Raw genomic sequence first — 72,089 nt, forward strand, 5'->3', positions numbered from 1 at the left:
TTGAACTCACTGTTAGGTGTAAGGGCCCTTTGGGACCATAATACTGTAAGCCCCTGATGCAGCCTCTAGGAAAGTGAAATGTAGCCATGCCGGGCACTTTTGATCAATAAAGTTGTTTTCTACAAGACAGCAGTCTGTCCTGTTTTGTTTGGCTTATATACATGTGTACTTGTATAAACAAATTTCACTACACAGTTTTATAAGAGTCTTTTCCAGATTTTAAAGGGATCAGATTTAAATCATGACTTATAAAACATGTTTTAAACAAAAATGTTTTATAAATTATACCCATAAGTTTCCTAATATTTGACATCATTTCACAACCCCTCACTGTTATTCTCATCTTCACTGTACATTAAACTTCTCTTCATAGAGATTTTAAAATACAGATTGTTTCCTGCAGCATTTGTATCTTACTTGATTCCATGAATCCTCAATACATATTACCAATACATATATATTATCAATTGTATTTGTACTCTGAAATGGCATATGTCATGACGGAAATTGTAAGCCACATTGAGCCTGCAAATAGGTGGGAAAACATGGGATACAAATGCAACAAATAAATAAAAAAATATTATATTTTTATGTTGAGGGTAGGGGTCTTTTAGCCATTGGACTTTTTATTTTAAGTGGGACAAAGTCAAGAATAAGATTTATCTGGTTTGGCCACTCTACGGCAAAAGGGGGCCTGCACTGGCATTGACGTGTGTTTTTCATGCATGCCGAGGCCCCCTTTTACCACAGCGGGTAAAAGGGAAGTCTCTTTTTTCCTGCAGGAAATGGCCGTGCGGCAAGTAAAGCACTTGTCGTGTGGCCATTTCAGGGGGAGCCCTTACTGTCACCCATTGAGGTGGCAGTAAGGGCTCCCGCACTAACCCAGCTGTAACCGGGAAGCGTGCAGCACTGTCCAATTACCGCAGAGTACACTCCAGTGCTACAAAAATAAATATGTTTTCTTAGTGCCGGAAATGACAGTGTGCTAGGGGTGGGAACTACCGCCGGGCTGCTGCAGTAGCCCAGCAGTACTTCCTGTTTAGCGAGCGATAAGCCCATATTAGGCTTACAGCCACTTAGTAAAAGGGGTCCCATGATCTTTCTATTTGATTGCATGGAGTAAGACAGTCATCAGATTTTTTTCTTGGGTAAGGGGAATGGGAGAGAATGCACTGCCCAGTTCCTGCCACTAACAAGTCTTTCATGGTAGGTCAATATGAAAGGGAGGGTTTTTTTTTCAGATTTTCCAGTTCAGTGAAAATCACTTGCTCCTCATAAGATTTCTTTTACTTTTCATTTAGTGAATCAACAGAAAATAGTAGTTCTGGCTTATTTTCGAAAGAGACGGACGCCCATCTTTCGACACAAATTGGAAGATGGGCGTCCTTCTCAAAGGGTCATCCAAATCGGTATAATCGAAAGCTGATTTTGGATGTCCCCAACTGCTTTCCGTCGCAGAGATGGCCAAAGTTCATGGGGGAGTGTTGGAGGCGTAGAGAAGGCGGGACTTGGGTGTGCCTAACACATGGACGTCCTCAACTCATAATGGAAAAAAAGGGCGTCCCTGGTGAGCACTTGGACGACTTTACCTGGTCCTGTTTTTCTTACGACCAAGCCTCAAAAAGGTGCCCAAACTGACCAGTTGACCACCAGAAAGAATCGGGGATCACCTCCCCTTACTTCCCTAGTGGTCACTAACCCCCACCCACCCTCAAAAAATTATTTAAAAATATTTTGTGCCAGTCTCAAATGTCATACTCAGGTCCATCACAGCAGTATGCAGGTCCCTGGAGCAGTTTTAGTAGGTGCAGTGCACTTCAGAAAAGCGGACCCAGGCCTATCCCCCCCCCTACCTGTTACACTTGTGGTGGTAAATGTGAGCTCTCCAAAACCCACCAGAAACCCTCTGTACCCACATCTAGGTGCCCCCCTTCACCTGTAAGGGTTATGGTAGTGGTGTACTGTTGTGGGTAGTGGGTTCTTTGGGGGGGGGGGGTTGGGGCTCAGTACACAAGGTAAGGGAGCTATGTACCTGGGAGCAATTTAGGAAGTCCAGTGCCCCCTAGGGAGCCCGGTTGGTGTTTTGGTATGTCAGGGGGACCAGTGAACTACGAATGCTGGCTCCTCCCACAACAAAAGGGCTTGCATTTGGTTGTTTCTGAGATGGGCATCCTTGGTTTCCATTATTGTCGAAAATCAGAAACGACCAAGTTTAGGGCCAAACTAAATTTCAAGATTTGGGCATCCCCGACTGTATTATCAAAACGAAAGATGGGCGTCCATCTTGTTTGGATAATACGGGTTTCCCCGCCCCTCCATTGGGACATTTTGCAAGGACGTCCTCAGAAAAACTTGGGTGTCCCTTTCAATTATGCCCCTCTATGGCTCTCATTTTGAAAAGAGAAAAATGACTCAAAAATGTCACAAAGCGGCAAATTAACATTTTCACGGAAAAACATCAAAGACATGATTTTCAAAACTCAAATTTGAGACAGTTTTTCTCTGCAGTTCATCTAAATCACAAGAGGGCATGTTGGGACATTTTTGGGCAGGATTTGGACATTTGTCAGGGATAATAGAACAAGAGGCATGACCCTCACTTAATCCCCCAGTAGTCACTGACACCCCTAAAGCTGTGACAATGACTGTACATACCAGGCTCTGTGACGTCTTCAGATATTATTGCCATTCCTATTAGACCAGCAAGTTGGTCCCAGGAGTAGGCTAGTGGTCAATGCAGTGAACTGTAAAGAAATGGACCCAGCTCCATATCCCACTCTAATTAGTACACTTATGGTGGGAGTTTTTAGCTTTTTTTAAAACCCACAAAATACCAACTGTACCTATACTTAGGAGACACCATTGTTTTATTAGATAAAGTTTGTCAAAGGCTATTCTTATAACTGGTGTAATCTGGACCCTCATCCTATAAAAATCAAGGGTAATCCCTAATCCGTTCCATCTAACGTCATTTCTTAAAACTAATATTTGCACTAAGGATATCCTGTATTTGCCACTCAGGTTTTCAACTTGTGTACATGCATAATCTATTTTTTGTTTTCCTAACCCATTCTGTATCCCTAACTTGTGTGTGTGTGTGTGTGTGTTTTATTTTATTTCATTTTATTAAAAAAAAAATCCAAAACGTTTAGCAGTTACTTACCAATATGGAGCATTTTTTATATTCTGAACTGTCTAAAAATTCTAGGTAAATCACAATATAAAACATATATAATATTTAAATAACATACAAATGTAAAACAAAATAATACAAAGAGGCAACAAGTTTAAGTCTAAGGATCCTGTTTACAAAGGAGCGCTAGCGTTTTTAGAGTGCACTAAAATTAGCCCACGCTAACCATGTAGATGCCCATAGGAATATTATGGGTATCTACATGGTTAGCATGCACTAAAAATTTGTGCACGCTAAAAATGTTAGCATGCCTTTGTAAACATGGCCCTAAATCTCATAAGAGTTCTTATTGTTCTTTGTGTTTAGGAGAATGCCTTTTTAAAGAGATATGTCATTTTTTCCCAAAACGATAAGGATTGTTTTACATTCCAAAATGTATGAGACAATGCACCCAGAGCTGTGGACCTGCTACTTGAAAAGTACTGCATCAGAGTAAATGTAAACTTACTGCAGGAAATGACAGCACCGCTAAGATGTTCTTTACAGCCAACTGCAATGATTGAGCAGGGTGATATATTTTCAAAGGTGATGCTATGATGGATGGAGTTTCATTATTTAAAGCCTTGTGAATCAACAAGAAAACTTTAAATTGAATTCACCAGGTCCTTGGGAGTCAGTGTAGGGCATTCAAAACAAGAGAAAATATGCTCATATTTAGGACATTTTGATATTAACCTTGCTGTAGTATTTTGCACCACCTGTAGCATATGCATCACATAAGTTGGTAAACCTAAATATAAGGCAACAGAAAAAAGCACCAAAAGAAAGAGAGGAAAGCTAAAGTACAAACCTAAATATAAGGTATGACAATAGTCAAAAAGTGGCATTATAATAGTTTGAACTAATATCCTAAATTTTTTTGGATTTAAATAATCCTGCAGTTTTCTAATTCATCCAAAAGATCTTCTTAATCACTAAGGGACCCTTTTACTAAGAAGCATAGATGCCTACGTGCATCCAATGTGAGTCAAATTGGAACTACCACCTGGCTACTGCATGCCCCGGGCAGTAATTCTATTTTTGACATGTGTCCAAAACACATGGTAGAAATCTTATACCACGTGGCGCTTACCTGGTAGTAATTGGCAGTGTACACGTGCTGGCGATTACCACTCGGTTAACGCATGAGACCTTACTGCTAAGTCAATGGGTGGCGGTAAGGTGTCAGACCAAAAATGGACACGTGCTCATTTTAATTTTGCTGCGCACCCATTTCCCCCCCCCCCCAAAGGCTTTTTTTCTAGGCGCGCTGAAAAATGGACCTGCACACGTCCAAAACACGCACCTATATCAGCACAGGCCATTTTTCGGTGCACCTTAGTTCAAGGGCCCCTAAGTTAATGCGTGTAACGATAAAAATGAATCAAGTGTTACTCCTAAATATTGCACCACCTTCGAAATTTGAATTTGACATCCATCTAAACAAATGTTCTCAGGTCAGGAGATTATCTTTGAATCAAAAATAATGTTTCTGTCTTACTAATATTCAGCTGAAAATGATTAGCTGCCATCTATTGTTTTATCAGAATAATGGAAGAAAATAAATGTTTTAATCTAATTGAATTCTCTACGAGAAAAGAAAATTGTAAATCAGACCCTCATTCACTCACCCCACTTGTCACGTGGTGCCTCCACCTAGGGAAAAAGTGTTAGTGGGTGGGACTGACTGTGGGGAGACAGCTGTATACCTTTTACTTCAAATGATCACTCTGCAGTCAGCAGCTTAAGCTGTATGAACTCTTTATTAAATAGCACAATCCTTAAGTAAATCTTCCTCTGGTATTCCCCCAGTGGAACTCTTGTATTCTCATCCTAATGGGATATATATTGCAAGGCACTTTTAAACAGAGTTATTTACAATGTATACAGCTCCAGTCCATGCCTATCATCAAAGACAGTGCTTCAAAGGCTGTGCTTCTCACTATGCTTCAGGTGCAGACCCTCCCACCCAGAACTCTCCTTCACAGTTACTGCTTCTCCTAACAGCAACTCTCCTTGTCCTTAGCCAATGGATTCACTTTTTTAAAATGGGATCTACCTTCTCCTTCTTTGGATCACTTGGTTAGGGCTTGCATGCAACTAAAGACCCACCACAACTACAAACAGAAACCCCCCCCCCCCTTACAGGGCAAACACTTTACCTCCTCCTAGTCTCCTCCTCCCCCCTTTGTTAATCTTCTTTTCAGTGCACTTTCTTACGCCTCCGACGTCCGGATTGGCTCCCGCATCCAGGTCCCTCCTCCTCTGGCCGGCTGGCCAATCGGGATCCTCTCTTGCCAGCTGAATCCTTTCTCCTTGTCTCCACCAGCTGAATCTCATTGCTCTGGAAGGTGGAGGTTATTTAAGGAGCAAGCCTTTCCCTCGAACTTTGCTTCGGCTTCTACTTTTGTAGATCTGCCTGTGCGTCTGAGTGACTTGTCTGTTACTACTTGCTGTTTGACCTGATCTGACCTTTGGCTGGACCTGACTACTGCTTTTGCTTGCCGCCTGCCTAGAGACTTTGCCTGGACCTGACTACTGCTTTTGCTTGCCGCCTGCCTAGAGACTTTGCCTGGATCTGACTACTGCTTTTTGCTTGCCGCCTGCCTAGGGACTTTGCCTGGACCTGACTGCTGCTTTTGCTTGCCACCTGCCTAGAGACTTTGCCTGGACCTGACTACTGCTTTTTGCTTGCCGCCTGCCTAGAGACTTTGCCTGGACCTGACTACTGCTTTTGCTTGCTGCCTGCCTAGGGACTTTGCCCGCAACCTCGGAGTCATCTTTGACTCCTCTCTCTTCTTCTCTGCACATATCCAGCAGATAGCCAAGACCTGTCGCTTCTTCCTCTTTAACATCAGCAAAATTCGCCCTTTCCTCTCTGAACACACCACCCGAACTCTCATCCACGCTCTCACTACCTCTCGCCTGGACTACTGCAACTTACTCCTCACCGGCCTCCCACTTAGCCATCTATCCCCCCTTCAATCTGTTCAGAACTCTGCTGCATGTCTCATATTCCGCCAGAACCGATATACTCATATCACCCCTCTCCTCAAGTCACTTCACTGGCTTCCGATCAGATACCGCATTCAATTTAAGCTTCTCCTTCTTACCTACAAATGCTCTCAGTCTGCTGCCCCTCACTATCTTTCTACCCTCATCTCCCCTTACGTTCCCGCCCGTAACCTCTGTTCACAGGATAAATCCCTCCTCTCAGTACCCTTCTCCACCACCGCCAACTCCAGGCTCTGCTCATTCTGCCTCGCCTCACCCTATGCTTGGAACAACCTTCCTGAGCCCTTACGCCAAGCCCCCTCCCTGCCCGTCTTCAAGTCTTTGCTTAAAGCCCACCTCTTCAATGCTGCGCTCGGCACCTAACCCTTACCGTTCAGTGAATCCAGACTGCCCCAATTTGACTGCCCCTATCGGACCGACCGTTCACTTGTCTATTAGATTGTAAGCTCTTTAAGCAGTGACTGCCTCTCTTTGTTAAATTGTACAGCGCTGCGTAACCCTAGTAGCACTCTAGAAATGTTAAGTAGTAGTAGTAGTACTGTTGTTTGCTGGCCGCCTACCCTGAGACATTGTTTGAACCAGACTTTCGCTTTTGCCTGCCTCTTGCCATGAGATCGCCCGGTGGTGGTTCCAGGGCCCTGCTCTTCATCTCCTACCACAGGTAAGGCACATTGTTTGGCACAAGGGACTCACTATTTTTGCAGCACACTTGACAAACCCACAGACAAATGCTGCTACCTCCACAACTCCAGCTTCCACCCTTCACATACAAAGAGATCCATTATTTACAGCCAAGCCACAAGATACCACCATATCTGCTCTGACCCAAGGGACAGAGACAGACACCTTGAAATCCTGACTGCATCCTTCGAACAGAAAGGCTACAACCCCCAAATAATCTCCAAGAATATTGCCTCCTCCCTCAAAACACCCAGGGAAAATCTGCTACAGTACAAAGAAAAAAAAGCCACAGACAGAATCCTCCTTATAGAGACATACAACCCAGAGCTGGAAAAATTAAGAAAAATCATAAAAGATCTTCAGCCTCTACTCCAGGAGGATGAATTACTGAAAGAGATATCCCCATCTCCACCAGTGCTGGCTTTCCTACAGCCACCCAACTTAAAACACAAGCTAATCAGAAGTGATTGTAAGCTCCTGGAGCAGGGACTCTGTCCTTCCATGTTAAATTGTACAGCGCTTTAGAAATGTTAAGTAGAAGTAGTAGTAGTAGCAATATATCCAGCTGCAAGCTATGCCAAAACATTTCACAGATCCCACATTCATTCACAAAGGAAAAATATTCAACATAAAGGAACCCTTTACATGCTCATCTTCCAATGTGGTATACATCATTCAGTGTAAAAAATGTGATGAAGGATGCTATATTGGAGAAACAAGCCAGATGCTAAAGACAAGATTTAATTTACATAGACATCACATGAAAAATGCCAGTGCCAGCCAGGATTCTACTCCTGTGGGGCAGCACTTTACAAAACCAGAACACTGTACCAGTGATTTCATAGTAAGAATCCTGAAAGGTAACTTTAAAAACAATGCAGGAACGTAAGACCTTTGAAGTCGGAATGATTGAATATTTTGACACCCACCGGACAGGACTTAACAAAGATCGGGGTTTTCTAGCCAATTATAAACCATGAAGTTGTATTGCTCTGTTTGTCACCCTCCTCTCACCTATCTACCCCCATCCTGTTAGACTGTCACTGAAATGCTTTGATGTTCCCATGCATATCTCCTGGTCTCTCATCTATCCACCCCCACCCTGTTAGACTGTCACTGAAATACTTTGATGATTCACTTATATACGTATACACTGTCATCTACCAACACTTGCTTATTTCCAATCTGACGAAGACGGGCAACCTTCGAAAGCTAATCAAGAAATGTATTGTTATGTCCAATAAAAAAGGTATCATCTTATTTTCTTTTCCATTTTTTATTTTGTTTTATTTCTATTGATTATATATATAAAGCCAACCCATGTGATACCCCTAACTCAAGCAAGGCCCAGGTAGAAACGTCTACTCCTTGAAAATGTTGTGTACTCAAAAAAGATTGAAACCGTGAAAGTACTCTTCCTGTTATTCCTAAATTGGCTAATTGATGTGTAAAGATGATATAATTAATGGTGTTAAAGACAGATGAGATATGCTAGCTGCCATGAGTTTTTAAGGACTGTAAGCTGGCGTCTAGTGCAGGCTCTCTGCTATCCCAGCATCTCCAGAGCAGCTATTGTATAGCTGAACTGTTTTCTACTCTACTGATGACAATAATCTCGAGCATTTGCAGGGGTGTAGCCAGACCTTGCGGTGGGAGGGGGCCAGAGTCCAAAGTGGGGGGCACATTTTAGTCTGTTGCCCCGCCGCCGCCGCCCCCCACCACCACCTCACTGCTCCCCCCGCTGCCTCTACAGCACCCCACAGCAACAAATACCTTGGCTGGCAGGGGTCCCCAACCCCTGCCAGCTGAAGCCTTGTCCAGTGCCAGTCAGGGGCGCCGCTGCGTTCCCTTCCCTGCTCTCTTCCTCCTGACATCCTGCATGCTTCTTTATGTGAAACTGAGCATGCTTAATTTCACTGAAAGGAGGTATTGGCGGTTTTTTTACTGACAGTGTTTGTTAATGACTACACAGACAATTGCCATGTTCGGGGCAATATACCCTGACTGTTTAGTTCTTTCCAACTTTCTGTGATTATATCCATAAGGATTTTTTGACCCCTGAGGCAGGCGTTTGTACGCCAAAACAATGCCCGTGTCGGGTCATTTTCCAAATAAAAAAAACTGCATTTATCTCCATCCTGAAGGCCCAGTGTTGCTTTTTTTCTGTTTATACCTGTATGCTGTTTTACCCTCTCTTTTGTTACCTTGGACATTTTTCAGCCATAATGGAACAACAGCCATAATGGAACAAAATAAAAATGCCCAAGCCTAAAACTAAGACGTTTTGAGCTAGATTGTTTTAATAAAGACTAAGCAACAAAAAAGTCCCTAAATGAACAGATAACTACTGGAGGAGTAAAGGAATGGCACACTTTACTCCCCCTGTGGTCACTGACCCCCTCCCACTCCCCAAAGATATAAAAGAAACACAAGTACATAAGTGTTGCCATACTGGGAGAAGCCCAACAACCTGTTTCCATAGTGGCCAATCCAGGTTACAAGTACATGGCAAAATCCCAAAACACTACAATACATTCTATTTTGTTTATCTCCAAGTCCATCTTATTAATAGCTTATGGACTTTTCTTTTAGAAAACTATCCAAACCTGCTACGCTAACTGGTTTCACCACATTCTCTGACAACAAATTCCACAGTTTAATTACACATTAAGTGAAGAAATATTTTCTCTGATTTATTTTCAATGTATTACTTTGTTGCTTCAATGAGTGCCCCCTATTTCATGCCATTCATTATTTTATAGACCTCTATTATATCTCCCCTCATCCGTCTTTTCTCCAAGCTGAAGAGCCCTAGCCACTTTAGCCTTTCCTCGTAGGGAAGTTGCCCCATCCATTTTATCATTTTTGTCGCCCTTCTCTGTACTTTTTCTAATTCTACTATATATTTTTTGAGATGCGATGACCATAATTACCCATAGTATTTGAGGTACAGTCACACCATAGAGCGATACAAAGGCATTGTAACATCCTCATTTTTGTTTTCCCATTCTTTTCCCAATAATACCTACATTCTATTTGATTTCTTAGCCACCGCTGCACAGTGAGCAAAAGGTTTAAAAGTATCATCATCAACGACATCTAGATCCCTTTCCTGGTCAGTGACTCCTAATGTGGCACCTTGCATCACGTAACTATAGTTCAGGTTCCTCTTTCCCACATGCATCACTTTGTACTTGCTCACATTGAACATCATCTGCCATTTGGATGCCCAGTCTTCCAATCTTGTAAGGTCCTCTTGTAATTTTTCACAATCCTCTTGTGATTTAACAACTTTGAAAAACTTTGTGTTGTCAGCAAATTTAATTACTCCCATCTCTAGATAATTTATAAAAAAGTTAAAAAGCAGCGGTCCCAGCACAGACCCCACTATCTATCCTTCTCCATTGAGAATACAGACCATTTAACCTTACTTTCTGTTTTCTAGCTTTTAACCAGTTTTTAACCCACAATAGAACATTACCTCCTATCCCTTACTTATGATCACCTATGTTTCTGATTGATAAGCACCTGCTACTAAAAAGATATTTTCCGCCTACATGCAGAAAGTTAGCCTTGCCAATATGCTTGTGTTAGCATATGCACCAGAAGAGACTGTTTGAGTTAGCAATTAATACTATAAAAATTAATTAATGGTATGAGTCATTATAAGTAATTGCTCCCTTGGATGTGAGCTGGCTTCTCTCCTTGCCTGATAAGTAACAAAATTATAGAAATTTTGAAAGACAGCAGGGAGGAAAAAAAATCAAAATTTATTATGGGGTCCTTTTACGAAGCTGTGGCAAAAGGGGTCCTGCAATGGCATTGGGGCATGTTTTTGACACATGCTGAGGCCCCCTTTTACCGCAAAGGGTAAAAGGCAGGTTTTTCTTTTTTTAAAGAAATGGTTGTGCATGCCCATTTCATGTGGAAGCCCTTACCATCACCCATTGAGGTGGCGGTAAGGGCTCCCATGCTGCCATGACAGTAACTGGGCAGTGCACAGCACTGCCAAATTACTGCCAACTACACACCGGCACTACAAAAATAAACATATTTTTGTAGCACCAGAAATGGCACACACTGGGGGTGTGAACTACTGCCTACTGCAAGGCTGCTGTGGTAGCCGAGTGGTATTTCTCTTTTAGTGAGTGGTAAGCCCACATTGGGCTTACCGCTGCTTTGTAAAAGGACCCCTAGATAAAGAAATATTTTTCTTATAATGAAGCAAATTCAAATTGTCTATCAATTCCAGTTGATTTGTGTTTCGACTTGGAAGGCAGTTTACAGATTCATTTATCCTCCAAGTACATTTAGAATTTGTCATCTGGAGAAGAGTTAATCAAAAGGACATATAATGGATGTTTATAAAATCATGTGTGGGATGGAATAAATTAGCAGGAAATAATCATTTAATCCATAGAATAATATGAGGATTAGAGAATACACTATTAACTAACTTGTACTAGATTTAAAATAAATGTAACAGGGTATTGTTATTCAGTCAAGCCACCATTAAATTATTTGCCTTGCCAGAGGATGTGTTTAATGTGAAGAATATAGATTAGTCTAAAAACACAAGGGCTGAACAAATTTCTAGAAAACAGGTCCGTTAAAAATAGTTATAGGGACTATTTTACTAAAGCGTGCCTAAAAGTGGCCTGCGCTGGGATAGGCATGTGTTTTGGATGTGTGCTGGTCCATTTCCTCAGCACGCCTAGAAAAAGGGCATCTTTTTTTGTACCAGAAAATGGAAAGGCAGAAAAATTAAAACCAAAGTGCGTTCATTTTCAGCCTGAGACCTTACCGCCACCCATTGACTTAGCAGTAAGGTCTCACGCGGCAACTGGATGGTAAGGGTTTAACACGTGTAAACTGCTGATTACTACCAGATAAGCACCACGCGATAGAAAATAGAAAATATTTTCTACTGTGTGTTTTGGGCATGTGCCAAAAATGAAATTACCACCCGGGGCACATGGTACCCAAATGGTAGTGCCAATTTGACACATGTTGGACGCGTGTAGGCACCTACAGTACGTGCTTTAGTAAAAGGGCCCCTTAGGCACTCACACCACCCCCTCATCTACTATGCACTCATAATCAATAATAAAAATAATAGGCTTATCATGAGGGTGACAAACTTCATCATGGTTTTATTAATTCAAACAACTTTTAAACATTCTAAGAATACATTTAACTCAGAAAGATTAACTACATGTGACTAGATAGTACCATCCTAGTTGCACATTTCCTCAGATCCAATAATGCATCCCACCCTCAGTCCACAGTGGTACAAGGCTGATCAACCTTCTTAGACCCAAATTCACTTCAACCAAAATTCCCATCCAAAATGACAGTCACCACTCCCCAATAACCCTTTTGCAAGTTAAAATAAAAAGGTGATTTCCATTTTCTGCCTCATATACAATTCAAAAATGAAGAGGACAATATCCCATCTTACCGGAGCTCCACTACCCAAAGCTTTGGCACTTACAACCCTAACATAAATCAACAGGGCCGCTGAGAGACTGGGCCGGGCCCGAGGCAAGGCCGCCCCCGGGGCCTCGCCGCCCCCTCCGTCCACCACCGCGCTGGGCCCCCCTGAATTAAAATCATAGCGCCTCACCTCGACCTCGCTCCATGTCAAAGAAGCACAGCAGAGGTAGTCTGCAGATCGCCTCCCTTCGGCCCTTCCCCTCAAGGGCGGGACACAGGGAGGGAAGGCCCAAAGGGAAGCGATCTGCAGACTGCCGCTGCTGCGCTTTTTTCACACAAGTCGAGGTGAGGCGCTATGATTTTAATTCAGGGGGCCTGGCCCGGTGGTAGACGGAGGAGGGCGGGTGGAGGGGACTGCGGCGCTGGGCCCTCTTTGAGACCCGGGGAATGTTGTCCCCCCCTGCCCCCCCTCTCGGCGGCCCTGTAAATCAACACCTAACCTCTAACCAATCAAATCTCTTTTTAACTGAAAGAAGGGGAATGGGTTGATGGGCAAATGTAACCTAATTTCCTCCCCACTGATTCCTGCTCTTTTGCCACTGACCATCTAGCTCTAAATGAAACCTGCCTCTTTCCACTTCCAGTGGAAATGATCTCTCTCCCTTCAACCCCTCCTTCACTGTTACCTGCCCCTGTATCAGGATTGTGGCCAAAACCATTTTGACATTTTTGCACACACCCCTGATGCACTGACAGCGAAATGAGGGGCCCTTTGGCAGATAGCCTGCAGGACTTCAAGAACTTTTGTGTATTTATGGCTGATGAATCACCCTGGGACAATAAGATATGTTTTTTTTTTTCCACTTTGGAGGATGTGTTACTGCAATATTCCTAGAATTGTTATCTATTTTGTTGTTGACCTTTTGCTTTTTTGGATTATTTACTTATTCACTTGAAACTTGGCATGAAAGCAGGAAACTAAGTTTAGAGAATTTTTTTTAAATTATTTTGTTATTCCTCGTGGCTTTTTTCTCCAAAGCAGGACTATTTAAAGGTTGCCTATGTTTATTTTGTCTTTAGCTCCTGGTTAGGAACTTTGAGTTCTTTGTGGGGATATTTAACACTGAGACACCATCATAATGATCTGTATTTCATATTTTGTAGCCATTTCTTCCTTTGGTTTTGGGTTGTTATAGGCAGGTCTTGTGTTGGTTCCATGTTATTTTATATCATTTTTAACAGGAAGCAACATAAAAAAGGTGTAACATTTAATTTTCCCAGTGCTATTAAAGGTAATGTTATGTTGCTGGCAAACCAGCCCAGCCTCCCCCCACCAATCACATCATGAACCACTTCTGGTCCTCCACAAGTGTCATCATTAACTCCTCTTCTTACCCTCAGGTATAAGAATCATCATCACCTCACCCACCCATGGAAGTGGCAGCCAAACGACACCCCCCCTCCCCAGATCCCAGCTCCAGCTTTTACAGGTTACTGGCAATGACTCCTAGTGGTAATACCATGAGATTACTTCTAGGAGTCTACAGTATTTTGAACCTAGCACAACAAAGAATGAGACTGAGGATTGCTTATGCTCCCACTAGAGCACCAGGGACCCCAGTAAGAGGAGGAGCTAGGATCGTGGATGGGGGAGGATTGCCTACCTTCTCCATTGGTTGGGGGGTGATGCTTGGAATTGGAGAGGTCATGATGGGTCATGTGATGATCAAGGGGTTCAGGTTGTGATTGTGGGTTATAGGATGTGGTACTGACACCTAGGGGTGAGTGGAGGGAGTCAGGTGATGGTTGAGTGATGAACAGGGTGTTTGGCTTTTGATTCAGGGGTTATATTAGTTTGCTATTTGCCCGGCTGGCAATTATAAAGACAATAAATCAAAAAGAAAAAATTTACAAATTACAACAAAAAAAAAAGAATGGGAAAAGCAGCAAATACAACAGAAAACTAAAGAAAACTTTTTCTTTTTTTTTTTTTTGCCTGCATGTCCTTACATCATATGGGGAAGCACAAAATCCAGGCAGTATATTAAAGAATTTAAGAGGTCATGCAACAGGCACAAAGTTCCCTATTTTCTCAATCTGGTAAAAAGAAGCTATTGGGTCCCCAAAACCATATAACTTATACATAAATGTCACTCTGTCAAATTAAGTCAGTAGAGCAGGACTAGACAGGTTGAAATCCGCTCCCCAAGAAATAAACTGCAAACCATGCCTTACACAATGGGTTTCCAAAAGCTGAATACATACAGGCCCCGGCCCACCTCATAGACTTTCCATATGTTTGCCAACAAGGAGCACTTCATTAATTTTGTAAGTGATCCAGAAACAATGTCCACAGTCTTGCTGGAAATTGTGTCAATACTTATCTACTCCAGGAGCTAGAGTATGAAATTGAGCCCACTGCAAGTGAGAAAGAGCATTTGCTATAGCCTTATCAATTCCTGGCACATGCTTTACAGACAAAGTTACTTTAAAGGTGGACAATATAGCATTAATATTCTCATAGCCTTGGGCACCAATGCCAAAGATTCCGACTGCCTGTTAATAGCCTCTTCTATAGTTATATTGTCAGAATATAAAGCTATGGCACTGATTTTCAAAACTCACGGATGCTTTAAAAAGGAAAAAAAAAGCCAATCTGCTGAAAATGTTCAAATAGTGATTTTCAAAAGTAAGAAGTAGGATGTTTTACCCTGCAGTGCATCCAGAAAGCAAAGAGGCAGGCTGAAGATGTGTTGTGGGCAGGACTAGAGCGAGACCAAAATTAGGACATCCAACAGTGATCATGGAACAGGAATAAATGCCCAAGGGGGAAAGAAGGGCATATTTCTCCAGAACTGTTTCAATCAAGTAACAAAACCAAGTAACAAAAAAGTTGCTCTGAATGACCAGCTGACCATTGGAAGGATTAAGGCTTGACTTCCCCAGTGGAAGCTGCCCCCCTCCCACCCCTATCAGAAGTGAAACTGAAAGATGATACCAGGCTAAATGACAACTTCTGATATTTTGGGCATACCCAACAAAGCAGCAAGCCAGGAGTAGCGTAGTGGTCAGTGCAATGTACTGCACACAAGAGGGACCCAGGTCAAAATCCCAGTCTAACTAGCATTGTTTTGGTAGAAATTGTGAGTCCTCTAAATACAACAAAATGCCTACTTGTACCTACATATAGGAGACACCTGCAGGCTTGAAGGCTATTGTAGTGAAGTACCTTTAGGCAAAGTAGTTTTTTATCTGTTTCTGGAGGGTTCACAATACATAATAAAGGAGTTAAGTTTGAATTTGTACCTGAATGCCTTTTTTTTTAAGACCATAGCACTTATCACTAGGCTGCATGGACATCTGTGTGGCCATTTTGGTACAAATGTGCCAGGCAGATATTCTTGTCTATCTTTTTTGGGGTTTTTTGCTGTCCATAAATTGGACATTTCATTTTGGAAAATGGCTGTTCACTTTGGAAGTTCTCAGTTCAAAAACATCATATATTTTCAAACAGGAATATTGACATCTTTCTTGTTTGAAAATGCCTTTGAGATGGACTTTTTCGGGGAGAGATGAACCAAGCTGGACTTTTAAAAAAAAATGTAATTACTTAGACGTCCTTTCGGAAATGCCCCACCATGTGTCTAATCATCAATCTACAGCCCCATAAGAATAACAGGAGACAGTTCCAAATATGCAATGTTACTGCATCAGTAATTTGCAGACCATTTTATAGGCCACCATTCAGCACAAACATTCCTTGAAAGAAAACCCAGCTCCAATATCTTCAGAAGCATTAATGAATAATTCTAATTCCATATTTGACATTACAGGTGCTTCACAAATTTGTGCTCCATTAAACTTCTGCAAGAATGCTTTCCAGATCTCCAAATCTTTCTTCACTTGCCAAGACACTCTCACACAATGATGCTTTTGTGGTAAACCTCTAGCAAGTAAAGCTAAATGCTGAGTAAACATCTCCCCTTTGGTAAGCTCAACAAGAAAAATTAAAATGGCTCAATGGACTTTGTAGATGCTTTAAGGCAATTTTCTTAACCAAACTAACCATCTCAATTAACTACAGCCATTTCTCAGTGTTATCTTGTGACAATTGAGATTCCATCTTCACAAAATCTATGTTAATGTTGTACAAGGACTCTCTGACTTTTCAATTGCCAGAGGAATCCCAAATACCTCTACCAGTTTCTGTATAATGCCAACCAAAATGCACATTCAACAGAACCAGCTGATATGCCAACAAAGCATCATTTAAATAATGAATAATAAAATCAGATCCGACAGCCTCAGTACCTAATGGAAAAAAGAAGTATAAGTCTCAAAATAAGCACAGGCCACCAAACAGCTCATAAACTTGCAATTGTTTACATAATATTTTCCCTAAAACATAAAACCCAACAAGAAAAATGAATCAAGATGAATTGTCAGCAACCCACAGGCAGATTCAACGTCAGTCTTAGGGGCCTTTTTAATAAGCTGCGGTAGGCCCACGGTAAGCCTACCACGTGCTATGAAAGTACTACCTTGGGAAATGCTGAGGCATCCTGTGGTAGTTTTCTATTTAGCACACACTAGTCCTGTACTGGAAAATAGGTTTTATTTTCCAGCATAGGAGGCGTGTCTGGGTGCTGATCAGAGTAGGTATGCCTGTGCTAGTCAGGTAGCGCAGGCATGTTACTATACGCTATCCAATTAGCATGGACGTAGTGCAGGAGCCCTTATCACTTCCTAAGTAGGTGGTGATAAGTGCTCCTGGTGGTAATGGCCATGCACTAATAGGGAAATTAGCACGTGACCATTAAAAATATCCAAAAAAGACTATTTTAGAGCCAAGCTAAAGAGTGGCTGGAACACATGGGAAACCCATGTGCTATTCACAGCGCCGTACACTTTTTAGCGTGGCTTAGTTAAAGGACCCCTTAGTCATCAATGAACCATATCTGAAGTAGATCAACAGCTGAATCAAATGAAGCATATTACACCAAACAAGAAATGTTAAGTCAGTAAGTAGTACACTGTTTTTGCCTCCACTCCAATTAACAACCTTCTTTATAGGGTAAGATAAATTATGAATTAGTCTACATTTTTCCAGCTCTTCCTTTGAAATGATACCTAATGAAGAAATCACTAAGGGGACCTTTTACTAAACTTGGATTAAATCTGGGCTTAGTGAGTTCTAACGTGGGACTTTTCCGCATACTAAACCCTGAGTTAATGTGGCATTTTGTAAGGCATTTTACTTAAGCAGATCATGAGTAATGTTGTCATGAGTGCATGTTACCTGCAAAAAATTAACAGAGGAGCACTTACCACCTCCTTATCCTTTGTTATGCAGTTAGAATGATAGATGGATAATGCAGGAACACACACTCTGTGCCCATGAATTCCCTCTTCTAAAAAAATGTATTTTTTATACAGGTAATGGGCAGGATACTGCAAGTTTTAACAGGCAAAATACTGCAAAACATTTTAATGTATTTTGTGGTAGCCTTTTGGCATGCTCAAACTGCCCATTAAGGGGTCCTTTTACTAAACTGTGGTAAAAGGGGGCCTGTGTTAGCATCAGCACATGTTTTTGACATGCGCTGAGGCCTCCTTTTACCACAACAGGTAAAAGGCTGTCTTTTTTCCCAGCAAGAAATGACCATGCAGTAAGTGAACCACTTACCACGTGGTCATTTTTGAGGGAGCACTTACTGTCACCCACTGAGGTAGCAGTAAGGGCTCCTGCACTAACCCGGCAGTCCTACAAAAATAGAAATATATTTTTGTAGCACTAGAAAGGGCGTGCACTGGGGGGGGGGGGGGGGGGGGGGTAGCAATTACTGCTAGGCTCTTGCAGTAGCCCGGTGGTAGTTCCAGATCGGTGCAGGTCAAATCCATTGCCTCGTGCCAACCCTTTAGTAAAAGGGCCGCTAAGAGCTTAACACTCTTTAGTAAAAGGACTCTTATTATATAAATGTGGATAATCAAAATGACTAGTTAATCTCCCCAGATCAACTTCCTTTTAGAGCTTAGCTGCTGTGCAGGGGCATAATCGAACGCGAACTCCCATCTCCATGGGCGTCTATCTCCGAGAACGGGTACGTGAAGGGGCGGGACAAACCGTATTTTCAGAAAAAATGGGCGTCCATCTTTTTTCCGATAATACAGTTTGTGCCAGCCAAATGCATCGGATTGTGCGGATTTGAGCTGGGTGGTTTCGTTTTTCAGCGATAATGGAAACTGAAGGTGTCCAGTTCAAAAAACGAACAAATCCAAGGCATTGGGTCGTGGGAGGGGCCAGGATTCGTAGTGCACTGGTCCCCCTCACATGCCAGGACACCAATCGGGCACCCTAGAGGGCACTTGTAACAATTAAAAAAAAAGTTAACTACCTCTGAAGTCCATAGCTCCATTCCCTTGGGTACTGAGCCCCCCAAATCCCCCCCAAAACCCACTGCCCACAACTCTACACCATTACCATAGCACTAATGGCTGAAGGGGGACACCTAGATGTGTGTACAGTGGGTTTTGGGGGCGGTTTAGAGGGCTCCCATTTACCACCACAAGTGTAACAGGTAGGTGGGGATGGGCCTGGGTCTGACTGCCTGAAGTGCATGCACCCACTGAAACTGCTCCAGGGACCTGCATACTGCTGTGATGGAGCTGGGTTTGACATTTGAGGCTGGCATACAGGCTGGACAAAAAAAGTTTTTAAAGTTGTTTTTTTTAGGTGGGAGGGGGTTAGTGACCACTGGGGGAGTCAGGGGTGGTCATCCCCGATTCCCTCCAGTGGTCATCTGGTCATTTAGGGTACTTTTTTGGGACTTGATCGTGAAAAAAAAGGTCCAAAAAAGTGACCCAAATTTGCACTAAAAACGCCTTTCTTTTTTCGATTATCAGCCGAGGACTCCCATCTCTCCTGAGCCGATAAACATGCCCCAGTCCCGCCTTCACCACACCTCTGACATGCCCCCATCAACTTTGGCCGTTTCTGCGATGGAGTGCAGTTGAAGACGCCCAAAATGGGCATTCGATTATACCGATTTGGGCGCCCATGGGAGAAAGATGCCCATCTCCCGATTTGGGTCGAAATATGGGCGTCTTTCTCTTTCGAAAATAAGGCGGATAGTCTCTCTCAGTCTATTCACCAATAAGGTGTTCTTAGCCTTATGATCTAATATCAGACCATCAAATATAATTTGAAAAAAAATAAAATAAAATTTTTCTACAGAAATAAAGCATCTGTTTGATCTGGATTTCCACAACACCAAAACTGTAAAGCCTGTATTTAAAAAAAATGCCATGCATTCCACCTATGCCACCCAATGTGAAAATAACCCTAAAAAAATCTTTGATTTTAAAAAATAAAAAGGATATATATATACCTGTGAAGAGCATGTCATGTTTGCTCAAATCATATAGTTAAAAACACTGTTGGAACAAATCAAAAATCACAATTACTAAGCTATAGGCGCGTTAGCATTTTTAACGCATGTAAATGGTGTACGTGCATTAAACACTAATGTGCCTATAGAAATGCATAGGGGTTAGCGTTTAATGTGCCTTAAATTTACAGGCACATTAAAAACGCTAACGCACCTTAGTAAACATACCCCTAAAATTGTTTAAAAAAAAAAAGATGGCCTCCATCATTAAAAACTTAAAAATGTTTCTTTAAAATGCTTGGTATTTTTTTTTAAGAATTGCATATTCATGAATGGTATAAAGTGTGCTTTGAAATGAGAAAATATCTGGATTTTAAATCTGTAAAAAAAATAAACATGATTAAAACAGCCTATAAAACCTTAGTTGGCTTATAAGGCACAAAAGGTAGGCTGGGGTTGAGCTGAATGAGTGCATGAAAAGAATCCAGGGTGTAAATACATTATACAAAAACTGATAGGTCCAGTTCCTGATTGAAATCCCATGGGTGAAATCTGAAAATCAACCTCTGTTCAATCTTTAATAGCACATCATCTAACCTGCCACCTCTAGTGTAGTTGGGATTTGACCAGAGCCAGGGACGATTCTCAGATTACTGAGTGATGCACCAGAGGATTTTTCCATTACTCTGTTTCATTGTACTGTTGTGGTCAATCAGTCTTTTGTTAAACTGTTTTATAGTTATGCCAATATATTCAAGTCTGCACAGGCAGATACCTGCATAAACGACTCCAGTACTTTTGCAACTGGAGAAACTGTCTCAGTGTAAATTCTTCTCCAGACTGTGCGTCCACAAAGGATTTGTACTGCATGTTTACCCCACAAACTAAACATCCACCACATCTGTAATGTCCAAGAGGTAATATATTTGCATCTGTTGTGGTTGCTGATAGTACAGAGTGCACCAGGTGGTCTCTTAGATTACAGTCTCTCTTGTGGGCCACAATCAGCCAATCCAGAACTACCGCAAGAGCCCAACAGTAGTTCCCACCCCCAACATACATACAATATAAACAAGAAAAAACAACATTGGGCCTTCAAGAAAGAGACAATGGCAGTCCTTTATTGTGAAAAAGACCCGACAAGGGCCATATTTCGACACACAAGCGCCTGCCTCAGGGGTCAAAGTGTGTCTTCACAATATATGAGCAGGAATGTTCAGACAGTCTGAGTAAATTGCCAGCCACCACTGAGCATTTGTTCAATCCTACCAGATGCTGTCTGTGTGAAAACTGCCAAAACAGTGTCTGGTAGGATTGCTTTTTCTTGTTTACACCCCCAACATGCGCCATTTCCAGCGCTACAAAAAGATTTTCTATTTTTGTAGTGCCAATACTTACCTGGCAGTAATCTGCCCAGTTACTCCTGGGTTAGTGCAGAAACCCTCACTGCCACCCCTGAAATGGCCGCACGGTAAGTAGTTCACTTACCATGAGGCCATTTCTTGTTGAGAAAAAAGACAGAATTTTATACACTGTGGAAAAAAGGGAGCCTCAACGTGTGTCAAAAACACACGCTGATGCTAGCACAGGCCCCCTTTTACTGCAGCTTAGTAAAAGGACCACAAAGATAGGACAGCTATTTATACAGTCCCATTTATACTCTAAACATGGCCAGTTAACTTGGAATATTACTACTACTACTACTTAACATTTCTAGAGCCCGGGTGGTAATTTCATTTTCTACGTGTGCCCACTACGCACCCCAGAAAATTTCCAGCACATAGCACTAACCGGGCGGTAATCAGCATTGTACGTGCGCTGACAATTACCACCCGGTTAATGTGTGACACTTTACCGCTAGGTCAATGGGTAGTGGTAAGGTCTCAGGCACCAAAATGGATGTGTGCCAATTTTTATTTTGCCGCACATCCATTTTTGGCTAAAAAAAGCGCCTTTTTTGCAGGTGCACTGAAAAATGGACCTGCGCGCTTCCAATTCAAATGTCTACACCAGTGTAGGCCACTTTTCGGCGCACCTTAGTAAAAGGACCCCTGAGTTCCCTTCCAGCTAACTTGCTTTGAATATCTGCCGATAAACTCTTATCCAAACTATTCAGCCATGTGTAAAATCTTCTAAGTTCTGCTTTGTTACCTTGCTATATCAATAAATTATTATCAATATATCATTTCCATAACACTATTGTACTCATACAGTCTCATGTATAATTTATTATTTACTTGTGTGGTATTTTACTAAGTGGCGGTAGGACCAATGCGGGTTTACTGCTCGCTAAAAGGGAAGTACTGCCCGGCTACCACAGCAGCCTGGCAGTAGTTCCCACCCTCAGGGTGTGCTATTTCTGGTGCTACACAAATATTTTTATTTTTGTTGTGCCAGTGTTTACCCAGTGGTAATCAGGCAGTGCCACACACACTGCCCAATTACCACTGGGTTAGTGCGGGAGCCTTTATTGCCACCTCAGTGGGTGGCGGTAAGTACTCCTCCACAAAATGGCCACACAGCAAGTGCTCACTTAACGCATGGCAATTTCTTAAAAAAAAAACAAAACAGCCTTTTACCCACTGCAGTAAAATGGGAAAGGGAAATGGGACTTGATATACTGCCTTTCTGAGGTTTTTGCAACTACATTCAAAGTGGTTTACATATAGAGCGGAGTGGGGGAGTGGCCTAGTGGTTAGGGTGGTGCACTTTGGTCCTGAGGATCTGAGTTCAATTCCCACTTCAAGCACAGGCAGCTCCTTGTGACTCTGGGCAAGTCACTTAACCCTCCATTGCCACATTGAGCCTGCCATGAGTGGGAAAGCACAGGGTACAACTGTAACAAAAATAAAATAGTCAGGTACTTATTTTGTACCAGGGAGCAATGGAACCTTAAGTGACTTGCCCAGAGTCACAAGAAGCTGCAATGGGAATTGAACTCAGTTCCCCAGGATCAAAGTTGACTGCACTAACTACTAGGCTACTCCTCCAGGAGCCTCAGAACATGGAAAAGTAATGGAAGCAATGCTGAAGGAAAGGATAGTGAATTTCCTGGAAGCCAATAAGTTGCAAGATCCGAGACAACATGGTTTTACCAAAGGGAAATCGTGCCAAACGAATCTCATTGAGTTCTTTGATTGGGTGACAGGAGAATTGAATCAGGGACGAGCTATGGACGTAATCTACTTAGATTTCAGCAAAGCTTTTGACATTGTTCCCCACAGGAGGCCTCTAATTAAACTGGATGGGCTGAAGATAGGACCCGAAGTGGTGAACTGGATTAGGAACTGGTTGATGGACAGAAGCCAGAGGGTGGTGGTGAATGGAATTCGCTCGGAGGAGGGAAAGGTGAGTAGTGGTGTGCCTCAGGGATCGGTACTGGGACCGATTCTGTTCAATATATTTGTGAGTGACATTGCCGAAGGGTTAGAAGGTAAAGTTTGCCTATTTGCTGATGATATTAAGATCTGTAACAGAGTGGACACCCGTGAGGGAGTGGAAAACATGAAAAAGGATCTGAAGAAGCTAGAAGAATGGTCTAAGGTTTGGCAATTAAAATTCAATGCGAAGAAATGCCAAGCGATACACTTAGGGAATAGAAATCCTCGGGAGATGTATGTGTTAGGCGGGGAGAATCTGATAGGTACAGACAGGGAGAGGGATCTTGGGGTGATAGTATCTGAGGATCTGAAGGCGACAAAACAGTGTGACAAGGCGGCGGCCGATATCTAACTTGCAGGTGCTGGAATCTGAACCAAAATCTCCTGCAAAGGAAAGGTTTAATTCTGACCTATAAATCCCCACACTTCTCAACTAGCTGGTTTCTCTAGGTGAGCTACCTGATAATCTCTTTAAAATTTTACTGCTTATTGCTTAATAATTTTAATTTAGCACTGTGAAACCTCTCTTTCTCTCTCTCTCTCTCTTTCTTTCTTCCTGTTCCTGCCAAACTCTGATAGAGAGGAACTGCTATAATTATTGGGAATATTTAGACTTAGTGATAAGGAAAGTTAGCAATATCAGTTTTTAAAAGTTAAATCAAGTGAAAATTCTTGCTCAAACTGGACCATTTGGGTCCATTCAACTAGAGCATTCCCTTGATAACAGCATTCAGCTGACACTTTGGGACTTATAATCCCACCCCACAACCCACCCACCCCAGGGTTTGCCACTCATTTATAGACAAACCAGTCCTCATTAACTTTCCCCAATCATACACAGCCAGTCTTGCAGGCTACTACTCCAACATAGTACACCTGTTCATACCCATTTCAACCAATCAGGATGACTTTTATTCTCTGCAATAATTGTGATGCTTTAGTTTCAAGGCCAATCATCTGGAGACTTAAAGCTTGTCCTATCTGTCTTCAGCTATCTACTTTAAAACAAGAGCTCTGTAAAGTAATGCAAGAATTAGATGCAATTAAAGCAACTTATAGGACTGTGCAGAATCATAACTTCTCACCACTGCCTCAAAGAATAAAACCACATAACAGATGGTTCACAGTAGGCTCGGGCAGACTTCATCATGTGACACAGAAGCATCCGCCCGCACAAGTGTTGCCACTACAAAATTCTTTTGCTCCACTACAGCACTCTGATGTTCCTGAAAATAAAACTAAAGTGGAAAAAGAAGAAAAAGCAAGGAAGAGGGAACAAAAATATGAGAAGGTACCCAAAGAGAAAACACCCTCACAAATCACTAAAACCAAAACACATACTAGGAAATGTACATGGAAAGCGATGACCACAAATGCTCACAGTCTAAGCAAGAAAATTCCTGACCTTCAAGCCCTGATTTTGGAGTCTAACTTGGACATAGTTGCAGTCACAGAGACATGGCTCAATGGTTCCCATGAATGGGATGTAAACATACCAGGCTATAATCTTTTTAGGAAGGATAGAGAGGGACGTATAGTATAGGTGGAGGAGTAGCTCTGTATGTCAGAAATGATATCGCAGCGACTGAAATGACAGGGAACTGGGGAAAGGAAGAAGCGATATGGATCACCTTAAAAAGAGAGGATAGAACCTTGGTCCACGTGGGTGTTGTCTATAGACCCCCGACACAATTGGAAGAACTAGATAAAGATCTGATTGCTGATATTCAAAAGTTGGGGAAGAAAAGAGAGGTGCTGTTGTTGGGAGATTTTAATCTGCCGGATGTAGATTGGAAGGTTCCGTCTGCAAAATCAGAAAGAAGTAGAGAGATTGTGGATGCTTTCCAAAGTGCTCTGCTCAGACAAATGGTGAACGAACCCACGAGGGAGGGAGCCACGTTGGATCTAGTGCTCACGAATGGGGATAGTGTGTCAAATGTCCGAGTGGCTGCACACCTGGGAAACAGTGACCATCAAACAGTTTGTTTTGATGTAACGGCTCATGTGGATGGCGGCCACTCTAAACTCAAAGTCCTCGATTTCAAGCGAGCTGACTTTAACAAAATGGGAGAATACCTGAGGAAGGAGCTGATGGGCTGGGAGGACATACGAGAAGTGGAAGGACAGTGGTCCACGCTAAAAGAAGTCATAAACAGGGCCACAGACCTTTATGTAAGGAGAGTAAATAAAAGCAAGAGAAAAAGGAAACCAATATGGTTCTCAAAGCAAGTGGCTGAGAAAATAAAGATTAAAGAGTTAGCGTTCCAGAAATATAGAAAATCTCAAGAGGAGGAACACGGGGAGGAATACCGGATGAAACTGAAAGAAGCCAAGAGAGAGGTACGTCTGGCGAAGGCGCAAGCGGAAGAACAAATGGCTAGAAATGTAAGGAGGGGAGACAAAAACTTCTTCAGGTATATTAGTGAAAGGAGAAAGACTATAAAGGGAATTGTGAGACTAAAAGAAACATCAAAACGCTATGTAGAAAATGATGAAGAAAAAGCCAATTTGCTAAATAGATACTTTTGTTCTGTTTTCACTGATGAAAACCCTGGGGAAGGACCGAGAGGGACTGGCAAAAGTACACCTGAGAAGGAGGTGGATAGAGCGCCATTCACGGAAGAGAGTGTGTATCAACAACTTGGAAAGCTGAAGGTGGACAAAGCCATGGGGCCGGACGGGATCCACCCCAGAGTACTGAGGGAGCTCAGAGAGGTTCTGGCGGGTCCTCTTAAAGACTTGTTTAATAGATCCTTGGAGACGGGAGAGGTTCCGAGGGATTGGAGAACGGCGGAGGTGATCCCTCTTCACAAAAGTGGGGATAGGGAAGAAGCTGGAAACTACAGGCCGGTAAGCCTCACTTCGGTTATTGGAAAAGTAATGGAAGCCATGCTGAAGGAAAGGATAGTGAATTTCCTGGAAACCAATAAGTTGCAGGATCCGAGACAACATGGTTTCACCAAAGGGAAATCGTGCCAAACGAATCTCATTGAATTCTTTGACTGGGTGACGGGAGAATTAAATCAAGGACGTGCTATGGACGTCATCTACTTAGATTTCAGCAAGGCTTTTGACACGGTTCCCCACAGGAGGCTCTTAAATAAACTAGACGGCCTGAAGATAGGACCCGAAGTGGTGAACTGGATTAGGAACTGGTTGACGGACAGACGCCAGAGGGTGGTAGTAAATGGAGTTCGCTCGGAGGAAGGAAAGGTGAGTAGTGGAGTGCCTCAGGGATCGGTGCTGGGGCCCATTCTGTTCAATATATTTGTGAGTGACATTGCCGAGGGGTTACAAGGTAAGGTTTGCCTTTTTGCGGATGACACCAAGATTTCCAACAGAATGGACACCCCGGAGGGTGTGGAAAACATGAAAAAAGATCTGAAGAAGCTAGAAGAATGGTCTAAGGTTTGGCAATTAAAATTCAATGCGAAGAAATGTAAAGTGATGCACTTGGGGAGGAGAAATCCAAGGGAGACGTATGTGTTAGGCGGGGAGAGTCTGATAGGCACGGAAGGGGAGAGGGATCTTGGGGTGATAGTATCTGAGGACCTGAAGGCGACGAAACAGTGCGACAAGGCGGTGGCAGTAGCTAGAAGATTGCTAGGCTGTATAGAGAGAGGAGTGACCAGCAGAAGAAAGGAGGTTTTAATGCCCCTGTATAAGACGTTGGTGAGGCCCCACCTGGAGTATTGTGTTCAGTTTTGGAGGCCGTATCTTGCGAAGGATGTTAAAAAAATGGAAGCGGTGCAAAGAAAAGCTACGAGGATGGTATGGGATTTACGTTCCAAGACGTATAAAGAAAGGCTTGCTGACCTGAACATGTACACCCTGGAGGAAAGGAGGAACAGGGGTGATATGATACAGACGTTCAAATATTTGAAAGGTATTAATCCGCAAACGCACCTTTTCCGGAGATGGGAAGGCGGTAGAACGAGAGGACATGAAATGAGATTGAAGGGGGGCAGACTCAGGAAAGATGTCAGGAAGTATTTTTTCACGGAGAGGGTGGTGGACACTTGGAATGCCCTCCCGCGGGAGGTGGTGGAGATGAAAACGGTAACGGAGTTCAAACATGCGTGGGATATGCATAGAGGAATCCTGTGCAGAGGGAATATATCCTCAGAAGCTTAGCTGAAATTGGGTGGCGGAGCAGTTGAGGGGAAGAGGGGGTGGTGGTTGGGAGGCGAGGATAGGGGTGGGCAGACTTATACGGTCTGTACCAGAGCCGGTGATGGGAGGCGGGACTGGTGGCTGGGAGGCGGGAAATACTGCTGGGCAGACTTATATGGTCTGTGCCCTGAAAAGGACAGGTACAAATTCAAGGTAAGGTATACACATATGAGTTTGTCATGGGCAGACTGGATGGACCATGCAGGTCTTTATCTGCCGTCATCTACTATGTTACTATGTTACTATGTTAGAAGGTTGTTAGGCTGTATAGAGAGAGGTGTGACCAGCAGAAGAGAGGAGATGTTGATGCCCCTGTATAAGTCGTTGGTGAGGCCCCACCTAGAGTATTGTGTTCAGTTTTGGAGGCTGTACCTTGCGAAGGATGTAAAAAGAATTGAAGCGGTGCAAAGAAAAGCTACGAGAATGGTAAGGGATTTGCATTACAAGACGTATGAGGAGAGACTTGATGACCTGAACATGTATACTCTGGAAGAAAGGAGAAACAGGGGTGATATGATACAGACGTTCAAATATTTTAAAAAGTATTAATCCGCAAACGAACCTTTTCCGGAGGTGCGAAGGCGGTAGAATGAGAGGACATGAAATGAGATTGAAGGGGGGCAGACTCAAGAAAAATGTCAGGAAGTATTTTTTCACGGAGATAGTAGTAGATGCTTGAAATGCCCTCCCGCGGGAGGTGGTGGAAATGAAAACGGTAACAGAATTCAAACACGTGTGGGATAAACATAAAGGAATCCTGTTCAGAAGGAATGGATCCTAAGGAGCTTAGCCGAGATTGGGTGGCAGAGCCAGTGGCGGGAGGCGGGGATAGTGCTGGGCAGACTTATACGGTCTGTGCCAGAGCCGGTGGTGGGAGGCGGGGCTGGTGGTTGGAAGGCGGGGATAGTACTGGGCAGACTTATACAGTCTGTGCCCTGAAGAGGACAGGTACAAATCAAAGTAGGGTATACACAAAAAGTAGCACATATGAGTTTATCTTGTTGGGCAGACTGGATGGACCATGCAGGTCTTTTTCTGCCGTCATTTACTATGTATGTCAAAAACACCCTTTTGCAGCAGCTTTGTAAAAGGACCCCTTAATGTTTTAGAAAAATGTAGGATCTATAATTGCTGTTTTATTAGTTTCAAGCCACTGTGAATCAGTGAGCATGTCATGTGACCCTCCACTTGTTCAAAAGGAATATAATTGTCACACTTACCAGATGCTGCCAGTCCAGTGACCCCTCTGGAAGCTGGGGGACCTGGTAAGGAGGATTTTGCTTGGTTTTAGACATGCCCTCTCTCAAAAAATGACCAAAATATTAAAAAATGCATGATTAGAATGAACTGACAAGCATTTTGCCTCAAAATATATTTTTTAAGGTAAGCCTTTTTTTTTCCCTGGGTTAAACTCGTATTGGTACTTAAAGCATTTTAGCTAAAGGGCTCCTATGTAAGTTAAGCAGGTTTGTTTATGTTAATATTCTAAACATCTGTGTGCACAATGTTCATGTAAATTTTAGCACCTCATTTAGGGCTAATTTTACAAAGTGGCAGCACCCATACTGTAGCTTTGCCACATGCCAACCTGGCACTACAGGTGGGCTACTTCAGGAGCCCAGTTGTAGTGCCTGTCCCCAATGTGCACCATTTTGTGCACCATTTCCGGTACTGAAAAAATACTTTTATTTTTTTAGTGTCGGGGGCTTACCCAGCAATAAATGGCAGCCATGCACACTGCCTGGTTACCGCTGGGTTAGGGCAGGATCCCATACCACTTCCTAAATAGATGGAGGTAAGGGGTTATACAGGAAATGGCCACGCGGTACACTTACTTTTTAAAACAATAAAGTGTTTTACCCACTGTGGTGAAAGGGGGCCTCAGCATGTGGCAAATCCATACACAGACAGTACCACAGGGTCTCTTTTACCAAAGCATGCTAAAAGGGCGTCTTATAGAATTGCCCTTCTCAAGACCCAAAACAGGAGCTTAAACACAATCCAGACCCTGATAGGAACCTGTGTATGTATCTCAATAAGAAAGTCACATGATCATATTTTCTTGCTTCAGATACTAGTTTTGATGCAGTGTTTGAAGTAATTTAATTTTTTTTACCTCCACATAGTAGACCAGGCTATGTTATCACAAAGTGGGCCAGAGTCAACCACTCCTTGTTCTCTAAACAAGCTGATCCAGCTACTGCAGAAATCTGTGCTTGAAATGTCAATCTTTAATCCAGTAGAACATCTAAACTCTTTATAAGGCCACACTATGTCTGCAACATTTATGACACTACCAGAGCTATCATTTCAAAATGCACAGTGGATTGTGAGTGAAAAGCGTGATTTTTTTTTAATATGTATTGATCGGAATCACCAGCAAGAGGTGATCATTGGCTGCTCTGTGAATTGTAGCCTGTCTACAGAGAAATCCCCTGGAGAAGAGGTAAAGTCATTTTAGGTAATTGTAGTTCATGGATTAAAAACCTGAGGACTAAAGAGATCTATGGGTCATCAAGATTGAAAAATCTGTTTTACAAGTGAGTGCATGCATTACTCTATGCTAGGGACAGTGAAAAATATTGAACTAAGAATATAAGATATGTATGGGTTTGAAGGTAACTAATATCAGGTCTATTCTTAAAAAATAGGTAAACCTAAATTGGTAGATGTTGCCATCTGTCTTACGGGGTATGTAGATGGAAGTTACCCAGAAGACAATCATGTTCATCCAGTCTAAAACCTTGCCTTTTTTGAGTCTGCATTTCTATCTTAACCACTTCTCTCTAATAAATGAATTCTCATAGAAGCCCTTTTACTAAGCTGTGTTGGTGCCTACGCATTCATACCATGCATTATTTGGAACTACTACTCGGCTACCACGTGGCCCAGGCGGTAGTTTCATTCTTTATGCACGTCCGCTACACGTGCTGGAAAATATATTTTATTTTCTGGTGTCACAGAACCCAAGATGGTGAGCCCTTGTGCTCCAATAGAATGAGGCTCAGCATTTTGAGCAGAACATAGATGTAACCTGAGTATAGGGGAAGTGCCTAGCCTTAGTGCTTCATGTTTACTTACTTTCTTCATATAACACTGTGTTAGAACCTTTCGTTTCCCTCATTTCCCCTTTCTTATGGTCTCTATGCCTATTCCCATGGGCAGAAATAGAGGCACTCCATGATTTAAGGCCATTCTTACTACTATAAGTAGTCATTAGTAGTAGTAGAAGTAGTAATAAAAGTAGCAACTAGGATTCTTGTTTATGTATTTGTTTATTGGGGCTTTCTATGCTACCTTTCCTTCTTCAAAAAGAAAAGGAAATTGAAAATCAACATGTTCTTAATCAAAATCTGTTACACTGTGATTTAACATTCTATCTTCTTTGGGGGTGGAGCCTGCAGGGCTGTGGAATGGCTGCCTGAATTTACTGCTCTCTCTTGCTGAAGTGAATTTATCATAACAGCACCGTGATTTTTGTTGTTTTTGAGCACTTTTATAAAGGAACATATTTCACTTATTTCTAGTTTAACAGCTATAACCTTTCACCATGTACTCCAGAATGGAAAACTCCTGATCAAATATATATGTCTCTTTTGTAAATAAGAAGGGAATCTGGCTGAAAAATGTAATAAATGTAATAGTTTGGAGAACTTTCTGAAAATCTGGTCAACAGTTCGCAGTTATGCGCAGTTTTGATCCTCAGTTATTGACTTTTTGATTGGCATGATATTTCTTTTAGAGATGACCTGACTTAGCTATATTGTTAGTTCTAATACTTTTGTCCATATATGTACATGACTACTTAAAGAATGAAGGGGGGGAGGTGGTATGAGGTACACTTTTCTTTGCTATTGTTCAGTATTTGATGCAACTTGTCTTTTGCCTTTACTGTTGTGGGTATTTAATGTGGTTTAACTTTGTTATATGTATACAACAAATTTTGCTAAATAAAGAGAACTATAAAAAAAAATTATTTTTTTCTGTGGATACTAATGAGCACAGCAAAGAATGGCTGCTAGAGTTAGGAGATTAATTCTCCTCACTATCCTTTCCATATTCTGACAAATTGTGCCTCTTATGACCATGGCAACTACCAAATCAGCAAAGAACCATTCCTCTGCTGCCATTATTCATGGAGTAAAGCAGTCTAAAATTTATGCATTTATTTATTTATGTATTCCTTTTTGAAGAAATTCACTCAAGGCAGTCTACAGTAAGAATAAATCAAACATGAGCAATAGACAATTACAGCAGTAAAAATATTCAAATAACAATACAAAGTATGACAAAGTATACAACTTAAAATGTAAACACAATATGTAATAGAACCTTTTAATTGACAGTGTAGGGTAAGTAAGGTGACTAATTTAAATAAAGTTGCATATGAGGTTAGAAAGATGGTTAACATATAGATAGGTAAGAGAGTAAGAAGATATTGTAAGTAGTGAACCTAGATAGGCTCAAAATGGCACCAGGTAGGCCCACAAATATCATTCTTGACTCTATAATGGCCAAGATATAATCCATAATTATATTGTGATATAGTACATTAAAAAAATCAATTGGTTCCCCTTAACAACACTCCCTTGCAGGGCAACTTTAAAAGCAAAAAATTTAGGACATTTCACTTCCGCTTTTGGTTGAGATAGATATGGTTTTCCAATGTGATAATTCATTGTGTTGAACATCACAGATAAGTACCATTATAAAATCTTGTTTACAGTTACAATTAGTTTATTTACAGCCTGTAATACCAGTAACATAGTTCATCATGGATTACAACTAAGGGCTCTGTTTACTAAGTCACATTATAGACGTGTTAGCATCTTTAATGCGCGTTAACCATGTACACGCCTACAATATCCCTATAGGCGCCTACACAGTTAGCACATGTGCTAATTGTAGGCGCGTTAAAATGATAACACGCCTTAGTAAACTGGGTCCTATGATACTAGATCAAAATTGAATCTAAGATGTAACAAAATGATCCAAAGTTGTCACAGATATTGATACTATAGTCATGAATAACCTTACAGAAAACACATCTTCACCTGGGTACTATAACATATTACTTCTTTATCACATATTTGGAAAACAACAATGTCTTTAAGCCCTTCTTAAAGATATCATAACTAGACATATGCCTTAGTTTAAATAGAAGGGAATTCCTTTAGTTAACTGCTTGATATGCAAATAAGCAAGTAAACAATTGAGATTGATTCACCAGTTGAGGCATTTTCTTACAAAATCCAAGTTGATAAAATTAGTTCATGCATTAGTTACAAGTTGTTTGGACTATTTTAGGGGCCATTTTACAAAGGTGTGCTGAAGAATGGCCTGCAGTAGTGTAGATGCATGTTTTTGGAGCGTGCAGAATCATTTTTCAGCGCACCTGTAAAAAATGCCTTTTTAGAATTTGTGCCGAAAATGGACATGTTCTAGTCCTGGACATATTTGTTTTGTTCCATTATGGAAGAAAAACATCCCAAGTGTTTGGAACACCCTAATTCTGCCCTTAACACACCATGACATGCCTTCTTGTGATTTGGATTCACTGCAAAAAAAAATGCATAGATAAACATCTGCAAGACAGGTTTTTGTAAATAGCAATTTGAACATTTTGGCAAACACTATGCCACTTTTTAAACGTTTTTCTCTTTTGATGCATGCAACTTAAAAAAAAATGAGTAGAGGCATTCCCAGGGATGGAGTTGGAGAAGTGTTGATTTATGTGCATACTCTTTAAATACGAACATATGGTCAGAAAATAACTTATTTTACATCCATATGTGCATATTGTTTTGGTAATATGCAGATGTAAATGTAAATGCATGCATTCCATGTTTTATTTTCCACATGGAAATAGAGGGTATGTATATACTTTTTTTCTTAAAAATTTGTCAGTACTCACATAGGGGAAAAGCATATATGTGCTATTTACTTATGCATTCAGTTACACAATTACACCTTAATTATTATTTTCAATGAGTGGCCTAGTGGTTAGGGTGGTGGACTTTGGTCCTGGGGAGCTGAGTTCAATTCCCACTTCAGGCACAGGCAGCTCCTTGTGAGTCTGGGCAAGTCACTTAACCCTCCATTGCCCCATGTAAGCTGCATTGAGCCTGTCATGAGTGGGAAAGCACGGGGTACAAATGTAACAATGTGCTGTCAAGAGGTAGGTTAAAAGGAAATATTGCTTGCAGTAATGAGAAGGGTTTTGGCTCTCCATTCTCTATCCCTTTCCCTTCTCATCCTTCCTGGATTTTTCCCTTAAGGAATCATATTACACAAAGGTATGGACATGAAACTGCCCAGAGGAGAAGTACAAGAAGGAAGGAGATGGAATGCTAATGAAAATGAACTACCATTACTTTAGGTGCTGCTGCAGTGCACATGGCAGCCATGACCTGCCAGATCTCACCATTTTAATTTAATGCACATCAGAATACATATGTATACAGACATATCATTGAATAATGATAGCAAACAGCTTTAATGATACCTATTAACATCTTATACCCTATGCTGCATCATAGATGAAAGAATGAAATTCCATCAGTATCTGTCTACCATGTAACTTGCAAGTCAGTTTCAAATATTTCAGTCAGTGCTATCTAGTCTCACAAAAAATTGCTGTCCAGGCTCTAATGTTTTCCAAGCAATAAAAGGGCACCTATGTAATCTAGGTGCTCACACACATGTACATTATATGTGTAAATGTTTAGAATACTAGCATTCATGCATGGATGAGCTTCATTTATGTATGTAAATGCTAGTATGATGCCTAAGTGTTATTCTGCAAATACCCACTGGGATGTGTCAGTCACAGGCCAGTCTAAGAGGCACTTTTACTAAAGCTTAGAGCATGCTAATGGACATTAGAGTGAGCTAAGTACCTCATGGTGCATAGGCATAAAATAGGATACATAGCATTTAGAAAGTACTAATGCCCATTAGCACACGCTAAGCTTTAGAAAAGGTGTCCTAATTTAGATATTACCCAGATGTGCTATAACATGAAATGGTATGTGAGACTTTCCAGCTTATTTTCGAAGGAGATTGCCGGCCATCTTCTGACACAAATCGGGAGATGGCCAGCGATCTCCTGAAGTCGGCTAAATCGGTATAATCAAAAGCCGATTTTGGCCGGCTTCAACTGCTTTCTGTCGCGGAGCTGGTGAAACATCAAAGGGGCGTGTTGGTAGGGTAGTGAAGGTGGGACGGGGGCGTGCTCACGAGCTGGCCGGCTTCGCCCAATAATGAAAAAAAAGCCAAGCTTGTAGAGAATTTCGCCGGCTGTATTTGTTCCCTTTTTTTTCACGACCAAGCTTCAAAAAGGAGCCCCAAATGACCAAATGACCACCGGAGGGAATCAGGGATGACCTCCCCTTACTCCCCCAGTGGTCACCAACCCCCTCCCACCCAAAAGAAAATTAAAAAAATATATATTTTTGCCAGCCTCTATGCCAGCCTCAAATGTCATACCCAGCTCCATCACAGCAGTATGCAGGTCCCTGGAGCTGTTTTAGTGGGTGCAGTGAACTTCAGGCAGGTGAACCCAGGCCCATCCCCCCTACCTGTTACACTTGTGGTGGTAAATGTGAGCCCTCCAAACCCCTCCAAAGCCCACTGTACCCACATGTAGGTGTCCCCCTTCATCCCTAAGGGCTATGGTAGTGGCGTACAGTTGTGGGGAGTGGGTTTGGGGGGGTGGGGGGGGGTTCAGCATACAAGGTAAGGGAGCTATGCACCTGGGAGCTATTTTGAAGTCCACTGCAGTGCCCCCTAGGGTGCCCAGTTGGTGTCCTGGCATGTCAGGGGGACCAGTGCACTACAAATGCTGGCCCCTCCCATGACCAAGTAACTTGGATTTGGCTGGGTCTGAGATGGCCGGCTTCGGTTTCTATTATTATTATTATTATTAACATTTGTATAGCGCTACCAGACACATGCAGCGCTGAACACCTGATTATGGGTGAAAACCAAAGCCGGCCATCTCAAACCTGGCGATCTCAACATTTATGTGGAGATTTGGCCGGCCCCAACCATATTATCGAAAAAAAGATGGCCGGCCATCTTTTTCGAAAATAAGGTTTGCTCCGCCCATTTATGGAGCTGGCCCCGGAGATGGCCGCCCATAGAGATGGCTGGACCCGTTCGATTATGCCCCTCTTTGCCTTTCTTATGGGACATACTGCTTGCCCATGACCTAATTTGTTTTGGATTTGGATTGTGGATATATTTAATCAAATTTTGAACCCAAATTCAAGGTAAATTAAAGTTCTGGCATAGTTTTTATTTCTTTTTCTGGTCCTCTTCTTCATCCTTTTAGCCTTTTTTTCAAAAGGTCTTGTCCTTTGTTCCCAACTACTGAAGGTGCCGTCAAAGCCCACTGCAGCATATCCAAATCCTTCTTATCAATTGCGGGACACAGACCACAAACTCAAAATTACTGGAGTTTGTCAAAGTCCTCTCCAGCCCATCCTAAACCAGATTGTTATATATGCGACCCATATATGGGATTTATTAATTGTTGTTTTTGAACACATTTACCCAAGGTAATGTACATCACGCACAATTTAACATTAAATTCACAATTTGTTAATAGCATAAAAATAATAATATGAAAACATAAAAGCATAAATGTAATCAATGTATTAAATTTGGAAAGGGTGTGAATAAACATGTGGATAAAGATGAGCTGGTTGATGTAACGTATATAGATTTTCAGAAAGCTTTTGACAAACTTCCTAATGACAGACTCCTGAGAAAATAGAGCATCAAGTACATTTTTTCTTTCTCAGGGTAGCTGATATTGATGACTCCTGAAACAAGCATTAAGCTGAAACACATGCAAAAAGGTGGGGATAAGAAACTGGGAAAATATTTTTGAATAATTATCTGACAGCCTTTGGAGGCATTATAAGTACATAAGTAATGCCCCACTGGGAAAAGACCAAGGGTCCATCGAGCCCAGCATCCTATCCATGACAGCGGCCAATCCAGGCCAAGGGCACCTGGCAAGCTTCCCAAATGTACAAACATTCTATACATGTTATTACTGGAATTGTGGATTTTTCCCAAGTTCATTTACTAGCGGTTTATGGACTTGTCCTTTAGGAAACCGTCTAACCCCTTTTTAAACTCTGCCAAGCTAACCGCCTTCACCACGTTCTCCGGCAACGATTTCCAGAGTTTAATTACGCATTGGGTGAAGAAAAATTTTCTCCGATTTGTTTTAAATTTACTACACTGTAGTTTCATCGCATGCCCCCTAGTCCTAGTATTTTTGGAAAGCGTGAACAGACGCTTCACATCCACCTGTTCCACTCCAATTATTATTTTATATACCTCTATCATGTCTCCCCTCAGCCGTCTCTTCTCCAAGCTGAAAAGCCCTAGCCTCCTTAGTCTTTCTTCATAGGGAAGTCGTCCCATCCCTGCTATCATTTTAGTCGCCCTTCGCTGCACCTTTTCCAGTTCCACTATATCTTTCTTGAGATGTGGCGACCAGAATTGAACACAATACTCAAGGTGCGGTTGCACTATGGAGCGATATAACGGCATTATAACATTCTCACACCTGTTTTCCATACCTTTCCTAATAATACCCAACATTCTATTCACTTTCTGAGCCGCAGCAACACACTGAGCAGAAGGTTTCAGTGTATTATCGACGACGACACCCAGATCCCTTTCTTGGTCCGTAACTCCTAACGTGGAACCTTGCATGACGTAGCTATAATTCGGGTTCTTTTTCCCCACATGTATCACCTTGCACTTGCTCACATTAAACGTCATCTTCCATCTAGCCGCCCAGTCTCCCAGTCTCATAAGGTCCTTCTGTAATTTTTCACAATCCTGTCGCGAGTTAACGACTTTGAATAACTTTGTGTCATCAGCAAATTTAATTACCTTGCTAGTTACTCCCATCTCTAAATCATTTATAAATATATTAAAAAGCAGCAGTCCTAGCACAGACCCCTGAGGAACCCCACTAACTACCCTTCTCCATTGTGAATACTGCCCATTTAACCCCACTCTCTGTTTCCTATCCTTCAACCAGTTTTTAATCCACAATAGGACATTTCCTCCTATCCCATGACCCTCCAATTTCCTCTGTAGCTTTTCATGAGCTACCTTGTCAAACGCCTTTTGAAAATCCAGATACACAATTTCAACCGGCTCCCGTTTGTCCACATGGTTGTTTACTCCTTCAAAGAATTGAAGTAAATTGGTCAGGTAAGATTTTCCCACTCAAAAGCCGTGCTGACTCGGTCTCAGTAATCCATGTCCTCGGATGTGCTCTGTAATTTTGTTTTTAATAATAGCCTCTACCATTTTCCACGGCACCAGATTCACCGGTCTATAATTTCCCAGATCTCCCCTGGAACCTTTTTTTTAAAAATTGGCGTTACATTGGCCACCCTCTAATCTTCCAGTACCACGCTCAATTTAAAGGATAAATTGCATATCACTAGCAGTAGCTCCGCAAGCTCATTTTTCAGTTCTATCAGTACTCTAGGATGAATACCATCCGGTCCAGGAGATTTGGTACTCTTCAGTTTGCCGAACTGCCCCATTACGTCCTCCAGGTTTACCGTGAAGTCAGTAAGTTTCTCTAACTCGTCCGCTTGAAATATCATTTCCGATACCGGTATCCCACCCAAATGTTCCTCGGTGAAGACTGAAGCAAAGAATTCATTCAATTTCTCCGCTACGTCTTTGTCTTCCTTGATCGCCCCTTTTACCCCTCAGTCATCCAGCGGCCCAACCGATTCTTTTGCCGGCTTCCTGCTTTTAATATACTAAAAAACTTTTTTACTATTTTTTTGCCTCTATTGTTATCTTTTTTTCATAATCCCTCTTGGCCTTCTTTATCTGCGCCTTGCATTTGCTTTGACACCCTTATACTGCTTCTTGTTATTTTCAGACGGTTCCTTCTTCCATTTTCTGAAGGCATTTTTTTTAGCCCTAATAGCTTCTTTCACCTCACTTTTCAACCAGGCGGGCTGTCTTTTGGAGTTCCGTTTTTCTTTTCTAATTAGTGGAATATGTTTGACCTGGGCCTCCAGGATGGTATTTTTGAACAGCGTCCATGCCTGTTGTACAGTTTTTACCCTCTCAGTTGTCCCCCTAAGTTTTTTTTTCCACCATTCTTCTCATTTTATCATAGTCTCCTTTTTTAAAGTTAAACGCTAACGTATTTGACTTCCTGTGTATAGTTACTTCAAGGTTGATATTAAAACTGATCATATTATGATCACTGTTATCAAGCGGCCCCAGTACCATAACGTCCCACACCAGATCATGCGCTCCACTAAGGACCAAGTCTAGAATTTTTCCTTCTCTCGTCGGCTCCTGCACCAGCTGCTCCATAAAGCTGTCCTTGATTTCATCAAGGAATTGTACCTCTCTAGTGTGTCCCGATTTTACATTTATCCAGTCTATATTTGGATAATTGAAGTCACCCATTATTATCAAATTGCCCATTTTGTTTGCGTCTCTGATTTCTTTTATCATTTCTGCATCTACCTGCTCATCCTGGCGAGACGGAGGGTAGTACACTCCTATCACCTATCCTCAGAGTGTTCAGTACAAGGCTCCAGAGCAAAGTGCTCGGTTGGAGAGTGAGTATTTTTCCCACTTTATTCTAGGAGAATGAATTTTGCAAGTTTAATACATTTTAGCAAAGTTTTAAGTGAGTTTTTAATGCAAATTTTAAATGAGAATTTTTAAAAGAGGTTTTACACAATGACATTTTAATATATTTATTTGTTTATATTTCAGTGCTGATTTTAAAGAGTCTTATAAAGTTTTAACCATTAACATTTGTTGTATCTATATAGAAAAAAATTAAAGCAAACTAAAAACTACTTGTAAATTCCTTTTGATTGGCCAACAAAATCTCACTTAGTTTCCTTCCCTTTTCTTTGTCTTGGAGATTGAGAAAGTGGTTAGTGAATTGCCTGCTACTGTTCATATGGAGGCTTATGGTTTGAGGTATTTGATTTTACAATTGCATTGAGTAATTGTAATACCATTAGCCAATCTTTGAAACAGTGGTGATTTCAAGATGTACATTATGTTACTATGTTTTAATTCTATCATGGATGGGTGTTTGTCATCAAAGTAACCCTCCTCACATTACATTTGAAATGAGTCTAATCAAAACATACATGTCTATGTCCAGCACATTAAGGGCTCAGTCTCATGTGAATTTAGTCATGTCTTATTGTAAATAGCAATGGTCTCAAGCTGTAGCAGTTGAAGGACACCAGAATTCCACTTGTTCTCTGCCCTTGGGCCTTAGACAACACACCGAGTCCATGACATAACTAAACATGTCCCTGCTGACTGGTAACCTCCCTGGGGCAAGTAGGAAGTATAAAGAGGGTGGGTGGGGATGAGGAAGCAACCTGATAGGTGTGTAATGGCTGCTATGAGATTTTCTTTGTCTCCTGATATTAACTTCCTCCAAACATATATGTTCCCTGTCCCAAATTGGGTGCCACGTTTCTGTGGCAGAAAGTTTGTTACCCTTTGAGTGGCTGCCTGTCCCTGACTCTACCCTGCTACTAATCCTGGTTTAAATTCGACTAACTCTCCTTATCCTGAAATAGTCCCTTACTCCTACCCCTCCCCTTCTAACTTCTATACCCCCTCTGGCCAGGCCTTTGACTGTTTGAGGCCCGGCCAGCCACCATATTTGGGTGGCCATGCACCTGTTCCTGAATAACATATACTGCTTAATAAAAGTGCATGTTATTATGAATTAAAATGGAAAATACAAATTTTAAAAAAACTATCTAAAATTTTATTTTTGTTACATTTGTACCCCGCGCTGTCCTACTCATAGCAGGTTCAATGTGGCTTATATATTATATACAGGTACTTATTTGTACATGGGGCAATGGAGGGTTAAGTGACTTGCCCAGAGTCACAAGAAGCTACCTGTGCCTGCAGTGGGAATAGAACCCAGTTCCCCAGGACCAAGGTACACCACGTTAACCACTAGGCCACTTCTCCAAAATAAAATCAAACACAAATTTTCTGCCTGTATATCACTTGTAAATTCTAGTTTCTTGTTTCCAGTGTGATGTAACATACTTCTGCACTACTAATAAAATCAATACTACAGTATGTAAAGAATCAGTGTTTTCAACAATATCAGAACTGGACTTCCCCAAAGTAATTCTATTTTCAGTGAAACTGGAAGAAACAATCTTGTGCCCTTATCAATCACTGTAAATAGTAATAGTGCATAACAGCCCAAAATATATGCAGCATGTCCTTCTCGAGTGAAAGTTAGCATATAGAGAATCCTTTACCAAGAAGCACTATAAAGTGGCCTGTGGTAGCCCCCACATGGGTCTTTCCCATGCGCTGAGGCCACTTTTAGCACTGCTGATAAAAGGTAGATTTTTTTTTAGTGCATTAGTGCATGACCATTAGTGCGTGAGCCCTTATTGCTACCTACAGTGGGGGAAATAAGTATTTGATCCCTTGCTGATTTTGTAAGTTTGCCCACTGACAAAGACATGAGCAGCCCATAATTGAAGGGTAGGTTATTGATAACAGTGAGAGATAGCACATCACAAATTAAATCCGGAAAATCACATTGTGGAAAGTATATGAATTTATTTGCATTCTGCAGAGGGAAATAAGTATTTAATCCCTCTGGCAAACAAGACCTAATACTTGGTGGCAAAACCCTTGTTGGCAAGCACAGCGGTCAGACGTCTTCTGTAGTTGATGATGAGGTTTGCACACATGTCAGGAGGAATTTTGGTCCACTCCTCTTTGCAGATCATCTCTAAATCATTAAGAGTTCTGGGCTGTCGCTTGGCAACTCGCAGCTTCAGCTCCCTCCATAAGTTTTCAATGGGATTAAGGTCTGGTGACTGGCTAGGCCACTCCATGACCCTAATGTGCTTCTTCCTGAGCCACTCCTTTGTTGCCTTGGCTGTATGTTTTGGGTCATTGTCGTGCTGGAAGACCCAGCCACGACCCATTTTTAAGGCCCTGGCGGAGGGAAGGAGGTTGTCACTCAGAATTGTACGGTACATGGCCCCATCCATTCTCCCATTGATGCGGTGAAGTAGTCCTGTGCCCTTAGCAGAGAAACACCCGCAAAACATAACATTTCCACCTCCATGCTTGACAGTGGGGACGGTGTTCTTTGGGTCATAGGCAGCATTTCTCTTCCTCCAAACATGGCGAGTTGAGTTCATGCCAAAGAGCTCAATTTTTGTCTCATCTGACCACAGCACCTTCTCCCAATCACTCTCGGCATCATCCAGGTGTTCACTGGCAAACTTCAGACGGGCCGTCACATGTGCCTTCCGGAGCAGGGGGACCTTGCGGGCACTGCAGGATTGCAATCCGTTATGTCGTAATGTGTTACCAATGGTTTTCGTGGTGACAGTGGTCCCAGCTGCCTTGAGATCATTGACAAGTTCCCCCCTTGTAGTTGTAGGCTGATTTCTAACCTTCCTCATGATCAAGGATACCCCACGAGGTGAGATTTTGCGTGGAGCCCCAGATCTTTGTCGATTGACAGTCATTTTGTACTTCTTCCATTTTCTTACTATGGCACCAACAGTTGTCTCCTTCTCGCCCAGCGTCTTACTGATGGTTTTGTAGCCCATTCCAGCCTTGTGCAGGTGTATGATCTTGTCCCTGACATCCTTAGACAGCTCCTTGCTCTTGGCCATTTTGTAGAGGTTAGAGTCTGACTGATTCACTGAGTCTGTGGACAGGTGTCTTTCATACAGGTGACCATTGCCGACAGCTGTCTGTCATGCAGGTAACGAGTTGATTTGGAGCATCTACCTGGTCTGTAGGGGCCAGATCTCTTACTGGTTGGTGGGGGATCAAATACTTATTTCCCTCTGCAGAATGCAAATAAATTCATATACTTTCCACAATGTGATTTTCCGGATTTAATTTGTGATGTGCTATCTCTCACTGTTACCAATAACCTACCCTTCAATTATGGGCTGCTCATGTCTTTGTCAGTGGGCAAACTTACAAAATCAGCAAGGGATCAAATACTTATTTCCCCCACTGTATTTTGTAGGCATTAAGGGCTCATGCGCTAATCCTGCCCCAATCAATCAGCGCATGGCAATGCCCACGCGTTAACTGATTAGCGCAGCTGTGCCCATTTTCTGACCCCAAACACTCCCCCAGCACTATTGGGCTCCATTTACCAAGCTGCAGTCAAAAGGGGCCCTGCCGTAGTATCAGTGCGTAGATTGGTCGCATACTGAGGCCCTTTTTACCATAGCAGGTAAAAGGCAAAAAAAAAAAAAGAGGAAATGTCTGTGTGGTAAATGCACACTTGCTGCGCAACCATTTCCGGGGGAGCCCTTATCGTCACCTATTTAGGAGGCGGTAGGGGCTCCTGCGCTAACCTGGCATTAAAAAATAAAATTCCTGTTGTGCTGGAAATGGTGCATGCTGGTGGCAGCACTACTGCCAGCTCCTATGGAAAGTCAGCGGTAGTGCCAGATTGGCGTATGAAAACACTACGGTAGCTCTACTGTGGTGTTGTAAGAAGGACCCTTTATTTTTTAGCACATGGACAGCATGTACTGATTTCTAAACTACTGCAGGATACTTGAGCATTATTGCTTACTGTAAGTTAGTAAAAGGGCTCCATAATTTTTACTCAACATAGCCGGTATTATAAGGATACTATAATATATTTTTCTAGATTAAACCTTTTCTAATAGTTTTCTGGGCACCAGTTAGCTCTCTGTGAGTCTTGCCATCTGTTTTCATGGGTTGAACTCAATCACCATGACCTTGGAACTGATGGACACTAAACAGACCATGGTTCATTTTATTTTCTGTCTTATAAAGATCTCTGATCACCCTCAGAGAATAAGTCTTAGATTGATTGGTAACAGAGGGCCAGATGCAATTTTCTTTGTTCCAGCTTCCAAGTAGTCATTGATTGATTATAGATTAATTACATAGTAACATAGCAAATGACAGTCATTAAGGACCAGCATTGCCCAACTAGTCTGCCCAGAAAATGGTCAGGGTTGTACCTGCCACTATATGTAGGTTAAATCCCCTTTTGTTTTTAAAGTTGTAACTGCTCCTCTGTTCTACACTTTTTTTTTTTGAGTGGAAATGCACTACATTTTTATTCCATCTTCTTGCCATATAGGAATCCTCTTATTTTATCCCAAGCCTTTTTGAATTCTGTCATTGATTTTGTCCCTCCATCTCTCATGGAAGATCATTCTAGTCATCCACCACCCTTTCTGTGAAAAAGTATTTCCCAATATTTCTTAAGTTTCTCTCATCACAGCTTCATTTCATGTCCTCTAGTTCTATAGCTCTGTTTTTCGAAATGGTTTGTTTATTCATTAATATCTTTCAAGTATTTAAATGTCTGCATCATATCTCCCCTCTCCCTCCTCTTCTCTAGGGTATACAAATTCAAGTCTTCAAGTTTCTAAAGAAAGCAAGTTTTAGAACATGAAAGGCTTTTCGACCCTTTCTTGTCAAGAGAGAAAATTTATGAAATGCACTCTAATAAATGGTTGTTTTTAATTCTTTTAAGAAAAGATGCAGCCATTTGCTATAAATTGAGATTCTGATAAATGAGAAAGGAAGACATCATTATCTTCATGATTTTTTTTTAAATAACTTTCAGATATTTTTTTCTTGCAACTTTGTATCCTTGAAGAATCAAATCCCAGTCATGGAAGTAGCTTTCTTGAGGGTTTCAGACTCTAATAGCTAGCCTTATGGTAATAGTTAGTGACAATTATAATGCTTTGTATAGATTGTGTTTATTCTTTTTATGGGTTTAAATCTAAATTGTTAACTCTACTTAAATGAATATAAACTGCTATTATTTTCAGTGCTTAGTAATATGGAAGCTGTGTCATAAGATATTTAAAAGTTAATGTACTATTCAATTATTGCATGGGATGTGAGGGGGGGGGGATCTGTTCTTATGCAAAACTAAAACATATACTAAAGTCTGAAATACAATAAAGGTTTGTTATAAAATACATCTGGGACTTTGGCTATCCACCCTGTTTACTAAGCTGTGCTCATGGTTGCCATGAGCTAATGCCGAACACAACCCATTCACTTTGAATGGGCTGTGTTGGCATTGCCACACTGCTTTGTAAACAGCGGGGTATGTGATGTATGTGTTTAGAATCCATTGAACACTGAATAATGAGTTATTTGGAGTTACTGTAAATTATGGGATTGATTTTCAGTAAAGTTTTAATGGGAAGGAGAGGACCGTCCCACTTAAACCATGCAGAGTGAGCTGGGAGCTGACATTAAGTGGCACTTAATCACACAGTGCCTAATGGTTAGTGCAGCAGGCTTTGAGCCTAGCAACCTGGGTTCGATTCCCACTACAGCTCCTTGTGACCTTTGGCAAGTCACTTAGGGGTCCTTTTACTAAGCTGCGGTAAAAAGTGGCCTGCGGTAGTGTAGGCGCAGGTTTTGGACTCATGCAGAATTATTTTTCAGCGAGCCTGTAAAAAAGGCCTCTTTTTTTCCCCCAAAAAAATGGATGTGTGGCAGAATCAAAATTGCCGTGCATCCATTTCGGATCTCAGACCTTATTGCCAACCATAGACCTAGTGGTAAAGAATTTGGGCGTTAAGAACCTATGCGCGTCAGATGCCACTTGGCATGCGTCCGCTATGCACACCAGAAAATACAAAAATATTTTCCAGACACACGTAGTGGACGCGTGCCAAAAATGAAATTATCACAAGAAGCACGCGGTAGTCGGGCGGTAAGTCCATTTTGGTGTGTGTTGGGTGCACGTAGATGCTTACGCGGCTTAGTAAAAGGGGACCTTAACTCTCCATTTCCCCAGGTACAATAACATAGATTGTGAAACCTCTAGGGATAGAGAAAGTATCTGCATATAAAGTGTACAGCACTGCGTATGTCAAGTAGCACTATAGAAATTATTATTATTAGTAGTAATATAATCTCTAACCACCATTGCTCTCTCCAGGTAGTTCCTGGGTGGTCTGAGATCAGATACAGGGGGAGCTGGGAATAAAGCAGACACCAGTGATATTTAGTGCTGGTTCTCACATAGGTAAGTGGGCTAATTGGACCATAGAAAGGCATATCTACTACTACTACTACTTAACATTTCTAGAGCGCTACTAGGGTTACGCAGCGCTGTACAGTTTAACAAAGAAGGACAGTCCCTGCTCAAAGGAGCTTACAATCTAAAGGACGAAATGTCAAGTTGGGGCAGTTGAGATTTCTTGAATAGAGGTATAGTGGTTAGGTGCCGAAGGCGACATTGAAGAGGTGGGCTTTGAGTAAGGATTTGAAGATGGGCAGGGAGGGGGCCTGGCGTATGGTCTCAGGGAGTATATTCCAAGCATGGGGTGAGGCAAGGCAGAAAGGACGGAGCCTGGAGTTGGCGGTGGTGGAAAAGGGTACTGAAAGGAGGGATTTGTCTTGAGAGCGGAGGTTATGGGTAGGAAAGTAAGGGGAGATGAGGGTAGAGAGGTAAGGAGGGGCTGCAGATCGAGTGCATTTGTAGGTTAGTAGGAGAAGCTTGAACTGTATGCCAGTGAAGTGATTTGAGGAGAGGGGTGATATGAGTATATCGGTCCAGGCGGAAGATAAGACGTGCGGCAGAGTTCTTATGCAGCATTGAATATCTGTCGTACATAGTACCACTGGGGAACTAGTTATTAAATACCAGTGCCTGAATGTGGCCTGGCACTGAATACCTCAGTCCAATTTAGCCAGCAGCTGAATATTGATCCATATATTATTTGAGGTCATAGAGCACTCTCGTGCTAAATGTGCCCACTGGGGTTATGGTAACAGATATTCTAAGTAATTCAAGTACACTGTCTTACAACAGAATATTTGTCCCAAAGTTACCTCTTTACCTTGCTTTCACTGAAAAGGTTCTGTAGGATAGCCTGAAAAAAAAAACATGCGATAAATGAGCCAGATTTAAAAATGCAGGGAGGGCAATTTTCAGTTGCTGTGACATCAGTTTCTAGTAATGCAGGTACTTTGTACCCATGGGCCTGTAAACTGGTTTGGTTTTCCCAAGTGGAAGTTCCCTTTGAAAATCCCATGGACCACACTGCTGCTGACTTTCCTTAACTTTTACAACTGCAGCTGCAAAATATGTGAGTTATATATTCTTAGAAAACAGGCATGGTGATTTTTAAATGGAATTTTTACACATGATTATTATAAGCCCATTAACAGTCCTTCCCCAAATTAGGCGTCCTTTTACTAAGCTGTGTAAGCATCTATGTGTGCCCAATATGCACCAAAATGGAGTTACTGCCCGACTACCATGTGGCTCTTACGGTAATTTCATTTTTGGCGCACGTCTGAAAAATGTTTTTTATTTTCGGGTGTTCGTAACGGACACATGCCAAGTAACATTTGGCACACGTAGGTCATTACCGCCCAGTTACCGTGTGAGTCTTTACTGCTAGGTCAATGGCTAGTGGTAAGGCCGCAGACCCAAAATGGACGTGTGGCAATTTTCATTTTGCCACATGTCCATTTTTGGCAAAAATAAAAAAGAGGCCCTTTTTTTTACAGGAGCGCTAAAAATGGATCGATGCGCACCCAAAACTCGCGCCTGCACTACCACAAGCCATTTTTCAGCGCGCCTTTGTAAAAGGACCCTTTAGCTCTTTTTTCCTGGTGAGATTCCAGAGCAATTTTTAAAGTATTTTTTTTTCTCTCTACAGTTAAACCCTTGTTGATCCATAGACTTTCCTCTTCACCGTTAGAGGGGAAGTTATAAATGTGGACACTGTTCCCTCTAAGCTGAGCAGGAGTCTTCCAACTGCATTGTGCCCAGAAGAGGGTGGTGCTTCGATACTGGGTTTTCAATCACTAGGAACAGACAGGTCCCCTGGAGTCCTGCAGAGTTTGCCTGTCCTTCACTAATGAAAATGTGATAGTGGAACAGCACCCCCAGTGGCAGGACTATAGGTGGAAGATTCCTGCTCAGTTTAGAGGGAACAGTGAATCTGGGCTACTGTTACATTGGATTTTTTTTTACAATTCAGATTATTGTTCCACAAGTTGGGTTAGTTTAGCACAGAGCCCTATTTTATATAATGAGACCCTGCGCTAAAATTAACTAAGTTGTCGTAAAATAACTAAGGCTGCACATTAATTGCAATTAATAAAAAAGTAAGTAAGCACAATTTAAAAAATGAATCAAAGCTAATAAAATTAATCAACCCTGTGCCTTACCTTCCCAGCAGTTACCATTATGTTACTCTTCCCTTCCTAGTTCCTTCCTTCCTCTCCACTCAGCATGTCAGCATTGCAGTTTGGGTGTTCCTTATAAGCTCTTTGCACAGGGAGCCAATGAGGTATGTAGATTTTGGGGAGCATGCTGAATATCAGTGCGAGCTACCCACGAGACTTCTGATTGCTGCTGCTCCTGCTGCCCAGACCAGACACTACCAGTAAGTCCTTCCTTCCCCCCTCCCCCCACTCCAGAGAAGTCCATCTTCTTCTCCAGGTCCCCCTTCATTCCTTCTTCCACCCTCCGGTGAAGTCTGTCTTCTTCCCTGGGTCTCCCCTCCCCCTGATGATGTCCAGATCCTCCCTGTGAGGTCCTGGTCCTCCTCCCTTCCCTCCTCAGGAGGTCAGGGTCCCTTCAACCTCCCCATACAGCTCCCTGCCTACATGCTTGATCTGTAAGTCAGATCAGGCATGCAGGCAAGCAATCTGAGGAGAGGGGCAGGAGGGAAGAGAGATGCAGTCACACAGACTGTGAGTGGCTGCATCTATCTCCCCCTACCATCATCACCACCAATCTGCCTGCCTGTTACATGATCTGGCTCACAGATCAGGCATGCAGCACACAGTCTGGGGAATGGGGGAACTGAGGAGGGGAGAGAAATGCAGTCACTCATAGTCTGAGTGACTGCATCTGTCTTACCCACCCTCCCCAGACTGTGCTGCATGCCTGATTTGTGAGCCAGATCAGGCAGGCAGGCAGTCTGGGGAGAAGAACTTGGGGGGGGGGGGGAGATAAATGCAGTCACTCACAGCCTGTGTGACTGCATCTCTCTTCCCTCCTGCAACTCTCCTCAGACTGTGTGTTTCCTTTTTTTTTAATTTGAGCAATTAATCGTGTTATTAATAGTAGCCCATGTTGATAACTTCCTTCTAATTTACTCTTTCTGCTCCAGTATAACTTGCACATCCCTACCCTTCCTTGCAATCTGCACAGCTCCCACTCAATCTCATCCTACTCTTTTCTATCAGCAGGGCCGTGCCTAGGGTCTCTGGTGCCCCCCTGCAGACTATCAGTTAGTGCCCCCCCCCCCCATGTGGCATCTCCTTTCTCTCTTCTCCCTCTTTTCCCACCCTGCCCCCTTTTTCAGACAATTACGGAGGAGATCTGATGTGTGCCTGCTTAAGAGCATAAGAAATTCCATACTGGGATAGAACAAAAGTCCACCGAGCCCAGTATCCTGTTTCCAACAGATCACAGATCACAACTACTACTACTACTATTTAGCATTTCTATAGCTCTGCAAGGCGTACGCAGCGCTGCACAAACATAGAAGAAAGACAGTCCCTGCTCAAAGAGCTTACAATCTAATAGCCAAGTACCTACAACTACTACTAGATGGAATGGGGAAAGGATAGCAACTAAAAATATGAGAATTCTGGGTATGTTAAAAAGGTAGCACCTGGCACCACAGTTTTACACCATTAACAGCAGTGAAAAGGGCCGAGATATGTTTCAGTTGGACTTGTATTTAAAATATTTTTTTTACCTGCTCTATCCAGAATTCTAGGCAGGGTACAAAGAAACATACTTATAACTTACAGGTTATTTTACTTGGGGTCCCTTTTACTAAACCTGGAGACACCCCAGGTTTGCTTTAAGTGTGGACTATAGCCATAGAAAAGTGTGACCCAAACCACAATTAGATTAGATCTGAGTGCCAGGGCATTGCATCTGTCTCTGTGCCATATTCATATGCACTGCTAGACTTCTTCCTACTCAGGCAGCAACTGGAAGCCCAAGCAGAAAGCAAACCTCTAGTTCCTCTTCAAACTTCCATCTTACCTCCAGGTAAGCTGTAGAATAAGCGGCTCTCCTCTACTCCACCACAGCAACACTCACCCGATCTTCCTGCGGTACAATACTCAACGGCGTGCAACAAGAGCTGGCAGTGGGCGGTGCCAAAGTCAGAGACGAGCGCTGCGCGCGGGAAGGCATCAGCGCATGCGCATAGGCGCCAACGCGGTAGTAAGGTTTTTTTTTAATAAACACTCGACTGGCAGCGGGCGGCCGGCGCGGCGCCCTTGAAGGCAGGCACCCTCCTGCCGTGCTTACCCCACTTACCGGGTTTGCACGGCCCTGTCTATCAGTTTACCATTCACCCATCTAAGCAAATTTTCACACACACTTTGTCATTTGTATCTTTCTAGTAGTACACATGGCAGTGTCCTGCACACGTATGGCCTTTGACAGAGGTTTGCCGTTCCATCTTTGCTTCTGTCATTTGCAGCTTTGGTGCTATTCTGCTTGGGCATGAGAGTAAGCTCTACCCACTGACCTTGTGACATCAGACTCAGTGAGATTTTAAACCACAGTGCCTAGCAGTGCGCTGCTGCTCAACGTGTTGCCTAAGATGCAAGCCAAAGGCATGCTCCTTAATGTGCACCTTTGTGCAGTGACTTTTGCAGTGATTGGCAAGAATTTTTGTTATGGTTTTTTTTTTTCCACTGAAATTGAGATTTTACAGATGCTTTTATGATGGGAGTTTTTTGGACTGGGGCTGGTGCCCATATATTGCAACATTTGATTTTATTGACAAGCACAGAAGAACAAAAGTCCTCCGCAACGATAATGCAGGAAAACACACATAGCACGGGTGACACAAAGGATAATGCAGAATAAAAACGACCAAAGGCCTAAACCAGTTCACATCAGAAACTTTATTCGCAGTAAAATGGACTTGACACGAATTGTGTTTCGGCTACAAAGGCCTACCTCAGGAGTCCCTGTGAGTTGTAAAATTATGTCTGCACTACCCACTGGAACTGCTGATGTCAAAAAGCCCACTCTGACCCCGGCCACTTCCGTTATGTAACAGAAGCGGCCGGGGTCGGAGTTGGCTTTTTGACATCGGCACTTCCAGAGGATTTTGTAGACAACATTTGATTTTAATCAAATTATTTTGCTTTGCAACTTTTCCCAGTTCTCATTGCCTCTGTATCATCTCTTCTATCCCTGTGATATTTGGCAGACATCATGTTTGTCCAAGCTTATACAATCACACAGACAGATCCAACTTAGTTTATTGCTATATGACCAGCAATATACCAGATTTTTCTTGTAGATGTCATTACAGTTCCTTTTATTCTAATCAGAGAAGGAAATTACGAAATGCCAAATCTCTAACTATAATCAAACGTAGTAATGATAATGACTGCACTCCTGTTCCTATGTCTTGTTTGTTGGCTAATGTTCAATCAGTCTGTAATAAGGTGGACATTTTACATGACTTGATTTTTGATTCTGATGTGGGCATTGCCTCTAACAGAGACATGGCTCACTTCTGTAGAAGGACCGTGACTTCATTCTCTATGTCCTCCAGGCTATAAACCTCTTTATTGTTCACGTGATGCACAGAAAGGTAGAGGTGTCATGGTAATTTATGTCTTGGTTAATAGTAAATTTTATTGAAGCAAAAGCTGAATAAAGGTTAGAATCTCTCTCATTAGGGGTGAATTGTTCTTCCTCAGTTACCATGATAGGCATTCTTTTGATGTTTGTCAAAGTGGAGTGGAGGAGTGGCCTAGTGGTTAGGGTGGTGGACTTTGGTCCTCGGGAACTGAGAAACTGCGTTCGATTCCCACCTCAGGCACAGGCAGCTCCTTGTTACTCTGGGCAAGTCACTTAACCCTTCATTGCCCCATGTAAGCCGCATTGAGCCTGCCATGAGTGGGAAAGCACGGGGTACAAATGTAACAAAAATAAAAAAATCTGCCATGCTCCTTCATTTACTTTTACTTCAATTGAAATCCCTATTGAAAGAATTCTTACTTGTGCTGTTTGTTTTAATAGGATTTTAATATTGGGAGATTTTAATCTCCATCTAGAGAAATTTGATGATTCTTAGTTAAGTGTTTTAGAGATTTTATGCTATCACTGGGATTAAATTGGTGGCCTTTTAATCGGACTCATGTTGCTGGCCATTTGTTGGATGGCCTTTTTGTTTCTAACATTTTTAAGGTTGATAACAAACAGGACCAGGATCTATCTGTACAACTAAAGAATGTGTTTGACAAAATTGTTGTGTGGATGGGACAGGCCAAAGTGTCATTAATGCAAAAACAGAAATAATGTATGTAGGTAAGACTCTGGACTCATCTCTACCAGCAATGTTTGAATATCAGGGTGAAAAAGTGATTATGAAGCCCTTTATCTATAGTTTAGGCGTTTCCCTAGATACCAATCTGACAATACAAAAACATATAGACCATGTGCTTTCTGCCTCTTTCTTTCAACTTTGCTTGTTGAGCAAGCTGAAAGGTATGGTAACATCATATTAATTTTGGACAATTATACAGAGCTTGATACTGACAAAGACTGATTATTGCAACTCCCTATTTCTTGGAATATCATCATCCCGAATCTAAGCTCTACAGGTCATCCAAAATGCAGCTGCATGACTGATCACTGAACACATTGCTCCAACATTAAAACAAATTACACTGGTTTCCTGTGATATGCAGAGTTCACTTCAAGATCCTTGTTTTGTCTCATCAACATATATTTGGGAGTGTTCCAGCCTATTTTCCAAATTCCCTGCACTCATACAAGTCAAAACGAGCACTAAAATCTGAGACATCCCATCAGTTCTGTTTACCTTCCATTAATCATATAATTATGTAGAGACAAAACTGTGATCCTTCTCTATCACTGCCCCATCTTTGTGGAATGCCTTACCCGGATACCTGAGATCATGTGAAGACATTCATCAATTCAAATGGCTGCTAAAAACGCATCTGTTTATCAAAGTCTTTTTGGCAACGTAAAGACTGATGTGATTGACTCTTACGAGATTTTTTTTCTTTCTTTGCTTTTTGTTTGTAGGTTAAGACCAGGTTAATGATCACGTTTTAACTTAAATATACCTAGCAACTGTTACACATTCAAGACTATGTATGTGGATGCAGCTAATATATTTGCTGATTGTTATATGTACGTGGATATTTATTTATTTTAGTTATATTTGTACCCCGCACTTTCCCATTCATGGCAGGCTCAATGCAGTTTACATGTACAGGTACTTATTTGTACCTGGGGCAATGGAGGGTTAAGTGACTTGCCCAGAGTCACAAGGAGCTGTGGCTGAAGTGGGAATTAAACTCAGCTCCTCAGGACCAGAATCCACCACCCTAACCACTAGGCCACTCCCCCACATTTTGGATAAAGGCAGGATATAAATGTAGTAAATTAACAAATATCTTTTATCAGATACAGCTGTCATCCCTATTATCTGGTCTGATCATTTTTTTTTTATTACTTTTAATCTTTGTATGCATTCAGCTATTAGGAAATCAGCATCTTTAAATCTAAGGAAACAAGTTAGAGGCAAATATAAGGCAGATGCTTTCACAGATTTTCTGTGTCCTACTTGTGCCTTATTAAATACTAGTGATGCAGATTCCATAATACTTGACTGGAATAGGAATCTCATGCATGCTGCTAATACCCCTTTAAAAAAAACATAATACAAAAACTATGTTTTTTTTTCATTGGTGTTCGGCTGAGTTGGTTCAAAAATATGTGACTGTAGGAGATTAGAAAAAGTTTGGCAGACTACAAGGTTAGACGCTGATAGAGTCATTTGGAAAACATGTATCACTAATTGTAAATATCAGATTTAAACTGCCAAATGAACCTATTATTCTAAGAAAGTAACTTCTGGATTAAATAGTTTGCTCACATTATTTCAAATTGTTCATACTCTTTTTAGAAATCTTGTTGACAGTTCTACTCAGTCTACTCCCTCAGCTAAGCCATGTGGAGGGGCATAATCGAACGGGGATGACCATCTCTAAGGGCGCCCATCTCTAAGATCGGTGCCGCGAAGAGGCGGGGCAACCCATATTATCGAAACAAGATGGGCGTCCATCTTTCGTTTCGATAATATGGTCGGGGACAACCAAATTTCAACATTTAGGTCGACCTTAGAGATGGTCATCCTTAGGTCGTCCTTGGAGATGGTCATCCCCGGGTTTTCAGCGATAATGGAAACCGAGGACACCCATCTCAAAAACGACCAAATCCAAGGCATTTGGTCATGGGAGGAGTCAGCATTTGTAGTGCACTGGTCCCCCATACATGCCAGGACACCAACCGGGCACCCTAGGGGGCACTGCAGTGGACTTCATAAATTGCTCTCAGGTACATAGCTCCCTTACCTTGGATGCTGAGTCCCCCAACCCCCATAAAACCCACTCCCCACAATTGTACACCACTACCATAGCCCTTAGGGATGAAAGGGGGCACTTACATGTGGGTATAGTGGGTTTGTGGTGGGTTTTGGAGGGCTCACATTTACCAGCACAAGTGTAACAGGTAGGGGGAGTATGGGCCTGGGTCCGCCTGCCTGAAGTGCACTGCACCCACTAAAAACTGCTCCAGGGACCAGCATACTGCTGTGATGGAGCTGGGCATGACATTTGAGGCTGGCATAGAGGCTGGCAAAAAATGTTTTTAAAATTTTGTTTTTTGGGTGGGAGGGGGTTGGTGACCACTGGGGGAGTAAGGGGAAGTGATCCCCAATTCTCTCCGGTGGTCATCTGGTCAGTTCGGGCATATTTTTGTGCTTTGGTCATAAGAAAAACAGGACCAGGTAAAGTCATCTAAGTGCTCTTCAGGGACGCCCATTTTTTTCCATTATGGGTCGAGAATACCCATGTGTTAGGCACGCCCAAGTCCCGCCTTCGCTACGCCTCTGACACGCCCCCATGAACTTTGGTCGTCCCCGCAACAGAAAGCAGTTGGGGACGCCAAAATTGGCTTTCGATTATGCTGATATGGGCGACCCTGTGAGAAAATAAGCCTGAAAGTCATAGCAGTGATATTAAATTAATTCTTTGCATATATCTTCACCGAGGAAGATTTGGGAGAGATACCAGTGTCAGAAATGGTTTTCAGAGCTGATGAGTCTGAGAAACTGAATGAAATCTCTATAAACCTGGGAAATTTAATGGCACAATTTGACAAATTGAAGAGTAGCAAATTGCATGTTTCAGATGGTATTCATTCCAGAGTACTGATAGAATGGAAAAATGAACTTGCAGAACTATTGTTTGTAATGTAATTTATATTTAAAATCAAGCATGGTACCGGAAGATTGAAGGGTGGGCAATGTAACGCCATTTTTTAAACAAACGGTTCCAGAGGTGATCCGGGAAATTATAGTCCGGTGAATCTGATGTTGGTGCAGGGCAAAATGGTAGAGACTATTATAAAGAACAAAATTACAGAGCATATTCAAAAACATGGATTAATGAGACAAAGCCAACATGGATTTAGTGAATGGAAATCTTGTCTCACCAATCTATTACATTTCTTTGAAGGGGTGAACAAATGTGGATAAAGGTGAGCGGGTTGATATCATGTATCTGCATTTTCAAAAGGCATTTGACATGTACTTATGTACTTATACTCTGCTGGTTCCTTTTGACAGCCATGGCTGGGTTTCTCCACCAGGTATGCTTGGTTGTTTATGGGCTTCAATCTGTGATAGCATGATGGACCTCGGTGCCGGCCTGCAGTTTTCGTTCTGCCTAGGTGTGTTAGACCATCCACCTTATAATTGAAAGAGAAAAACGCCTAGATTTCGACCCAAATCGGGAGATAGACGTTTATCTCACAAAAATGAATAAATCGGTATACTGGAAAGGCGATTTTGGACGTTTTCAACTGCACTCCATCGCGGAAGCATACAAAGTTGACGGGGGCGTGTCGGAGGCGTGGTGAAGGCGGGACTGGGGCGTGGTTATCACCCGAACAGAGATGGGCGCCTTTCGCCGATAATGGAAAAAAGTATGCGTTTGTAACTAGAATTTAGGGCACTTTTCCTGGACCCTGTTTTTTCACGAATAAGGCCCCAAAAAGTGCCCTAAATGACCAGATTACCCCCAGAGGGAATCGGGGATGACCTCCCCTGACTCCCCCAGTGGTCACTAACCCCCTCCCACCACAAAAAAATGATGTTTCACAACTTTTTATTTTCACCCTCAAATGTCATACCCACCTCCCTGGCAGCAGTATGTAGGTCCCTGGAGCAGTTGTTAGGGGATGCAGTGGACTTCAGGTAGGTGGACCCAGGCCCATCCCCCCCTACCTGTTACAATTGTGCTGCTTAATGCTTATCAGTCGTCCAACCCCCAAACCCACTGTACCCACATGTAGGTGCCCCCCTTCACCCCTTAGGGCTATAATAATGGTGTAGACCTGTGGGCAGTGGGTTTTGAGGGGGATTTGGGGGGCTCAACACACAAGGGAAGGGTGCTATGCACCTGGGTGCATGGTTGGTGTCCTGGCATGTGAGGGGGACCAGTACACTACGAATCCTGGCCCCTCCCACGAACAAATGCCTTGGATTTATTCATTTTTGAGCTGGGCGCTTTCATTTTCCATTATCACTGAAAAACAAAAACGCCCAGCTCACAAATTGTCAAATAAAACATGGACGTCTATTTTTTTCGAAAATACGGTTCGGTCCGCCCCTTCACGGACCCGTTCTCGGAGATAAACACCCATGGAGATAGACGTTTTCGTTCAATTATGCCCCTCCATGTGTTCATGAGACTGCATTACTTATGTGTCTATCAGGCTGGCCCGCATGTATATCTGCAGCTTTTTCCTGTTTGTCCGGCTTTCTCAGTTCTTTCTATTGCCTTAGACAGACTTCTAATCAAATCTAATCTAATCTGAGGCTTGTACACCGCATTACTCCCTACTTGAGGATCAAGGTAGTTCACATACAAGAAACTTACAATAACATGAGGAATTACAAGAAATTGAGAAGATAATTTAAAAAAAACAACTTAATATTTATCAAATAAAAGTTTTCAGCCTTCTGTGCAAATGCATATAGTTTACCTCTAAGCAAATACATGATTGCAGTGCATTCCAAATAGAATCCGCACAAAAAGAGAACATAGCATCAAACTGGATCTTAAACCATACACCGTTAAATTCTGGAAATTTTAATTAAAAACTGACACCCACCTGAGAAGAAGTAAATAAAAGAATCTGAAAAATTGAGTGAGCAGTTCTGAAGTGTTACTATACAAAACATGAGAAATCATACAAAGTTTTAAACACAATACGTGCCTCAATAAAGAGCCAATGAAGTTTCCTCATATATGGAGTGATACTATCATATTTCTTCCTTTCTGACTATTCAGTGCTGTCCCTTCTGTGGTTGCAGAGCACTATATCTTTTCACACTGCAGAGTGCTGCCTGTTTCTGGCCGTTGAATGCATCTCCTGAATAGGAGGAGGGACACCACGCCAGTGGCATAGCCAGACCTGACATTTTGGGTGGGCTCAGAGCTAATATGGGTGGGCACTATATATATATATATATATATATATATATATATATATATATATAGTGCCCACCCATACTAGATAGATAGACATGAGTAGGGTTTCTGCCACGCACCGGTCCACCCAGAGAAAACTGCCGGTGCCTACACTTTTTTTTTTTTATTTTAAACTACGCACTGCAGAGACCTTCCCCACCCAAAAACCCACCAAAATGAGAGAAAGACAACCTTTTTAAAAGTAAGCTAGCTTGCCACTATTAAAATTTATTGTTGGGGAATTTTTAGGTGGGGATGGGCTCCTCATTGCCCTAGGGCAGTACTGGCAGTAAAGCGTGATGTCTACTCCCCCCCCCCCCATCCAGAAGCCCACTACCAGACCACAGCCATCATTTTGATAACAAAAGATTGATTAAAATGCTGGCAGGTCATGAGGGTGGGCTTCTGGGTGGGGGTGGGCTCTTCACTGCAGGGCAAAAAAAGGCATATTTTAATTAAATATATACATTTTTTGCCCTAGGCAGTGAGTGAAGTGCTTACCCCACCCAGAAATTTCACAACAATAATTTTTAATAGTGCCCACCAGGCCCCAGCTAGCTTAATTAAAAAAAAAAATTACATGATGATAAAATTATGATGTAAGAAAAACCAAAAAGCAGTTACAATTTTATTACCTGCTGCTGGGCTGGCAGCTGCTGCTGCTGCTTGGCAGTGCACTGGCAGTAAAGTTATCTGGGGCCACAGGATCCGATTCTCGAATGATCTCTTCTTCTTCTCTCAATTCGAAGACCACCTTTCCAGGGAGGGTAGGCAGGGCCAGGCTGAGGCTTGCACAACCCTGCGTGCGTGCATGTGGCCATGTGCAACAATTTTTTTAGCCTGCCCTCCCTCAGACCACGTCACAACTCACGAGCGAGCGGATGAGGAGCCAAGTGGAGTGAGAGCGAGGCTGAGAGCACGCCATCGCGCACAGCCACGTCCGGGCCCGCTACCGCATGAGGATGAAATCTGTGGATAACTAACCACGACGGCGATGCACTCTCTGCCTCTAAGCCCGAAGGTAGGTGGGCTGGGCTGAATCTGATTGATCATCGAATCCCTGAGCGCGGGTGCCCGCGATCGCGATGCAATGCAACGTACGCTAGGCTGTGTGCACTTGGGTGGTGGGCAGGCCTGAAATCGGAGCCTGTGGAGACTCAGAGAGAACAGATCAGCTGCCAGAGCGCCGCGGTGCCGTCTCTCTGCCATCAGGCTAAGCTGCTGCACTCGCTGCTGCTGCAGTTATGTGACGCTTGGGTGGGTGGGCCTGGGCTGAAATTGGGTGGGCCTGGGCCCACCGAGGCCCACCCATAGCTACGCCCCTGCACCACGCTATCTTAGCTGGTAGCGCCTATCTCCATCTATCGCAGGTCTATCTGTGTGTGTGTCCTGAACACTACACTATTGCTAAGTTTTGGGCACAGCCCTATCTCAGTGTGTGGAGCAGAGTGCCATTTTGGCATGTGGAACATGGTACTTATTCAGCATGTGAAGCGTACTCCATCTCAACATGTGGAGTGCAGCTCCATCTCAGTATGTAGAGGACAGTTGCATCTCATCATGTGGAGCACAGTTCCATCCCAATATGTAGAGCACAGTTCCATCTCAGCATGTAAATCACTGAACACTTCTATCTCAGCATTTACAGCATACTTCCATCTCAACCTAGAGTGCACATCTTCATTTTATCTTGTAGAGCAGAGGAGCATTGCTCCATATTAGCATACATAGGATGGCTCCATCTCAGCATGTAGAGTGCAGATCCACCTATTTTGAATGTGTCTCCGTATTTGAAATAGCTCACGGCTCTATCTCTGCATGTTCCTCAAAATCTATTTTGGCAGGTACAGCCCAACACTGTCTCTGGGTTCAGTCCGCAGTTCCATCTTTTGTATCCAGCACTCCTCCATCTCTGGGTACGGGCCATAGCCCCATCTCTTTGGGGCATGGCTACAGCTTTATGTTCTTTATGTGCAGTGCAGTGGCTGCAGTTTTAGGTGTATCTATGTCTGTAAAGCAAGTTCCATCTCTACATATAGTTCCATCTCTCATTCTGGGGCTCAGCTCCATCTATATTTGTGGAACACAGCCCAGCTTCCATACAGAGCACATTTCCATCTCTGCAGATTACATGATTTTGTCTATGGGAGGTGGAACATTCCTCTGTCTTGAATGTGGCACATGGTTTGAAATAGTGGTGAGGAAGCTGGCTCCTTTTCCGCACATGGAACATTCCTTCATCTGTGTGTGTGTGTGTGTGTGCACTGCAGTCCCATCTCTGAGTCTGCTGCACAGCCCTAATTGCAATTGGGGAACACAGTGCCATCTTGGGTTGTGATGCCCTGCACCTACTCTAAATATGGAGCACAGCTCCATCTTTGCATAGAAGTCACATCTCCACCTGTTCATGTGGACCATGGCTTCAGTTTTGCATAGGGTCAGCTGTTTCACTCCACAATGGGAAACCCTACTTCATCTCTGACTATATGCTTTATCTCATTTTTTTTAAATGAGGAGTGCAGCTCCTTCTATAGAGGAGTGCACAGCTGACTATGAAGCACAGCTCCACCTTTGGATGGAGAACATGCTACTTTTTTGTTTAACTCCTTGGCTCAGGTCCTTATCTGGTTGCTGAGAATGGTGACTTTCAGTTGGCAGAGCGCAGCTTCAGTTCAATTGGTGGACAGTGGTTTCATTTTGACTGAAGGAGCGCTCTTATGTTCTTCTGAAGAACTTAGCTCCATCTCTATATGTGCCCCAGGTCTCTATCTCTGAATGATGAGAGGCTCTCTGTCTTCTACTATGAATCAAGTTTCTGTTCTTGGCTTCTTCCGTTCTACTTCAGAGGTTTTCTCCATTTTACATGCGAAGCATGACTTCTTCTTTGGCTACAGTGTTCTTATGTATTCCAGTTGCTAGATTTTCTGGTATCTTGGTTGCAGCACCTCCTGACTCTCGACTGGTAACCCTGATGCATGGGCAGCATTTCTTGCTGCTCCCTTCCTAGCTGGAGCTTTCTTCTTTCCCCATCTGTGTTCTGGGAACCTTGTAGTTGCCAAGCTGGTAGCCAGCTTGTTCACGTTTAAGCAGTGTCTCTCGATTCAATTATGCTGTCAGCCTCTATACCTTCTGGGTTGGAGTTCATGGCACCTAAAGTTTGACATGGTTTATAGAATATACCTTTAAGTGGAGAGTCGTGCATACATTTAGGTGATGCTATTTGCAGTGATGAAAAAGTGGTGCAAATGCTCATGCCTAAAGTTACACATGGAGCACCATTATTCTATAATTATGTGCATAATTCCCATTTCACCCTGAAATGCCCATGACTCCCCCATTTCCACATCACGTTTTTTTGCACTACACGTAAATTTTAAGTGTGAATCCTGCATCTAACTTTAAGTCCATTGGTACCAATTAAATATAATTAGTGCCAATAATTGCTTGCTAAACAGCCAATTATTGCCACTAATTGGCTCATTATTCTATTAAATTGTGGATGCAAATCAGGAATGCACCTAAATTTGCATGCACAAATTTTGGCAACCTTTGTAGAATCAGGGGGTAAGTGCTCCAGCATTAATTGTGCATTAGCCCGTTAGTATGTGTTAAGTATAACGTGCTAACTGGCTAACATGTCCATGCCCATGCTCATGATGTTCCCTCCCAAAAATATAATTTTGTAAAAAAAAACATCAACAAGTGGGTTAGAGAGCATAAAAAGGCAAAATACTTCAATGCATTTCTGTGGTAGCCTGTTTGCATGCACTAGCTATGCATTAAGGGCTAGATTCTATATATGGCGCCTGAAAATTCCATATGGAAAAAAAATATGCTTAGGTGTATTCTGTAAAGGACGCCTATATATTATAGAATAAGCTTAAATTTCAGCACGGCCTATAGAATATGCTGAGTGCCTCGCCATGTGACTAAATTTAGTAGTGAATTACTATAATGAAAACCAGTTTGCAAATGAGCAGTTGATCCTAAAGTCCTGAAATAAATATATCAGTTTTAATCAAACTGGACCTCAAAGTTTCCCAGTGAGATAATTCTGCATAGAATTCATGCTCCCAATAAGGTGCTTCTCACCTACATTGTGGGCAGTTTATTATCACTGGTCCCTATATTAAGAGTGATAAAGAGGTAAAAAATAAAACCAGTGTAAAAAACTCTCAGAGAGAAAAAACAATGGTTCTACAAAAGATCCATCTCAATGTTCTAACAGTGCTTGCAAGAAAAAGTGCTCAAAAACTGAAAAAAGGAAAAACATTCTACTCTGCTACCTGTAAATTATTAGACATCAATGAGAACCGAAACCAAAATAGGAGTACTATGTCCCCTGAGTGGTGCACCACTCAAACTTATCTGTGAAGTAATCAGCGACTCTTTTCCCAATCTGTCTTCATTATATTGTGGCGCAGTTGCCTTCCACTTTCTCTTGCTCCCACGTTGTCTTACAATATCCGCCAGCAGTATATTCTACACATGCTGAATCATTTCTCTTTCAAGTGTTAATGTAGTAGTGGCCATTTACGCCATGTTTTACTTGGCATAAATCCTGATACCTAAATTAGACTTAGTGAGTGTATTCTACAATCAGCACATGGACTTTAGAAATGCCCATACTCCACCCATGGCCGTGCCCCCTTTTCAACTAAGCGACTTTGAATTTAAGTGCACCACGTTACAGAATAAAATTAGCGAATTGTATGCATACATTTTAATTAATGCCAATTAGTGCTGATAATTGATTGTTAACATCCAATTGACAGTGCTGATTAGCTAGTTAACCAATTAAGTTATGCACACAGTTATAGAATACGCTTTGATTTCCACATGGAAATTATAGCTCAATATATGGAATTCTGAAGTAAGGGCTTAATACCTTTTAATAAAAAGGACTGCTAAATTGGGTTTAGAATCAAAACAGATCATGCTAATACTATATTAAACAGAACTATAATGGACATTTTTTTTAGAGCCTGAGGTTGCATACAGTACTTACCCCAAGAAATTTTAAAGAATCACTGAATGTGACATGACAAAACATTTCATGTGAACTCAAAGTATTACAGGTTACATTTTCAAAAAGAAAAGATTTATGACCTAGAGCCAAAATAGTTCTAATCTTAAGAGTGAATGCAGCTATTTTGGAGAATTGTGAAGAAATGGTACATAGTAGACATTTTAAAGTATTCTGAACTATACTGTTTGCAGCTTTGACCTTATTTCTATGCTTACCTTTTCATATTTATTTATTTATTATACCTTTATATGTTTTCATTAAAAATATGAATGATTTATTGAGGCCACAAGCTAAACCTTTAGCTGGTTCTACTACATTTAATAAAGACTCTGAGCAGTGAGGTTAGAATGAATGTTGAATAATTTTATAAACCATCTATGCTACATTCCCCTTTTTTCACCAAACTACAAATTTACACACATACTTTTATGCCATCACAAAACAAGTTGATTTTCATGTATAAGGTACCTTCCTAAACTGAATTGGAAAACTCAGCTCTAATGTTTATAAAAAAAAGGTACATGCACTTAGATGATGCAAAAAAGAAGTATAAACTTGGCTCCTTCGGAGCATATCATCTACACAAATATTACTAGAAAATACCTAATGCAATTACTGTTTTTATGCAGTCAAGAGGGTGTGCAATATGAATAAATGTGCTTACTTGCTTGTGATTGACAATTTACTTATTGAGGTATGACTAATACACATTAATTTAAGGGGTTATACCCACCGATAAAAGACAGCTATTGATCTGAGCTACTAAAATCTCCTCTCACTTCATTTACACACATGCCTCCTAATTCAATATCAGGGCATCTAAATTTGAGCATCACACCCTGGATTCTATAAATCATGCCCAAATTTGCATGTGATCCTGAGATCCAGGTAAAAATTAATGAGTTAGCAAGCCATTAACAATCAATAATTGTCTGCTAACAACTATTACATATACATTCTTCTATAGGACTTCAAAGTAACTTGTAACAAAACACTGTAGAAATTTAATTGTTTGCTGCTCAAGGAAAAAATAACATAAGGAGGAAAAGACCTCCAATGCCTAAGTGCTATAGCAGTATTGTCACTGATAACTTCAAAGCACTTCACTAAGCATGTTATATCATCACTGACCAAAAAACTCTTTCAAATAAACAATAAATGTTTTTGCTCCCTTTTTTTCATGTTTACTTTTTCTTTGCCAACAAAAATCATGCAATGTAAATCACAATAACGCCACAAAAAATATGAAAATGACCACTTAACTTCTTGAACAGATCCAGCCAATCCACTCCCGATCATGTTACTCTTGATGGGGACCCGTTTCACCCACTGGCTTTCTCAAGGGAGAACAGTGAAATCCACAAGGTGTTTTGTCTTTTACTTTAAGAATTTATCAGTGACAATACAGCTGTAGCACTTGGACGTTGGAGGCCTTTTCAACATTATCAACATTAATTGGCACTAAGCTGAAAGTTTCCTATTCTATAACGAGAAAAACACAAAAAGGCAACAGTCTACTTGCTACATAAAAGTCTGTTATAAAAAGTAGACCGATACACATATATAAAAACAAAGAAATAATTTATCAAACCAAGGTAAAAGCAGTACTGCTATTCTATAACGATCCATGCCCAAATCCTTTCATGTGCAACCCAAAAGGGGGTGTAGCCATGGAAGGAGCATGGGCGGGTCAGGGGCGCTCCATAGACTTACTCTCAGTGTTACAGAATTTGAGGAAGGCAAACCCAAGAATCCAGGATTTACACCAGGTTTCAGCTGGCATAAGTTGGGGAGAGAATGGCCATTAGGCACTGTTCTATAAAGGGTGTTTATCTTGGTGCACCCTTTATAAAATAGCACTTAGTGTTGATTTTTTCATGGCACCTATTTTTCAGCACCATTTACTGAATCTGGCCCCTTTTTTTGTGCCTACATTTATAGAATACTAGCACTTAGGTGGGTGAATGTACATTTATAGATAGATAGATAGATAGATAGATAGATAGATAGATAGATAGATAGATAGATAGATAGATAGAAAATCACCTCATGTCCAAGTATACACAGAGGGGCATAATCGAACGGCGCCGGCCAAATCGATGGCCAGCCATCTTCGGGGCTGGCTCCGCAACGGGGTGGAGCCAAGCGTATTATTGAAATACGTTTGGTGCCGGCCAAATCACTCGCCGGGTTTAGAGCAGGATCGCCGGGTTTATATGAGATGGATGGCTTCGTTTTTCAGCCATAATGGAAACCGGGCCCAGCTATCTCAAACCCGGTGAAATGCAAGGCATTTGGGCGTGAGAGGAGCCAGCATTTGTAGTGCACTGGTCCCCCTCACATGCCAGGACACCAACCGGGCACCCTAGGGGGCACTTAAAATTTAAAAAAAAACAAAACAAAAATAGCTTCCAGGTGCATAGCACCCTTACCTTGGGTGCTGAGCCCCCCAAATCCCCCCCCCAAAACCCACTCGCCACAACTCTACACCATTACCATAGCCCTAAGGGGTGAAAGGGAGCACTTACATGTGGGTACAGTGGGTTTTGGGGTTTTTTGGAGAGCTCAACATTAACCACCAGAAGTGTAACAGGTAGGGGGGGATGGGCCTAGGTCCACCTGCCTGAAGTGCACTTCACCCACTAAAAACTGCTCCAGGGACCTACATACTGCTGTCAAGGAGCTGGGCATGACATTTCAGGCTGGCAAACAGTTTTTGGATATAAAGATTTTTAGATCTACTAATGGGGGAATCTCTACGTCGATTTTTAGGAAGCCTACTGACAGGAACACCCTGCTGCATTATTCGAGCCATCATCATGTAGCATTAAGGCAGGGTGTTCTTGTTGGACAATTCTTAAGATTGAGAAGGCTGTGTTCATCTCTTGAGGAATTTAAAATTCAGGCTTACAAGATGACCGAGAGGTTTAAGCAGCGGGGGTATCCTATGCACATTTTTAAGCGTGCATATAAGAGAGCACGCTATACTAATGGATCATTGTTGCCATCTCCAAAACAGAAGTCAATGGTCAAACCTATAGCGTGTGTGTTACCGTTTTCTCATCAGGCTCCTGTGATCGGCCAGGTCATTCACAAATACTGGCAAGTATTGGGAGTACACCCGGTATTTAAGGAACATCCTAAAATGGCTTATCGCAGTAAATCTAATTTAGGTGAATTGCTAAAAAGACCGAGCACACATAGCCACGGGGGTCAACATTCTCCATGCAGTGCTTGTGTTTACTGCAGATACGCGATTTCTACAAATGCAGTTAAAATTCCTGGCACTAATAAGTATTTTTATTTGCAAGCAAATACTGATTGCAATAGTGAACGGATTGTGTACTGTATTATGTGTCCCTGCAGTAAATATTATATAGGACATTCCAAGAGGAAATTAAAAAAATAGGTTGGCTGAACATATCAGCAACCTAAGAAATCGGAGAATGGAAGCTCCTTTGGTTTCCCATTGGGTAGAACAAAAGCATAGCGTAGAGGACCTCCGTTGTTTGGTTTTGGTGCAGGTCTCAGTACCGTCCCGGGGTGAGGATGTCAGTAGTCTACGTAATATAGAGCAGCGATATATATTTCAATGGGACACCGTCACCCCGGGTGGTTTAAATCTGGAAGTTGAATGGCTGTAAAGGTCATGACGTAGGGCGATGAAAGGACTGGTGGGAGAGTATTTAAGGTGAAAGCAATTTCAGCTGTGTGAATGTTTGAGTGTCATTTCCGGTATCCCAGGCTTGAAGAGCAGTCCCATGGGTAGGTTGCCAAGGACTGTGTTTAAAGGGATTTATATTGTATATGAAACATTTGTTAGATATATGTAGGATGTTAGGTGGATATGTTCACAATAGGGTTGTATATATGTATTTACAGATTGCGAGTTTTGGTACTCCTGAGGAAGATGTTGACGAAATGCGGTCTCGCATAGAGAACCTGGATGTGTTAACAACATTTTAATTGACGGCTTGGTGGTATCCCCAGCAGCCTATCTCTAGCCCCACGCCACATTCCTGAGGAAATAATCAACGCGGCAGAGAAAGAAAAGGCTCTTGTGATGGACTTGGCAATAGTTAACATGCCTATTATTAGACTTTGAAGTGATCACAAGCAAATTTGGAAGGAGTTGGATTGGGACAGATGAGTGGTTTACCCCATTTTTATGTGTTTTGAAACTATATGTCATATTACTAACGATGAATTGGGATATATAGAATTTAAAAATGGTGGTTGCATGAGTTATATATGGATGATTTGTGTGATGGTGAGCGAATGAGGGTCTAGCAGTTAAGGAATACTGGGGTTGCTTGATGGTACATGTTATATGGGAAAGGTGGTTATATCCATTGATTATAACCAAATAAAAGTTCTACTGAAATAATAGGTGTTTATGAATAAGTAGTGAGTACTTCAGAAAGTAATAATGGCATTCAGACTGGCCAAAAAAGTTTTAGGTTTTTTTTGGGTGGGAGGGGGTTGGTGACCACTGGGGGAGTAAGGGGATGTGATCCCTGCTTCCCTCCGTTGGTCATCTGGTCAGTTGGGGCACTTTTTTCAGACTTGGTCCTAAAAATAAATGGACCAAGTCCGACCAGCAAAATGTTCATTCGAGCCAGCCATTTTTTTTCATTATAAGGTGAAGCCGGCCATCCTGTACCCATGCCCCCATCCCGCCCCCTGTCCCACCTTCGCTACCCTACCAACACGCCCCCTTGAAGGTTGGCTGGCGCCGCGACGAAAAAGCAGTTGGGGCCGGCCAAAATCGGCTTTTGATAATACCGATTTGACCGGGATCAGGAGATCCCCGGCGATCTCCCGATTTGTGTCGGAAGATTGCCGTCAATCCCTTTCGAAAATGAGCTGGACAATGACCTATTGGCTTATACTTTTATATGATCAGGGTGTGGATATCGTTGGGAGAGAAGTACAAATCAACATACAGAGCTCAATGCTGCTATTTAAACTATTCTTACAAACGTTCAACCATTATTATGCATATATCCACCAGGGGCCTCAGTGGTGACTCGTTTCACTTAACTATGTAACTCATGGTATAATTTCTTTTAACTATTAGATAATATACACACATAATTTGCTAAAGCACGTCAATCAAGTATAAGACCTCATAGCAGACATAGGCCATTTTTCACAGTCTGCTTCTAGGCTCGTTCTTGCTAAAAGAATATATAAAATCTTAGATTAATAATAGTTACTCTCATAATATAAATATGATCTAGGTTGCATCTCTTCATCATCTAACCTATGAGAGCCAACTTGCTAACTTCTCATATCTTATCAAAATGGCGCTCTACACAGGAAGTTTGCTTATGTACAAATATATGTCTCCAACAACCAATCAAAACGTTAGTTTCAAATTAATAATGACCAATCAAGATCCCAGTTTAGACCTTCCTTGTTACACAAGTGGGGAATTATATCTAACCCCTATATATATATATATATATATATATATATATATATATATATATATATATATATATATATATATATATATATATATATATATATATATGGGGAGAGGTACATGTTTGTATGTGTATTCATGTGTTTTTCTATTTTGGTGTATGTGTGCATATATCATGTGATGCATAAGTATCTATGAGCAGAGGAGGAGATGAGAAGGGAAGGAAGTTTGAAAGATGCAATTCCCTAATCACTATATTAGAATATATCAGTGTATATATACTGGAGCTTTTCAGGATTTTTTTTGGGGGGGGAGGGGTTTCATTTCTTTTCTGCCCCCCTTCCCATACAGAAACTTTGGTGGTTATTTTAGAAGCCAAATGAAGCATATGGATGTCTTACATTTCAGAACATCCATATGGCAAAGGGCGTGGTCGGGACATTTTTTGGTTGGACTAGGGAAGGCCCCAAATATGGACATCCAACTCTGATTACAGAAAGGAAGGGACTTTCAAGTCTAAAAAGATGGACATCCTTATTTAGACATAGTACTTGTAATGTCCAGGTTACAGAAAGGTGCTCTAGATTTAGAATTCTCCACTAAATGGAGAAAAAGGAAGTCACACTAGGTATTTTTCTGTCCCTGAGTTGGTTTGTATGCATTTGCAAGCTCACATCTTTTTATTAGATAATATGTGTAGCAGTAAAAATCCTATGTTCATGGCAAGTCACACACATTTTTGTCAACTGTGTGTTTGCCAAATAACATATTAATGCGCCCATGCATCTCTGGCCATACCATTTAAAAATATTCTCTTCTTGGAAATATCGTTTTCTTATGAGTCTCTGTGTAGACACCTACAGGCTTATTGGCTGCTCTGTAGGCATCTCTGATTTCATGTCTCTAATTATAGCCTAATTTTCTTGTTCTGAATTATATTATACTGATCATACTTTTTCATTTTATATATACCAGTTTACTATAAAGAAATAAAAATACATGAGACATCAATTCCTAATGCTCTAGAAGCAGGGAAATGTCACTCTGCCTAATTTCTTCAGCATGTTCAATTTGCAAAAATGACAGAATTTCATGTTACACATGAGAAAGTTTGATACTAAAATAAATTTATATGATGCTCAGAAGAGAATATGTGCAAATGAGAGTTAAAAAGCTATACATTTTTGTGTTAATCTGTTAAAACAGTCAACTTCCCTTAAAAATGTGCTAAAATTCACAAAATATCTTTAGCATGGAAGACAATTGCATTTGCTAATTAAAACTAAGTTTCCCCAGCAATAAGTTCAATTGCATTTTCCATTGTGCATTTTATCTTCTCTAGGCTATATTCTGTTTTCTTCTATTAGCATCTCAACAATTTCATATGCTGTAGAGTCTATACGCTATGCTAGTGATTCCCGGCATGGCAAATGTGATGCAGCCCATTCAATTCAATTGGGCTTCGTTGCATTTGCCATGATGGAATTGCTAGGGCAGTTTAGTCAAAGGGCCCCTAAAAAGGCAACTCTATAATGAGTCCCAATGTTGTGCCTAAAAAAGTGCACTGAAATACACACTAGCATCTGGTAAAGATCACACAATAGTCAGAACTCTTTATAGAATTGGTGCCCAGCTTCGTACACAATTGTACGCCGAACGGCAGCGTGGCACCCACTGACATGTTTATTGTGCATTGCATGCCACAGAGTTTGCATGGACATTTATGTGATGCACACATTGGTGTCACAGATGCAGAGACATTCTCAACATGGTGGCCATGATACACATGCCATAATTTGGTGATGTAGATACCTTCCTGTTGGTTAGTGTTATGACCTGGTAATAGTGAGCCCCTGTGCCTCGACTGAGCATGGCAGAGATGGAGTATTACCGCACTCGGTCAGGCAGCCAGACAACGCCTAGCTTCACCTGGGAAGCGACCACCGTTCACCAGGAGTTGAGCTCCCAGCTTCAGGTGGCCACCTGAACTTCTGGAACTGGTGGGGTTGCACGACCACTGACCAGACAGGCAGGCAAACAGACACAGTCCAAAAGCCAGGAAAATCCATAGGGCAAAGAGTAGTCAAAAACATGAAAAAGGATCTGCGGAAGCTAGAAGAATGGTCTAAGGTTTGGCAATTAAAATTCAATGCAAAGAAATGCAAAGTGATGCACTTAGGGAGTAGAAATCCACGGGAGACGTATGTGCTAAGTGGTGAGAGTCTGATATGTACGGACGAGGAGAGAGATCTTGGGGTGATAGCAGTGGTGTGCTGGTAAATGTTTAACGACAGGCTCTCTCCCCAGTCCACCTCTGCCCCCCTGTCCACCTTTGCGCCCCTCATCCACCTCTGCCCCCCCTGTCCACCTCTGCGCCTCCCCAAATTGCAGAGCTGGCTATAGCCGGGGAGAGAGCCTGGGGGGGGGGGGCAATGCATTACTCCAGGAAAAAAAATTAAATGATCCCAGGTTCCAATCTAATTCATGTTTAATGTAGGATAAAATGTCATAAATATGTAAATAATTATAAACTTTTAATGCTGAGCACCTGATTCTCAAAGCAGACATATTCCAAACACTATAATGAAAATAAAATGATCTTTTCTACCTTTGTTGTCTGGTGACTTTGTTTTTCTGATCATGCTGTCCCAGTATCCGATTCTGCTGTTATTTCTTTACTTTCTTCCTTTTTATTTTTATTTTTTTTGCTTGGTTCTAGCTAGTGAGCCTACAGTATTTTTTTAAATGCTAATACATTTCCTAAAGGTATCTGGAAACCAGGTGAGATAGGGTTTTTCTCCATTTATTTTATTTATAGTCAGGTGAGGTGAAAGTTCCTGAATGAAGAGACAGAAAGAAAAATAAGTTAATGCTAAATCTTAGGATATTGCTAAACTAGTTTTATCTAAAAGTTGTTATATTCTTATATTGAATGTATACAATATATATATATATAAAGCAAAAGAAAAAGTTGATATTTGTTCTAGGGGAGATAAGCATTTCATTGATTTAACATCTTAACTTGGATAATAATTTTATTTAAAGGAATATCTTCTACATTACTTTCTTCTTGCAGCTTAGAGTTGCAAGAACATGGTTAATTTATATCATGTTGCACCTTCCTGAATCACGGTCTGAGGTATCTGCCACGACTACAACCAACAGGTATATTAGGACTGTGCTCTTCAGGAACTGCGTAACACTGCAACTACTACAACTACTTATCATTTCTATAGCGTTACTAGATGTACACAGCGCTGTACACTGGACATGAGGAGTCCCTGCTCAACAGAGCTTGCAATCTAATTAGGCAGACAAACAGGACAAATAAGGGGATAAGGGAATTACTAAGGTGGGAATGATAAAACATGGGTACTGAACAAGTGAATAAGGGTTAGGAGTTAAAAGCAGCATCAAAAAGGTGGGTTTTTAGCCAAGATTTGAAGATGGCCAGAGATGGAGCTTGATGTATCGGCTCAGGAAGTCTATTCTAGGCATATGGTGCAGCAAGATAAAATGAACCAAGTCTGGAGTTAGCAGTGGAGGAGAAGGGTGCAGGTAAGAGAGACTTACCCAGTGAATGGAGTTCCCAGGGAGGAGTGTAGGGAGAGAATAAGAGTGGAGAGGTATTGAGGAACTGCAGAGTGAAGGCACTTACTTGTAAGTCAATAAGAGGAGTTTGAACTGTTTGCAGAAATAGAAACTGAGCCAATGAAATGACTTGATGAGATGGCTAATATGAGCATAGCAACACTGGTGGAATATAAGTCATGCAGCAGAATTTTGAACATGGACATTTGGGGTCTGCAGCATGCAGTCATTCCACTCATTTGTGACCTTGTAAATGAGCTCTCAGTTCCCATCCTGGTAAATGATGGACACTTATGAAAAGCAGATAACAATCTGGGTGAGTTATATCCATATGCCTTCAGTGATCCTGCAAGGTTTGACATTCTCCTCTTCCTTCTATGATGACTATTCCATGAATCCTTAAGTAGAAGGGGCTTTTGTACAAATTATTTTCATATTCAGAAAGTGCACTAAGGGGATGTTAGTGTGGGCTACCATAAAGATATGTTATTGTACCACTAACTTGCGCTATTTTAGCATAGGTCACATTTTATAAAATGAGACCTAGTTACTACATAATAACTGGGGTTAACAGTAAAATAACTCTTCTTAAAAGTAGCCCACATTAATAACTTCCCCCTAAATCACAATGCTGTACAAAAGCTAACTTAATGGTGTATACTGTTAAAGGATAAAAACCCATGCAGGACATGTTCTTACACCAAACACGCAGAAGAAACTATTTTGCTGTGAGACTAAAACCAAAAGAAAACATTTTTCTTAGCCTTTAAATTGTTTCTACCAGTGTTGAAGACCCTTTAAAAACTGCACATTTTAAAGGTCCATTGTTGCTAAGCAACCCATGATAGACATAGGGCTGCAAGTGACCAGCATAGCACCATGAAGGAAAAGGTCGAAAAAAAGTTAAAAAGCAAAAAGCATCAGCTTTTTTCTTTCTGGTACTATGCCGGTCCACATCAGCCCTGCTGTCCATCATAGGACAGCCTAATAACTATGGGCCCTTAAATCACTCCCTCTAACCACCCCCATGTTAGGTGTGCTTTTTACAGGCTCCTCTGCACTGGTAAAAGCAAAAGCTCAGTAAGATTGTTCTTTTTCTTGATGCTCCGATGCTTTACAAATTCTAAGGGTA

Source organism: Microcaecilia unicolor, chromosome 2 (assembly GCF_901765095.1).
Source record: "Microcaecilia unicolor chromosome 2, aMicUni1.1, whole genome shotgun sequence".
NCBI lineage: Eukaryota > Metazoa > Chordata > Amphibia > Gymnophiona > Siphonopidae > Microcaecilia > Microcaecilia unicolor.